Here is a 72,089-nt window from a genome sequence, read left to right on the forward strand (position 1 = left end):
TATGGAATTATTTTATTTGTGGTTGTTGAATGTTATATAAGCCAGCCAGAGAGCCTCAGGGCTATGGGTGCAGCATACAAGTGGAATAAACAAGTAAGAGATAAATAAATTATAGGCCATAATTAAAATACATTATTTATACACAATTCAAAACATCAACCATGAAATTTAATTAAGAACAACACACAATCTTAAAGCAGTAAGTCCTAGAGCAAGGTTACATCCTAAAAGTCCGTGTGAAGGAATATGCCTGGATAAACACTGGAAACACTACCCTGACTATAAAGTATAGCAGGCACAAGCCACAACACTGTTTCAATATTATTATAGAATGGAACCATAGAATTCCAGAGACAAATATGGAACTGGAATTTTTTGAGAGGTATTTGTTTAGAGTTGGCCTGCTGTGACCTTCCACCTTAAAAAACAAGGCAACACAAAGACTTCAAAAATGCCAAAATACAGAACTGGCAAGCTTCAAAGAATGTGTAAGATGGGCAACTGACTTGGAATTCTCCAGTTATGCCTCCAGTATTCCTTGTTCCACAGCTGCTGGTCTTTGTTTCTAACCTCCCATCCTCCCTGCTACTTTCCAATCTCCTATCCTCCCAGCTACCCTACTAACTAGTGTTGAATTTCCCCTCCAGCCATTTTTTCCCTGTCTTATTTTCCAGACTAATTTTGAATGCAAGTCTTGTAACCCCTAAACAACGATGTTGTTCTCAAGGACCACATAACATAGTCCAGTGCCCAAATGCAGCCTTCCAGATCAAGGTCAGAATGACATCAGCTGTCGTTGGTGTTACAGAAACAGACTGCAAACAATGATGATCTCTGAGTTATGTCACAATACTGCGATCAAAAGGAACATATTACAAATATTGTAATAAGCACAGTGATTTCTTTTGAAAGAGAATGGTTTGAAGTTGCAAACATCTGCTGGGGAGTCCAAGGAGATTAGAAACATCCAGTTATGAAAACATTCCAATTAAAGCCTTGGAATACTTAGAATACTTTTCTAGCTATGTAAGTTGGCGCAACCGATAACATAACTTGACATGTTTCACTTTATTTCAACTCCTTTTATTTGAACAAGGAATAGATAAACAGAAAGTACCTTTTCAATTTTAAAACCATGAACCCCATCAGAGTTTTGTTAGTATGCAGTTCATACAGTCAGACTATGTGACATTTTAAAAACAATTCTAAAAATACTATGCTAAGTAAATAGCAATGCAAAGGAATACTAGATAAACACATATGCAATACCTAACCAATAACCAGTAACCACTAGAACTCAAAAATTAAAACAAAGCACATATTCCATACAAATAGCCCAAAAAAGATTTATTCTAGTAATTGACAATGAAATTAATCACTTCATGGAATCATTGTTTTTACCAGTTTACATACAAAGGCATATTAAAAGTGTTTCCAGTGGACTACCTTTTTTGCAGAATTTTTTAATGTGTGTGCATGGGGTCTAGATGATGCTTTCCTTTCCTACACCTTCCATGTTTTCATCTCACTTTCCCCATCTTTTTTTCTTACAGCAGAAAATCTGTTAAGAATGAAAAGACAGAGGAACTGCACAAGACTTTCTGACTGGTCCTGCTAGGAGCCATCCAGTTATAAGGCCCCTAGGACAGCAATCCTATCCACATGGAATATACCTGGGAGCAAGTGGCCCCAATTAACTAAATGGAATTAACTTTATGAGCAAACATATGTAGGATTGTGCTGCCTAGTAATTATGTAATATAGCCATCTGAGTGGAAAGACAGTCACTGGAACCAATCATGTTGCAGCTGATGGGATTTTGGCTAACTTTGAGTGGTTAGTGATTTATCAGTGAATGACTGTCAAAAAAAGTAAGGCTTGGTTGCAGTCCAGCTATCATCCAGTGCTCCTAGTCACAGGGAGCATAGCACCATCACACAGCTACGATCTTGCAAATGGACATTAGTATTCGAAGCCAAGTCAATGTGACCTGGATGCAGGTGTGATGAAGACTGGGACATGCAGCAGGTAAGGGCATGGATGGGTGTTTCTGTGCATGAATCTCCTTTGCTGGAAGTGCTTTTTGAATTAATCACATTTGCTGCACATATATGGATGTCACTCCATCCTGTCTAGCTCCCATTTACAGTGCTAAGGTATGTGTGTTTTAAATAAACTATTCAACTTACTAACAAGACTAGCATTGTTAAATAGTACTTCATATGAGCTTGTTGAAATCCTAGAAGTGTTTAAACAACTGCTCTTTTCTGGCTCTCTCTAAATTTGAGGGGGGTCATTTTGTTTGTTGTTAATTGTGATAGAATTCACCTACAAAGAAAAATCACCCACAGAACTGTTTGCTCCTTTTGCCTGCCTGTGTCATTTTAAGTATATATAAAGAGAGTCTTGCTATATTGGACTAAAGGGACATATGACTCCAGCTCTGCTTCTGGCAATGGCAAGCCAGCTGTTTCAGTAGCCTTTCCATTTTGTTTGCATTCTCCATCTGAACACAGAAGTTTTATACTTTGCTAGCAGTGCATTTACAGCAAACAACTTCCAAAACTCAAAAATGGATGTGAATCCTTCTGCAGCCAAAACAGTACAACCCAAACTAAGAGGGAGGTATCAGCGGGTTTGGAGAAAGGCAAAGGTTTGCAGAAGTACAACTTTATGGAGAATGAGTAAAAGAGGAAGGGTTTGAAAACAGCTCATGGACAACTCAGCATACTCAGTGGCTACAGAATGCTGAAGGAACACTGGGGGAAAAGGAAATGAAATATTTTGGAAGAAGGTACGGCCAATAGCACAGGATTACGTCCTACTGTAACACTTCACTGGGTGTATCCATGGTTTACTCTAAATAGTTTGTTTTATGAATAGTGCACTAGTCCAGCTTTGTAAATAGCTCCATGGCAATTACTAACTGCAGCTTCCCCTCAGATGCCCATGCTGTCCTTGGTGGAAGATTAAAGCCAACTGGTATTGCAAGCCTTCCTGCCTGGTCACAGAGAGAGCATTCTTACTCACCCGAGGAAACCTAGTAAAGGGGCTATTTACAAAGCTTAAAGCATCCATAAAAGTGGACAACTGGACAATGGAAGACTGACTCTGTCACTACTGTGACATCACTGCTGGTTTCTACCCAGGGCAAGAGCATTGTCCCTGTGGAGTCCACAACTGCTTCGTTTCTGCTGTTGTCACGCACTGTCCAGTCATCTCTGACCTGTGGTGACCCTATGAATGAAAGCCCTCCAAACTGTCCTGTCCTTGACAGCTCCATTTAGCTCTTCCAAGTTGGAGGCTGTGGCTTCCTTTACAGATTCCATCCATCTCGTATTTGGTCTTTCCTTTTGCCTTCTACCTTTGACTTTCCCTAACATGATGGTCTTCTCCAGTGAGTCTTGCCTTCTCATGATGTTTCCCAAGTATGACAGCCTCAGTTTACATATCATTACTGCCTCTAGGGAAAGCTGTGGCTTGCTCTGATCTAGGACCCACTTGTTTGTCTTTCTGTCGGTCCAGGGTATTCACAAAGCTCTTTTCCAGCACCATGTTTCAAATGCGTCCATTTTCTTCCTGTTAGCTTTCTTCACTGTCCAGCTTTCACACCCATACAAAGTGATTTGGAATACAATAGTTTGGATGCTCTTGATCTTGGCCTCCAGTAAAACACCCTTACATGGGATGATCCTAGTTTCTCCATTGCTGCCCTTCCAAATCTCAGTCGTCTTCAAATTTCTTGGCTGTAGTCTCTCTTTGAATTGACGACTGAGTCAAGATATGTGAAATCATGACATTTTGATTTCTTTATTAACAGTAAAGTTTTGTAATTCATCTGTGGACATGATTTTTGTTTTCTTAATATTCAGCAGCAGTCCTGGTTTCTTTTTTGGAATCCAGCTTGGATGTTTGGCATTTCTTGCTCCATACAGGGTAGTATTCTTTTCTGCAATACTTTTGAACATCACTTTGCTTTCACAGGAGATGAATGCAATGGTCCTAGGATTGGGATTGGAATATATATTGAATATTTCCAGTCTGTGGGCCATTGTTTTGTTTTCCATATTTGTTGGCATATTTTTGTTAGAATTTGGACTGATTCCATTTTTGCAGCTTGGAATAGTTCTGTTGGTATCCTGTCTACTCCAGGTGCTTTATTCATAAGTGCATGCAGAGCAGCTTTCACTTTGCTTTCTAATATTGTATATTCATAGGATTCCAGTTTGATGAAGTCTGTCATCCTTTTCTGTAAGATATGAATTGACTTGCTCCCCTTCACTTGCTCCCCTATATCACATTGACATGCTCACATAGAGCTTGCCCAAGATAGCTTCTTTATGTTAGCCACAGGATCTAATATGGCAAGCAATGTTTTCTTTAGGACAAAAACAGAATATTGGATTGGAGAACCAGATTGCCCTATTTGCCTCAGTAGTTCCCAGTTCTAATGTCATCCTTTCCCCCTATACAGTACATAGAAGAGATGTGATGCAGGGTCAGATCAGTTTTGTTTATTTGTATGATTCATCAGACCATCACAAAGGGGAAAAAAGTGGGTGAGAGAAGGAACTACATATCTATACATATATAAGATGTTAACCAATAAAATTGACATAAATGCAAATTATTTAAATAAGATTCTAGACCTCCATGACAGCCTGCTTTTAAAATGCCCTTATTTTAACACAAGTTATGACAAATTCAATGTACGCAAACCTATACAATCGTGTACACTAAATTCTGAATTTCCCTTACACCATTCTCCCTTAAGAACTTTTCTCTAATACTGATGATGGTCAATAAAATCACATTTAGTTTTTTTCCCCCAGTTAGGTATTTATCTTGCCCACAAAAGCAGATAAACTATAGCTGCACAAATAGACCTCACCACATTGCTCTATAAAATCTGACCAAAGAATTTTTATCTCAACACAAGACAATATATAGTAATATGTATTATTTATTTATTTAAAGTTTTTATATGCCATCCCCATTGCTACACAGCCTCGGGACGGCTCACAACACAAGATCTCACATATGTACAAGATCTTCCACTTGTTTTAAGCCACAGTACAGGTATGCAAAGAACTCGCTCTATGCCAGCACCTTCCTTCTAACACATCTGAGGGTGAAATCCTATGACCTCCCAGCTTCGGTGGGGCAGGATGAGGCAAAGGATTATTTATCTAGAGTCCCAGCTATAGGATCCTGATGCCTCAGTGCAGGGACTCTGAAGACCAAGACCTAGGCAGACAATTGAAAATGGCCATCCAGATGAAATGCAGGGCATGGGGTGGAGGGAGATTGCTACCAGCATACCTTATATGGTGCATTGGATACATGCAATTTGGAGGCTTGCATGCATAGAATTGCAGATGAAGGATGAAATATATCTGAGCTTTAGTGAAGTGCATTCTGTCTCTGACTTTCTGTGAATCTTCTTAACAAGGTAGAACAAAGGAGTGTAAGAGGAGCCCTTATATAGCCATGCGATCTTTGTCTCTTATAAATATTTATTGCAAGCAGTTTTAATTATTGAGTTGCAATGTTGTTATTATAATCCTGTCATTTTTCCTCAATTTTATTGTTAGCCACCATGAGTACAATTTTAGTGGAAAGACAAATGCTATTTTAGAAGCTGACGGAGTTGCTTTTCCCATATGAAGGGAAGTGTCCAAGAGCTCTGACTCAGGAGTGCTATAGCACAGTGGTTTTCAACCACAGGTCCAACGGTCCACAGGAGATTTCCTGCCGGTCCATGGGGGGGGGGGCATTCCACTCTCTGTGGACCAGCACGGAGGCTGGCTGTGCTCCATTGGCCTTGTGTAAACGAGGGGTGCACTGGTGCTGCCAGAGGGACTGCAGGAAGGAGAGACAACTTGGTGGGAGCCAGCTAGAAGCCACACCATGCCGATTTCGGTATTTTGTTGGCATTTTTCATTGCTCAGTTTCTGGTTGCTTTGGAGAATTTTCTTTTTTTTCTTTTCTTTCTGGATTATGTTTGGAAACTAATACACAGAATACTGTATTATGTGTATGGTGCTTTTTGTTTCTGCCCCAACAGTCCCCGAGGTGGTTTTCCTGTTTTTGCCAGTTCCCAGCTGAGGAAAGACTGAAAACCACTGCTGTAGCAAGCACCATCCCTAAACTTAGATACATCTGATTCCATCACAAGGAATGAAACAGCCCCTTTCAAGAATACTTGCCCTTGTCCTGGCAGAGGACAGCAAGGAGCGCCAAAGAGCATTGTCAGTCCAAAGGCTGAATTCAGTTCCACCCAAGCTCTTAGGAGCCATGTCCCAGAGATGGATGGTGCCAAAAGCAAAAGGGGTGGACCAAAAACAAAAGGGGTTGGTTTGAATTTTAAAAAACGCCAGCACATTTTAGCTTTCAGTCCGTACTGCCAGTAGCTTAGAGCCTTAGAAAAGGCACTTCAGCCCTTTAGCAATGGGAAGGGGGGAATTGTGCACAAGGCAAGGAAGAGCAGTAGCTGGGGGAAAGGCCGCAGCCATCAGGGGAGCCCTAGAAAACTGAATCAGGACTCCCAAGTGGATCCGGTTTGGCCCACAGACCTTAAGGTTCAAGCAACCTGCTTTAAAATAGTGCTTCAGCCTCATTGTAGAAGGATTCTGTGCAAAGCAGCCGGTGCAAGGTATGTGCCCATTTTAGGAAAACAGCAGGAAACATCATATAATGAGTCTTAATGTCCACAGAGAGAAAGAGAAAGGCATCACTCAGCTGCCACTAGTGGGCCTCATTTATTTTTGAACTTGGAAGGCATCCAGTTGATAGAAAACACTAAAGAACAAAAGCAAGTGCTAAGCTGGCCTACTCTTATCCAGCACATTTTTATCTACCAAGTTAAAGAACTATTTTGCAATAAATAGGTTATCTTTGCTTTTTAAGTGGCTGGAGCAAAGCATAGGGATTTGACCAAAGCCATACTCAGGACACTGTCCACGTGCCAAGTACACGACTGTAATCTGGTTGCAAGATTTCAGCTGAACACAAACACAGAAAGCTGTTGCCCAGTCAGGGCTTCTTTTCCAGTACTGTTCTGTTCCCTGACACCCTTTTAACTGCAGAGAAGAGGGAATGGGACGTCTGTGTACCAAAGGCATTTCCTGCTGCTGCACTGCAGCCCCTCTTCCTGGAAGCTGCCAGGCAGCAACATAAATAGTCGCCATCAGGGCCTTTGAGCTCCTGCTCTGCCCTACCTTGCCCAGCCACTGAGATCACTGACATTTCTACCAGCCGGTAACCAAGATCACTTAAAAAGGACAGGTGAATCTGTCCATTCCACTTGCTGCTGCATTTGGATTTTAAGGAGGACAGAGAAGAAAGAGGAAGGATTTGGGGCAGGACTTACACCCCAAGGGCTAGTTTCTGTCTTAGAGGTGCTCTCACAGGCTGTGTTCTAGTGGCAGGCAAGGTCTAAGGTAATCAGCCTTAACAAATTGCAGCATATTTTAGCTTAAAGCTGGAACTGCCAGTACTAAGTCTTAGGAGGGACATCTAAAGCTTCCAGAATAGGGAAGCAGCCGCGCACAGCCTGGAAACTACCAGATAATCAGTAGCCAGGGAAAGAGGGCTGGGCCAGGGAAGGGAGTGTCACTGTTCAAGGAATCCCAGAGGCTGGGTTGGCCGGAGATGCTGCACTCATGGAAAGTGATTTCGTGTTCTTCATTTTGTTCTTTAGTATCTGTCTTGTTCCTGTTTTAAGCAGACAGTGCAAAATTAACTCACTGTGCCTCAATACAACATGGGGACTGGAGGCAGCTGAGGGCAAGAGTGAGAAACATGTTTGAGGTTTGCCTAACAATTTCATAGCTGCGGAGAGATTTGTATTTGAGCTCCCAGCTTGCCACTCTTTGCCCACTGCTACACACCTGTTCTGAGACTGATGTAGAATCCAATTTGTTTAATTGAGTTTTCACAGCCAGCTTACATTAGTTCAGCCTTCCTCAACCTGGCACCTTCCAGACACCCTTGACTACAAGTTTCATCATCCTGACATTTGGCTGTGCTATCCAAGGCTGAAGGGAACTGCAGTCCAACACACTGAAGGCACCAGGCTGGGGAAGTTTGCATTACCCAGTCTCTGTGGACATTTCATACAGGCTTTAAGCTTGATGCTAAGCATTGTCCTACAGCTTTGGCTTAAAACAGAGACAGGCTGGGTTTCCAAAGCAGGATTACTTGCAAGTACATTGCACTGATACTCATGAAACATACTTTCTTCCAAATAATTGCATTTAGGATTGAAGTAGCCAAGTAACTCCATATGTCTAACCTTACACTACAAGAACATTTTGCTGCTTCCAGAATTAAAATCCCTGCTATTTAAACACCTGTAGCAATATGAGAAATTGTGTGTGTGTGTGCGCGCGCGCACACACACACACATATATATATATTACCGGGAATTACTTCTGTTTATATTTCACTGTATCTGTGAGCAATTTGCATCTAGGGTATAGGCCTGTTAAGCGAAAGAACTACTATGTCCTAATTGAATCCCAAATGAAACACCTTATAATAGGTGAGCAATAGAAGAACCCACAAGTAATATAATTTATCAGGCACTGAAATATTACATTAAAAGTTCATTTTATTAACATTGGCATGCAATATCTCCATCTCCCTTCTCTGTCTGAAGAGGAAAGTTTAAATAAATGGGAGGAAGGAAAAGTGTAGACAGGACGAGCAGCTGCCTGATTGGCTGCCTAGAACAAATCAGAAGATCAAAATATCACATGCCAAACAGCTGCAGAAGCTCACTCCTGCTTCCTTGGAAGACAGGGGGAATGTTTGAAGCCAAAATCCATGCCAAAACCACCACACAGAGCAGGCAGATATTTTTGCTCCATCCCTATTAATCACTGTCACATCCAATAAACTGCTGGAGGCCCAACTTTTTGCCATAAGGAAATGCAGTAAAGAGCCATGGATGCTCAGCTGCAACAGAAGATGAGCTTGCAATGAACAGGAAGCATAGTGAAGGATGAGCTGTTGCCTTCCGCGTATCTCCAGGCATAATAACCTGAGGCAGCTTACCTGTATTTGGTACTTCTACCTGCTGTCACTCTGTGTGAAGGCTCTTGGCAATGATAATTTGGAAAATTCCCATGAAGGCTACTTAAACTATTCCAGTGATGCCTGCCCCACCATTTGCATCTCTACACAGCAGATGTTATAAAATGTAACATATTTAAATAGTATGGAAAGTGTTTGTTCTTAATATGAAGTTATTTGAGCTCTCTTTGTCTGTTTTTTCCAATACCAAGGCAGAGCACAAATCCAGCCAAAATGGAGCCATGCAAAGTCCCATTAATTTCAACAGCAAAGCACATACTTGACCTTCCTCCTTGAAATCATGAGGATTTGAGCTTGACGGGATCCATACCTGGATTTCAGCAAGGCCTTTGACAAAGTGCCCCATGATATCCTGGTGGAGAAACTGAGGAGTTTTGGGATACACCAAAGCACTGTCCGGTGGATTAGGGCATGGTTGACTGAGCGAAAGCAGAAGATAACCATTAGCGGGGAATCATCGGGATGGCAGCCAGTGACAAGCGGGGTCCCCCAGGGTTCTGTCCTGGGGCCAATCCTGCTTAATCTTTTCATTAACGACATAGAAGAAGGGGTGAACAGTCTGCTGATCAAATTCGCAGACGACACTAAAACTGGAGCAGTGGCCACAACTGAGGAGCAGGTACTCCAGATCCAAAAGGATCTGGACAGACTATGGAAGTGGCAGGAGACAACAGGATGGCATTCAATGTGGATAAGTGCAAGGTCTTGCACTTGGGGCATAGGAATAGGTGTCATAAGTACAGGTTGGGGGACAAGTGGCTGGAGAGCAGCACTTGTGAAAGGGACCTCAGGGTGATGGTTGACTGCAGGCTAAACATGAGTCAGCAGTGTGATGCGGTGGTCAAGAGGGTGAACGCCACCCTTGGTTGCATAGCCAGAAGTGTGGCTTCTAGATCAAGAGAGGTATTACTACCACTCTACACGACTCTGGTGCGCCTGCAACTGGAGTATTGTGCTCAGTTTTGGGCCCCTCATTACAGAAAGGATATAGCCAGGTTAGAGCCAGTGCAGCGTAGGGCCACAAGGTTGGTGGCCGGTTTGCAGGGGATGCCGTATGAGGCGAGACTGAGGGAACTGGGTCTCTTCAGCCTGGAGAAGAGGAGACTCAGAGGGGATCTGTTGGCGACATACAGGTGTGTGAGGGGATGTCACATGGAGATGGGTAGAGACCTGTTCTCCCCTGCAGAGGAAGGCAGGACGTGTTCCAACGGAGCAAAGCTCAGGGAGCCAAGGTTGCATTTGGATGCCAGGAAGCACTTCCTGACAGTCAGGACCCCGAGGAGGTGGAATGGGCTTCCACGAGAGGTCATTGAGGCCCCATTGGTGAGGGTGTTCAAAGATAGGCTGGACATGCACATGGTGGGCATGTCATGAGCGGAGCCAGCTGGTGCCGGTGGTCAGACTAGATGGCCCGGGAGACCCCTTCTGACTCGCTCTGTTTCTATGTTTCTATGTTTCTAAATCACATAATTGACAAGAAAGCCACAAGCTCAAGATTGGAGACAATCCAGATGCTCTGGGAGCCCATCGCTGTGCTGTGCAGGCTGTTGTTGTCACATGCCATCACATCATCTCCAGCTTGCAGAGACCCTCTGAATGAACGAATGAATGAATGAGAGCCCTCCAAATGTCCTTCCCTTGACAGTCCTGCTCAGCTTTCATAAACTCAAGGCTGGGGCTTAGTCCCATGTTTGGGAAAACAAACCAGTGCAGCAAATGAGCCAAAGCGACAAACTGCACAGATTTCCCTCTGAATGACATTTGCCTTTTGTAGTCCAAGGGATGGCTCTATCTCTCCTCAAAAGAAAGTGCCAAGGAGTTTCTTTTAAAAGCAGAGGAATCTGCCTGACACTAAGTGAGAGCCTTGGTCCATCTGTCCCAGTATAGTCAACCCTGACTGGCAGCATTGCTCCTGGGATTCAGGCAGGAGGTTTTCCTGCTTGAGCTGGAGATGCTGGGGATCAAACCTGGGACTTTCTCCATTGAGAATGGATGCTGAACCACTGAGCCACAGCCCTTTCTCTCTAAAGCACCACGATACTGCCATTGATCTTTGTTTGGCTCCCCATGGCGCATGCCCTCTCCTTGCCACCACTTGATTTTAAGAGTGCTAGAAGTGTCCTACTGAGTCAGACCTTCTAGTCCAGCATCCTGCTTGGCACAGTGACCTTCAGGAATCACACAAGCTTTGGGGAAACTTCCAGGGATCTTCCCAACACGTGGTACTTTAGAAAACCATGTTTTAGTCCTGCCCATCACTGCTTTTCTACTCTAAGGCAGGAATGGAATTCCCACTGATGGCACACACTTCAAGGTATCCCATTATTTTTGTTGTTTTGCCGTTTTCTGTCCACAATGTGGGCATGGGGTAAGGAAGGGAGCAATGTGGTCCTTGTCTCTTTCCCAACCCTCAAAGTCATCACCCTTCCTCTCCTGACTTCTTGAAGCTGGTACTTTTCAGCACTAGGTTGTGTGTATGTGTTGATCTATCCATCTGTATACTTAAGAGTACCTTCAACCCAGGGCAAGTGGCTTAGAGGGTGACTTCTGAGAAAATATGGTTATGATGGGACAATGAATTCTGGGCTAGGAAACTGAGATGCTTCGTTTTTCTAGACTTGTCCCTTGGGGGTTTTTTTTTTTTTCTTATCAGTTTACAACCAAGCTAGAAAACTGCAAGATTTCTTTGCATCCTCAGCAGCCCACCATTCCCTGCCAACCTTTGAAAGGATGCCTTTGCCTTTTGATTGGGTTCAAGTAACACAATTCCCCACACTCAAGGATTCATATGGGTTCAGTGTGGGTGGTCATGGTTTGAACCCAGCTGCACTAACAAGCTATGGCTTGTTACCCATGAACCACACATGAAAAAAACCCATGGTTTGTTGTTGGGTTGTAAACTGTGGATTGTTCTCTGTGGCTTCATATCTTACAGCCAGGCTGTACATTACTCAGACAATAAACTGAAGCTCAATCCAGACAAGACAGAGGTCTTGTTGGTAGGCGGCTCGGGCTTCGGGGAAGGGGACCATGATCTTGTCCTGAATGGGGTTGCACTCCCTCTTAAGGACAAGGTCCACAGCTTGGGAGTGCTCCTCGATCCAGAGCTTTCGCCGGAAGCTCAAATAACAGCAGTGGCGAGGAGCACTTTCTTTCAGCTTTGGCTGATTCACCAGCTGCGTCCCTACCTGGAGAACGAATGCCTGGTGACAGTGACACACGCATTGGTAACTTCCCAACTAGACTTCTGTAACGTGCTCTACGTGGGGCTACCCTTGAAGACGGACTGGATACTTCAATTGGTGCAAAACAGAGCTGCCAGGTTGCTGACGGGGACTGGGTGTTGTTCTCATATATCCCCAGTTCTCCATCAGCTTCACTGGCTTCCCATTGAAGTCTGGGCCCAATTCAAGGTGTTGGTTATCACCTATAAAGCCCTTAACGGCTTGGGTCCTGGTTACCTAAAGGAGCGCTTACATCCATACATGCCCTCCCGCCCCTTGAGATCAGTGGCAGAGGCCCTTCTCCAGGAGCCCTCCATGAGGGACATTAGGAGGGTGAGCACCCGGAGGAGGGCTTTCTCTGCGGTGGTGCCCAACCTATGGAATGCGCTCCCCAGAGAGGTCCACCTGGCGCTGTCATTATTTGCTTTTTGGTACCAGGTCAAGACCTTTTTATTTAAACGTCATTTTAATTGTTGATTTTATTTATTGATTTTAACAACTTTGGCCAGGATGTCTCCAACTGCATTTTATTGTACTAATGATATTTATTTATTTGTAAGCTGCCCAGAGGCTTAGGCAAATGGGGCAGCATATAAGTCTGCTAAATAAATAAATAAATAAATAAATAAAATAAGCTCTGTTGTGTTCAATATATTTTCTCTCTCCTTTGTAAGTCTTGGAAGCAGAGAAAAATCTTGTTTTCCAGAACAGGAAACAGAGAAGAGGGAGTCATCCTGATGGACCATACATCCTCCCACTCCACCAGGGAGAACTCTTCCCACCTTTGCACATTTCCCTCTCCAGAAGAAAGTACAGATCTGTTAATGTCAGTTCCCCCATGATTCCCATTTTCCAATCTTAAATTCAGTTCATCTCTAATGTTGAGGGTTTTTTTCCAATTCTCATAAAAATTGATATACATTTTGGTTTTCACCAAAGGTATGCACTTTTTCACACAATTTGGCTCAATGTGCACATATTTTTACAAGAAGTTTTCTAGTAGAATTCATTTGGGACATTATTTTGAAGAATCATTAAATTTCTGTATGCAATTTATCCTACTCTATGTATTGGGGGGGGTGATGCAGGTGGCACAGTGGTTTAAACTGCTGTACTGCTGGGCTGGTTGATTGAAAGGTCACCAGTTCAAATCTGCACAACAGGGTGAGTTCCCGTTGCTCCGTCCCAGCTCCTGCCAACCTTGCAGTTTGAAAGCATGCAAATGCAAGTAGATGAAAAGGTACCACTGCGGTGGGCAGGTAACAGCGTTCCGTGCACTTCGGTATTTAGTCATGCCGGCCACATGACCACGGAGACTGTCTGCGGACAAACGCTGGCTCCCTCGGCTAGGAAACGGAGATGAGCACCGCCCCCTAGAGTCAGGCAAGACTGGACGTAATGTCAAGGGGAAACCTTTACCTTTACCTTTACCTTATGTATTTTTACATATTTTGGAATGGAGAATTCTGCTGCAAAAGTTGCAGGAGTTAATGTTCATCTATTGCTTTAAAAATGTGGAATGTGAAGACATCTCTTCAAAAGATATTTTAATATATGAGAAGCATCCCTCCTTTCTCTGTTCCTAAAAAAGAGGAAAGACATATTGATATTTGCACTAGGCATTGACTCACTGGAGTATCTCATGACACCCTCAGCTACTGTCCATTTGCAATTTCTGCCATTATCCCCAGTTTCCTCTGACTGCCCCCCACCCCCCGCCACCGCCATACATATTGCAGGGTGTGCTAAGCAGGGTTGGCTCCAGAGGGCTGGGGGGGTGGGCTGTGCTGCAAGTGGGAGTATCCCATGGGGCTTTGACTAAAGGGCAGCAGCTCTGAGGACAACCCAGCAGTCTCCAGTTGCTTTCCCACCTCCTGTGACCCCTGCCCCATGGCTTTTGAAAATAGTCTGGAAAAAGAAAACATTTTTAAAGGGCCGTTTCCCTGCACACATCCACTGTTCTGCTCTTCCTACTTCTCCTGCAATCATGCCTGAGTGACCAGGATTGTGTTTTCAACATAGCAGAATATGCTCAGTTCAGTAGCATGTGGTACATGCATTTTCCATGGAGACCCTGACCACACTGCTTGGTAGGTGGAAGGGATGCAAACACAAATCCCACCCCACCTTGGGCCGCTCTTATTTCTCCTGGGTCATTTATTTTCCAAAGTGCTACCAGTGATGGTACAGCTGGAGGTGCACATTAGGGATGTGTAGCAATTTCTGAAACTAACTTTCATCATATGAGAAGCATCCCTTCCTTTCTCTTTCCATAAAGAAAAGGAAAGATATTTTCCCCTACTGACTTAAGTCAGTTTGGGATCAAGCTGACTTTTTCTCCATTCTCCCTTTTTTCTGGCTGTGGGGTTGTCTGTGCTCCCACGATCTTTGTATTCTAAGCATCCAAAGCACAAAAGAACAATGGGTTAGGATTTTGGAAAAAACTCAGAAAATGATGGCAGATAAAGCACTGGAGCTTTAGCAAATTCCATTTTCTAATCCTGACTAAATTCTCTTGGAAACTAGCCCTCCTGGGTAAACTTGATTTCAGAGATAATAGAGCCTTTTGGAATTCCTCATAAGTTTTAAGTGATTATAAACATGTGTTCTGGGAACACAGAAAAGCTGAAACATTTGGTGGGGGTGGGCAATTATTAATAAACGTAGCAGTTAGTGTGGAGAAAAAAACCTGGTTTTGAAAGCCTGTATATGTGGAAGTGGTGAGAAAGCTATTAATTGGCTGCACCAGGTCAGATTTTTATGGCCACCTTTGAGCAAAGATGGTTATCACGGTCAAGACCCAGGCGTCAGCAGATCTGGCTTGCTTCCCAGGTGAAACTACAGATTTCCTATATGTCTTTATACAACAAGCAGAGCAAACCACTTACAGGAGAATTGTAAGCATGGTCTGATAGTGTACCATTTTTAGCCATGGCTTAGGGTGCTTCCATATGAGGCTTTTATTGTGCAACCACACTCATGCACAATATTTACTGTGGGCATGGGGGCAGTACAGGTGACAGCCATCTAGCTGTAGCGGAAAAGTTTTTCCACTGCTGCTTCTGTCTTTTTCCTTGACAGAATCGTATCTGTTAAGAAAGAAATGATAGAATTGTTGCAATGTTCCTTTGAAAGTTACCAATAGAAGCCTCCTGTCTGAAAGCATCCTTAGGTTTTTCTTTACCTGAACCCAGAACTGTGGGAAGTTGGTAAAGGAGGTGCTTTCATATAAATGGTACTATTTTTGTGTGCAATCACAGGTACATCTAGACCAGAGCCATGGTTCAGATGCTTAAAGATCTAGGGCAAAAGCCGATGGAAAATGTTCCATATATATTCTTTACTGCCTTTAAAACATACATGCATGCACATTTAGAATTACTGGGTTTTATTTATATTGTACTACTGTTAGCAAAAATAGTGAAATTAGAATTATCTCTGAGTATTTGCAGAGTTTCACTACCGAGCAATTACAGGCTCCCCTTCCAAAGAGGAGCCAGGTCAGTGAAAAGAAATGGTACAGACAGTTTACTATGCCTGAGCTGCCATGTTCACAACTCAGAATTTATTTCTGAGTAAACATGTAGAGAATCAAGCTGCAAACATCCTTAGAAGGGTTACTTGGTCCCAAATCCTGCACGGACCTGCTTGAAAGTAAGCACCACTTAATATATATTTCAGTGGTTTTACTGTGTGTGAGCAGTATTTATTTCCCCTACCACCAAAAAAATGAAAATTGTTTTTATAAAACTGATTCCATTACTAGATAAAGGCACCTGACAAACAAAATAGTCCCAGATTCCTTCCTCTGCAACCATGTGAGCCCATTTTTTTCAGAGTTGAGCAAGAAGGAGCAAAACAAATCCTCTTATCTGTTTGTATCAAGTCAAATAAGGTTCAGATTTTCTCTGTTCTACCACGCTCCCCTTCCAGGGCTGCCTCTGGATGGAATAAAGAAGAGAAAAAAAGTCCAGGATGCAGGAGGGGAGAAAAGGAAAAGCAGGGTGGTGGTTAGAAATAGAGGCAGGAGAGAGATAATTCTCGAAACCAAGTAGCTCCTTTCAAGGGTAACACTTCAGAGGAATTTCAGAGGGGTGGAGAGCATGGGAGGGCTGTGCATACCTTAACAGAGGTGGCAAGAGGACTGTCTCTTGCTTCTTTAAGAAAACCATAAAACCTACTGGAAACCCCCACATCTGCTCATGGGGCCACAGGGCATTCCATGTACAACCACACCAGCACTTCTTCACACATGGCACACCATAATCCTAACCCTTCTTTTGGTATAACGTGCTGCCTGCAGCTGTGCAGGATGCACTAAAGATGGGTGGGGGGTAAAGAAGTCTGCAAGACTGATGAAAACCGTGGTGGGGCTGAAGCCATGGGTGCCTCGCAGGGGCATCTTTTTGCCCATATTCCCCCTCTGCAAGCTTGCCTTGCAAGCAAGTGCCCCACAGTGGGCATGCATGAGTTGAAGGGGGCCAGGGGAATGGGGGAGAGCGATGAGTGGAGGGGTTGGAAAGGTGGCAGTGCCTCCTGCAGTTTCAAGGGCAGGAGGCCTTCGTCCTGTACCCCGGCTGGTCTGCCCAGGGAGTGAGTACTTGGGTCTCCTGGTTGTTGGCAGGATGCTGGCTCAGAGGCAGATGATGGCAGCTCAACAGGTGTGGGGCACAGCTCAGAAGGCTGGGTCCATGCCTAGGGCGCCTGTTCATAACAATGCTTGTGTTGCAGGAAGGGAGCTCCTAGCCCTGCCAGTGAGAAGGCACCCGTCCTGCTCCACCTTCTTCTGCTTAGCAGTAAGAAAAAATGTTGGAAGAAACTGTAGGGGGAAATGGGAGAATTGCCAGTAGAAGTTATCAGCAGGACTGTCAGAATCCTGGAATCTCAATTTGAGAAGAGGGAATAAAACTTGGGTTCGTGGGAAAGATCAAGAGTCCAGACCATCTGAGGCTTTATTGTATTTCCCAGGTTCCCCGCGGGTGCGTACTCACAATAATGCATTACCATGCAGGCAGAGGTGAACTCTGATGCAAAGCTTCAACACCATTGCAGGGTATTTTATACGTACACAGGTACAGGGCAATTGATGACAGAATGCAGAGATTACAATAAGATTCTGAGGGCATCCCATACAGAACAGAGAAAGAAATGTCAGTCAATCACACTGTAACAATGAGATTAAAATATTTCTAATTGTCTGTATTGACACTTTAGCTGAGTAACTTGAACCCATCTCCAGGTCTGCTCAGACATGCAAATTCAAGCTACTAAGAAAATATTCATGCTAAGCTCAAGACCCTTATCTAGACTCTAAACATTCTGAATGATCAGGGCACATGCAGCCCTCTGGGCTATCAAAAGATATTTCCTTGTAAACTGAATTCCAACAATGACTATTTACAATGTATATTCGGACTGAATGGCCTGTCTACTGTAGCCCACAGCTAAAGGTGAGAGGAAGGAGCGGGGGGATGAAGGCCATTTTATACAGTGACAGCTTGGTTTTGAGAAGGAAGACAGGATTTGATCCCACAATGCAAAAGCACACAGAAGTAATGCTTTTCAGACAGGATTTATCCAAATTTTCCCAACAGGACCCCCTGTAAAGTAGTGTGAATAAGTCAGGGCAATGGTGCAATAAAAGTCTTGTCCAGAAGTGCAAATTGTGTGGACTTTGCAGGGCCCATGGCAGTTGTACATGCCAAGCTGCTCGCAATGAGGATCAACTGGGACACCCACGAACAGGGTTGCCAGTGTGCTCAGACTATGAGGGAGGATGGCCATGCGGCACAACTCCATTCCTTTGGAGACCATCTGGCAGGCACTGAAGTGAAACCCATGCCTGGCAGACCTAAATCGTCGTCATAGGAGGCTCAATCTGCTCTTCCGGGAAAGAAAGACAAGCCCAAGACATTCGTGTTCTTCAGTGTGTCTCTTTCCCTCGGGAAGAACATTTGGTTCAAAATGAATTGAGCGCTGCAGTTGTTGCAGCACAGCTTGGCTGGCACACCAGTTGCTAGCGAGCCTGGAATCTGATCAAGGGCTCTGCTGTGGAGTCCCATGACCTCAGGGAAGATTTGGAGACAACTTTACGTGTGTGCCAATGAGCTGGGCTTCTCACTTACCTCCTCACAACAGCCCCAGAGTCAAGCGGATCCCACTGCATGGAGTGAACTAGGGGGATCCCCCAAGTCCAGCAGAGGCGCCTTCCGCGAATGGAGCTCCTCTGCCCACACAAAGCGGCTCCTGGATCCAATCTAGTGTGAGTAAATGGATGAGCCCCTGGAATGGCAATGCACAAAGCGCCAGGAACGAGCAAAGCAGGCATGCCTTCCATTTATGAAAGAAACATAGAAACAGAGCGAGTCAGAAGGGGCCTCCTGGGCCATCTAGTCTGACCTCCGGCACCAGCCGGCTCCACTCACGACATGCCCACCACGTGCATGTCCAGCCTATCTTTGAACACCCCCACCGATGGGGCCTCAACGACCTCTTGTGGGAGCCCATTCCACACCCTCAGGGTCCTAATGGTCAGGAAGTACTTCCTGGCATCTAAATGGAACCTTGGTTCCCTGAGCAAGAAAGGGAAATATGAGGATTATATTTTGTCACTCTAAGACTGCAGGACAAGATGCACAACCATTTGGGCCCCGAATCCATATTGGGCATCTGCAGGGAGAAGGGAGGATGGGTGGGAGTCACCGAGGGGTGTGCATGCACCCCTTTCACATCCACGCAGGCCATGCCCATGCACGCCCATGCGCACTGGCTCCAGCAGCAACACATGCAGCTCTTGCAGCTGGAGCCTCTGTTCCATCACGCAGGCGGGGGTGTTGAGCCTTCCCCCGCTCTCCCAGCTGCCCCAGCCTGATATGTCCCACTCCCATCCTCAATTGTGGAAGCTCAGATACTTTCCCCAAGCCTGTTCAAGGAGCAAGGAGCCATTACCTGGCTGTTTTTGCCAGCCTCCCCATCAAAAAGAGCCTTCCCTGCCAACCCCCACCCCACAATACACTCCTTCCTTCCCCTCTCTTAACTCTAATCAGCAGCAGTGGTGGAGGCAGCAAAACAAGCACATGGAGCTGGAGGCAGGATCTCTTCCTCCCTCCCTCCCACCCACCTTCTCACGTGTTTGCTTATTTTCACTGCTTCCCTTCTTTCCATTCTTCTGACCCCCTGAGTAACGGTGTGCCAGAGCACAGAGGACACGGCGGGGTGTGAGCCTCCAAAGCGCTACTGCAGAAGCCCTTGGGAGAACACCCTCTCTGATAGCCCACTGCACCCTCAGAACAGCCACTGAAGGGATTTCACCCAGACAGCTTCTAGCACTCACCACGAGAAGGCACTGGGCCCACATTCTGTCTTTCTTCCTCCAGGAATTTTCTGCACTAAGCAAAAAGGCAAGGAGGAGTGGGAAAGTGTGACGAGGCAGCACGAGGGCATATTAAAAGCCTCGGCTGGAAGTACCCTCCAGCACAAACCGGGATTTCCCATCACCTCAAATCTGTAATAGATGCAGGCTCAGCTGTAAGTCAGAGATGGATCAATGTAGGCAGGCTGATATTTTCTACATGTTTGGGACTATAGCTCCCATAATCCCTAACCATTGGCCATGTTGGCTGGGGTTGATGGGCAATGTCCTCACAAGCATCTGGAGGGCACTGGGGTATGTATGTTCATGTGCATTGGGAAGCAATTCTCAAATGCAGCGGAAGATTGCTTTGGATATGGAGGATAAGAGAATTGGAAATGAAGTTAGATCAAGCCAGGTAGTCATATCATATACAGCAGGGCTGCCAAACTTCAGGCCTGGGCACCAAATCTGGCCTTTTGGGGTTCTCCCACAGGCCACACCTTTTCCCCTGACTCTGCTGTTTTACCTCTAGCATCTGAAAGCTTCTCCAAAATGCAATTTGGCCCTTGAAACCTTGAAGGCAGCCTTTCCCAACTTGATAGCTGCCTGGAGCATTCTGGGAGTAGTAGTCCAATACCTGTGGGGCCCTGGGCTAGGGAAAGCTTTAGTGGCTCCACAATTGCATGAGGATCTCTTTTTGATCTATGTAGTTAGGAGGTCATTTCAAATTTCAGTAGGGAAGCCAGAAAGCAAATGAACATCATGGTTGAAATGTGAAAAGCACTATCCTTTAAAAGCTTTTGTAACTATTATTTTCTTTTTCCATACATCATAGTAACTGGAGAAAAGAATAGACCAGTGCATCTCTCTTTCTCTCCCTTTTTTTAGCAAAGGAATTTGCCCCTTTGGCACATGCAACCTAGTGATGCAGGCCCATTTAATTTACTCCAGCAGATGCTGAGGGTTAAACTTCCACCACCAGAATCACTTCCTTGGATTTCTGAGTGATCCTGCAGCTGGGCCCGAATGTGAGAGCGCCTACAACAATCTCTCAGCATTGCAAATATGTCCATCAACCCAAAGGGTTTGGGGACTCTGATTTAGGGGCTCATCCACAGACTTCTTTTTCAAGCTGAAATGGCATTTCTTGCTTTATTTTTGGCAGGCCCGGGTTCAAGGAGACAGGGCTGCCACCTCATCGCTTCACCGCACAGAATCTTTCCAAACTGTTTGCATGCTGAATTTGGATGAAGCTCTCTGGCAGGCTGCTCAGCTGGGCCTTTGGCCATCTTAGTCACCACGGAATGAGACATCTAAGAATGAAACCTTTTAACACTGTAAATCATGTGGATCTCCTTTAGGTGACAGCAGTGGAGCATTAGATCTTGTAGCTCCTTGAAGGCCTATACATGTTTTGAACTTCAAAAATGTTTTGGACTGCAACTCTCAGCAGTTCTGCCCTTTGGCCATGCTAGCTGGGGCTGATGGGTACAGCCCCATCTGGCGGATACCAGCTTGGGGAAGGCTGACATAAAGCACCCAGAGAAAGCATGTGTATCCAGAAGCAAGTCCCAAGTGGTTCAGTGGCGTTTACCTCTACTTAAGAGTGGATAGAGAACTGTAGACTGAGCTTTGTAACAGTGAATGTAAATGAGAATTAGGCTGACTTTTGTTTTTATTAGCATGCTTCCTCTGTTAAAAGTGGCCTGATCAATGCTGTTTTGGAACACGGACAAACAAACACAAGAAATCTGCAGTAAAGCAAACACTTTATACAAACTTAAAATGTTAACTTACACGGTGTTGCGAATGGGAACTTTTCCCATTTTTATTTAGTTATTTATTTTTAAATTTTGCTAGTACACTGGCAGTTTGCATACTGCATACCTTATAATGGCACTCAAAGTGAGTGAATGAGAGAGAGAGAGCCCTAAGCATTTTCCACTGACACAACCATCTGGAAAATATATACATACAGAATATACATGGTATAGGAACAAATTATTTTGCGTGCTTTTGGTGCCCCCTAGTGGAAAAAGATGAAGCCACAACGAACTGCCTCCAACGTTATCTCTGTAAAGTTCCCACATCCAGAGGCCACTACCTTTATTAAGACCAACTGAAATGGCACAAAATAATGGGAAAGATTTCCATTTCTGTAGATGCCTACATCAGGCTGGATGCTAAGTAAAACTGGGGAGGGTGAACAGGTGAGGGAAGTTGATTTTGTAACTGCAGGTTCTGTTGCTCCAGAGGGCAGAACTGATAGGTGGACATTGCAGGGATGCTGAGTTCTGCTAAAAGCTAACTGTGGGCTTCTGTACACAAGGTACATGTGGTACACTCACGGTGGCTTGCAAGAGCTTTACATGACATCGCATTCCTTCAGGACCTCTCTTCATGGTTTATTTTTTTAATATGGTAGAGAGAAATCTGGAATCTATGCATTTTTGCAATTTTGGTGGAAAGACAAAGAAAGTGCCTTCCCCTGGGGACAGGGGAGAGACACATGTACCACAATTCTCAAGGGCTCCAGAAGCAGAAGCCTCAGTAGATGGAGGGGTAAAGGCCTTGTGCAAAGACGCCCTTGGAGAACCATTCTGCAGTGGAGCAGACTGCCTCCAGAGGCAGTGGACTGTCCACTGGTGAAGGTATTTAGGCTGGGACTGGAAGGCCATCTGTCCAGGAGGCTCCAACTGTATCCTACTGAGCTGTGTTTGCATTGAGCATGGGCTTTGAGTTCAGGCTGTGTAAAGGATCTATTTTGGGGGTGGGAATCCATTAGTTTCCCTGGGTTTGGCTCCCCGGACACCAGCCTGTCTTCCTGCAGCTGTGAGTTTGACTTCCTGGCGAATTCACATGAATGCTGCCCAAGTCGACTCTCTCTTCCAAGCATGTGACATGCAGTTTCTGTTTTTGCTGCACATGCTACACAAGAAGGTTGCCAGTTGTGTGACCAGACTTTTGAGAGCATTCCTCTCAGCTCAGCTCATTTCCGAAGTGAGGGCCGAGCATGAGAAGGCCAGTGGACTGAGGAGCACCAGATTCCAGGGCGGATCATCACAATCCTACTTTGCAATCCTTCCAGCTCTGTGAGTCTATGATTTGAGGTGCTTACAGAGAAGGCCTGTATCCTGCCATGGCCTTGCCTCATTTATGGGATCTTAAAGAAGTCCAATTGATAAGTTCTTCCTCTGGGGACTCTCCCATGCTTTCCCACTGCCACTCCATCTGTCCGTCTGTCCATCCTTCCTTCCTTTGCCTTTGCAAAGCACCTTTGCACTGTCTTAAGAGGGCTCTGCTGGATTCTATATTTGTGTGCTGTGTTTCTTGCTTCAGCGGCCCAAGGTACAACCTTCTTTGTGCCAAGTTGAGCCTAATCCAGTGAGGGCCGCAGTCCAATACTGCTTTTCTCAGAAGGAAGCCCCACACTGAGTTTTGTTCAGCATCTTGCCAGGTAAATGTGTATAAGATTGGCACTGAGCCTGCTGCTTCCTCTTTTCATCAATCTTCAGGCTCTGCCAAATGCAAACTTTGACCTGGTTTGGAGGATCCTACCTTGGCTTGAAAAGCCAAGCTATGATAACTTTCTGCCTGTGTGCTCTGCCTAAATATGTCCACTGCCCCCCCTTCCTTCTCAGTCTGCTGTAGTAAGCAAAGAATTATTCATTTAACCATCTTTTCCCATTACATCCCAACCAAACAATTATAGTTACTAAGTTCAGAATAATTCAGAATCTTAAACCATGGTATGCCATTTGTTCAAGCCCCTGGCTTCTTCCCAGTGAAGACAGAATGGGAAACTATGGAGAACCAAAAATTTCCAAGGTTAACTGCAGCATGCTAGGAAGGGAAGAAAAAAGAGGGGGCATGCTTGACTATATGGCCTGTGGCTACCCCATCAGGTCAGGTTTTTTCCTCTCCCCTACTGCCCTGCCTTGCTTCACATCCAGCCTGATGAAAATGTCTTGAGAATTCCCAAGGCTGTGCATTATTTGGTCAGATTTGGCTGGCTGTTATAAAGAGATTTGCCCATCTTTGGATTTTGGAAGGTTCTTTGGTATGTTCAAATATGGTTGTCTCCAAATTTCCTGGAAAGGGAACTATGGGCGCTGGGGGATGAGGGACTGTGAATGAAATCTGTTATCCATTCTTATTTAAAGTTCTGCACCATTACCTATGTGAGCTTTCCTCAACCTGGTCCCCCCCCCCCAGAGAGTTTAGAAAACCCACATCAGCTCCAGCCAGCATGACCAATGGATAGGAATCCTGGGAGCTGCCCAAAACACCTGGATAGCACCAGGATGGGGAAGACTGACTTTCACATTCAGGGAAGAAATGAATCCTGAGCTATAAGCACCTGGAGTCATTTAAGTAATGGTAGCTTGAAACATATTATTTGTATAATATAATTGGTCCTGCCAAGGCATTTGTCTGCAGGTCCCTGATGCAACAAAACTGCTAAAGTGCTAAGCAGGTCTGAGACTGGTCAGTGCCTGGGTGAGAGACCTCCTGGAAATCTGTGCTGTATATCAATTTGAGTTCCATGGGTGAAAGGGAGAAAAAAGTGGGGAATGGGTTAGCCAAAAGTGTCACATGAGCACATGTGTATATATGTGTATTTATCCGGACTGTGTAGCACAACCTAATATGGGTTTACTCAGATGCATGAAAAGAAAGGAGGATCTGTATACTTCACTTTCCACTGCATTCAGATTTTATAATCTCAACTTCTTTCTTTCCCAAAGATGAAGAGCTTTGCAACTTTTAGTAAATCCTTATCAGAAGTGAACTGAAACCAATTTGTTACTCATATGCACCAGCCTAATTCAGTAACTCCAGGTATACCCAGGCAGGAGAAGAACCTGATGAACCTACCTGCCCCATTGCTGTTCAAGATGAGCAGCAAGTCATGTGACCAGGGGCAACCCTAATTCAACACTGGTTATGTGCCTTCAAGTCATCTCCAACTTATGGTGACCCTATGAATTAAAGCCCTCCGACATGCCCTATTCGTGACCGTGCTGATAAATTCCAGGCTGTGGCTTCCTTTATGGGGTCGATCCCTCTCTTATTTGGTCGTCCTTTTCTTCTGCTGAATACAAAAAGATTCAGATGCAGACTTTAAAAAGCAAAGTACTGGAAACCTTGAGCCCGGATAGACCAATCTGTCAATTTCAGTTTCTCTGGCATGCTTAAAATAAATAAATAACTAAATAAAAATCTCAAATTGTTTGTTTCCCACCCATGGAGAGCTTTATGAATGTTGATGAATTTTTATCCAAACTGAACTGAAACGAAACTCTCACTCATCCCCAGATACAGGTCTGACTAGGATGAAGGGGGATTAGTGCCAGGTCATTGTGCAAAAGATTTCAGCCCTAGCAACGGCTGCAAAGCAAGCTGCTGTCCCTTGCATTCTGTCTTTCAAGCATTTGGCTAGAAGCTTTTGCAAGATACGCAATACCTTGTAACAAAGTCTACCACTGACAGCCTTGGCGAATGTTGCACCTTCCGCCTAGATTGCTTCAATATGTCCTATTCCTAACCCATCGGTCCATCCACCTTTCCTGTGCCAATTTTTAGTTTCAGTCTGCTCCAGCCTTTGCATCTGGAAGTAATGATCTTAATATTCTGGTTCTACCCCCAATAAAAGCAATGTCACAAAGAAAGTAGCAATCCTGTAAACTGTGCTATCCCCAGAAGACAAATTTGAGATTGACATCGCCTCGCTAAGTTTGACTCAGATTCATGTAAAAACAAATTTTCCACTGTAGCCCCAGCGGACATACGGAATTGTGGAGGAAGCCGAGCGTGATTTAACAACTGTGTAAGCTTATATCAGTTTCTTGACTTTTAAAGGCAGTGGGGTTAGCAGAATAATGACAAAATATGATGTGCTTCTCTTGGGCAGGACACAGAGCATGAAAAGACTTGCTCTTGTAAGATGCCTCCCCTGACTTTCCCTTCTATTTTTCCCCTTTGGTGGTTTCTGCCAAATAGAAAACAGATGTTTATCACAAACAGCAGCATTCTGTTTGGATACAGGTCTGCTTGTCTCAACGTGGGCACGCAGAGGAACGGTTGCAAGCTGGGCTTGACATTCAACACGTCGAAAGGGAGATGTTCAGGAATATAGGTTCAGGCACAGGGATCATCAAGAGAACTGCAACCCCAAGCAGCAACGTGTGCATTGACCCCTGAAGAAAGCGGGATTAAGAGCTGGCAGCATCAGGCCCCTGTCTAGGCACACGCTCCTATAGGGGATGGACTGCCAAGCCCCAGAGGCCCCTGACTGCATTCCTTGTCTTCCCCCGCTCCAAGGAGACAAGCAGCAGCATGAGTGAGGAGGCGGAGAGAGAGTCTCCATTGGTCTTGCCCTGTTGTGTGCCAAAAGGAAGAAGGCAAGCAGATGGGCAGTGTGTCAGTGGCAAGGAAGTGGGCCACTCAGACAGGGGCCCACTGAGATTATCTTGCCAAAGAGCGCCACAAAACCTGGAGCCAAAACCAAACAAGGACAGAAGACTGGATCAGATCCAAGGCCTTTTGAGACCAGCAGATGGCCAAGTAGATGCCTTCAGCAAGCCCGTCAACAGAATATTAGCACAATAGCCCCTGTCTGCTCATGTGTCCTTAGCAACTGGGAAATTGTAGGTAGCATCACTAGGAGCCCTTGATTTCCTTCTTCCCTATGAACTGGTACTTCTGAAATGTCCAAGTTTGTTACTCCATCTTTTGGTAGCCAATTCCATGGTTTAACAATGTGCTTTGTGAAGAAGTACTTGCTTTTGCACTGACAGAGTGGCCACTATGTATTCCTGCCAGGGAGAAGATATATCACTAAAAACAGAACAAAAGAGGGTATCATATATTTTGCATATTCTAAGATATGTCATCCTAATTTGAATAAAAAGGCTGCTCACCACAGTAAAGTGCATAAGATTCTTACCAGGGGACTGGTTTACCTGGCTCAGCCTGCCGTCCAAGTGCTCTTGAGGAGTCATTCAATGTGCCTTCCTTCCGGTGGTTCTTGGTCTTTAAACTGGACTTGGACTGGACAACCCTTTGGACAGAGGGCCGTAAAGGAGGATGCATCACAGTGTAGATCTCCATGCAGACAGGCCTGGCTTACACTCACACATAGCCCTGGCTGCAGTGTGGAGGACAAAATGAGTCTCTTCTAATGGTGCAATAGGCCTGACATACACCGTGAACAGTGTGAGGTGCTGCAGCTGGTGAGTGGGAAACTTGGCATGGGGGTGCCTTGCTCTATAGTGAGTGAGAGTCACCAAAGAGCTCTTCAGCACAGTGCTTTTGCAAGCTCCCTGCTGCCCAAGTGTAGAAGTGGGACCATGCCGCTGGACTTTTGTTTCCTTTGGAGGACACTGCAAACCTTTTTGCAATGCCTGGGTCACCTACAAATATAACAGTCTTCCCCAGGAAGCCTCACATGTTCACTTTCACCATAAGCAGAAGAGCCTCCTGTTGTCCCCTTTTTTGGAATACTTGAGCCCTTTTCATAATATTAAAAACACCTTTTAGGCCTGCTGCATCTGAGCTTGATTCTCCTTCCTACAGACATTGTTGTTTGAAATGTAATCTTAGATTATTCTTTCTACTGCTTTGAGTTATGCAGGTTTTATAGAATTTCAGGGGCTGCTTGCATTTTCTATTGTGATCTAGGTGGGAATGGCCTGGAAGGTCTCCTATTAGGCATGGAAGACCAACAAGACATTTGCAGAGGACTCCTGGGCACGTCTTCTCAAACATTAGCCCCGCTAAGTTCGGTGAGACTTGCAGCCTTAATGAATCTCTCTCTCTCATTCTCTCTCTCTCTCTCTCACACACACACACTCACATACTCACACACACAGAGTGTTGGCAGACAACATCACAAGGCAAATGTAACACTTGCAAAACTAAGCAAGGTATGACTAACTGAAAAATCTCTTCTTAATTATGGCTGCTTTGTGTATGAGCACATGTGCGCGCGCGTGTGCTTGTGTGTGGAGATCAGTGTGTGTACTGCATTATCATTAGTCAAGCAGGGCTGGTAGCAGCACAGCCATTCTGGATTTCCTGAAAGATGCTAATCTCAATGCAACCCTGGTGAGCTTATATATCAGTCCTGACCTTTATTTAACCTGTGTTCTTGGCACTAAGCAGAGAATTTGACAATGCTGAATCCAAAAGTCCAAACACCCCAAGACATCAGATGGAATCACCAATTTATTTAAACCACAAGGGCTTTAAAAATAATAATAATACTGAGTTTGAGAGGCTTAGATCTGACACAGTTTGGACTGAGGTTTTGCAAGCCTGAAAAACTTGTCTATGAAATGATGTCTCTGTGTACTGTGCTTAACCTCTTTCTGGCAAATTAGTTTGTGACCTGAGAATAGTTAAATAAAACTGTGACGATATCATGAAAAGGTTATATGTTGAGTCCCAGTCGCCCAGTCCTACTTCCTCGGCTTCATAGCATCATTTCCCTGAGATAGTTGCAGGGAAAGTTGCCACATGCCTTACAGGTTACTTTAAAAATGAGTCTCTGTATAGCATAAATTCTGATCCTGCAAGAACAATCACATATCATCCAACAGTATATATGTGATATAAATGATTTTTCTATGATTTATTTATATCATATATGTTTTATATATTTAGGATGCATTCTTATATGCCAGTATCAGAGAATAAATCCTACTGAACTCAGGGGAGATTGCTTCCAAAAAGACATATCCAGGATTGTGTTCTTAAAGTCAGCACCACCAAATTCAATGGACTTACTTCCAAATAACAGCACAAACTACTAAGCGTGTTTATTCACAAGTACCTCTCATTCAGTTCAATGGCACTTAGTCTGAAATAAATGTATGTGATTAAGGTTGCAATGGCTGGGCTTGTTTGGCTTAGGAAAAAGGCAAGTAAGAGGACACATGATAGAGGTGTACAAAATTATGCATGGCATGGAGAAAATTGAAAGGGAGACATTTTTGTTCCACTCTGGCAATATTAGAACTGGGGATCGTCCCATGAAGCTGATTGGTGGGAGAGTCAGCAGAGACAAAACAAATCTTTCTTCACACAGCCCATAGTTACACTATAGAATTCACATCTGTAAGATGTAGTGATGACCACCAGTGTGGAGGCTTTAAAGTGGGTTTGGACAAATTCATGGAAGAGACGGCTTTAAGTGGTTGCCAGTCCCAATAACTTTATGTTACTTCCAGTATCAGAGGCATCATCATCACCATCACCACTATTTATTACATTTCTAGACTCCCATAGCTGAAGCACTCCGAGCAGTTCAGAAGAATCACAGAAACGTACAGTTGGAAAGTCCATAGGATCCAACCCCCTGCTCAATTCAGGACTCAAGTCTCCCATCCAAATTCTAACCAGGCCTGACCCTGCTTAGCTTCCAAGATCAGTCAAGATCAGACGCTTTAGGCTATGTAGGCCTATCTACACTGGTTGCTGAGGAACATGGGCACGAGGGTGTTGATGCACTCAATTGAACACTGGACCAAATGGACCCTTGGTCTCAGCCAACCTGGCCCATCTTATATTCGTACATCTTTTAAACAAACAAACAAAACATTATGTTCCCATGATGGCAGCCATGCAGCACAATCCTTTGCATGGTTAGGCAGGTGTCAGCTGCTCTGTGGATGACTTGTGAGCAAGCATCTTCCCTAGTCCTGTTGCCTAGAAAGTTTAGCAGGACTTTCACCAGAGGCATATAAAGACATACAGCAGCTTTTTTTTTTTTTTTGGGGGGGGGGCAAAATCAGCTCAACCTCACATTCACCTTGCAAATGATCACATCCACCTATCAACCTACCTATCCACCCACTTTCACCTCTCCACTTCTGCTTCTTTGTTTAAAGCACTGCTGCATGCTGACACACATGTCTGCCCTTGCCTCCATTCACATCCAAAGTGGCTCCTCTCAAAAGATAGCTCTCTTGGGGGCCACCTTCTCAGTGGCTGTCTGCCATGCTGGTGGTGGACCTGCCCCCAGTCTGCCCACATTCTCTGTCCCAGCCACAGGCTCTGGGGCAAGCTTTTACAAAGGTGCCATTTTGACCCCCACTCTCCCAGTTTGCTTTTGGAGCTCTCTGTAGGCCCTTTTTGTTTTAACCTCCTTTAATAAGTTGATATCATCAGAGAATCTGGTCACCTCCCTGTTCAACCCTAACGCCAGATGATCTGTGCACCATTTAAAAAGCACACACCCAATACAAAGCCACTGTTTCCATTCCTCTGTCGAGGGAACAGCACCTTTATTCCCATTTTCTGCTGCCTGTTCTGTAGCCAGTTAGCAATCCATAAAAGCCCTTCGCCTCTTCTCCCATGACTGCTCTTTTTGCTCTCGAGGCTTTGATGAGAGAGCCTTCTGGAAGGCAAGTAAACAATGTCTTCCAGATCACCCCATCCACATGCTGGCGGTCGGTTTGAACAGGGGTAGGTAGATTAACAGGCTACTGGTTCCTTTCAGTGTCATGACTTGCCATTCTCCCAGTCTGGCTTCTCTTTCTGCCTACTGGAGATATTGTTTGGGGTTGTGGCCAATGTTGTTTGGCATCCCATTCACAAGGAAGCAAATGATCAGGACAGGCGGACACACACTTATCTGTGTGTTTGTGTATGCCATTCTTCGAGTGACTTTTCCCCCTTTATGCATTAGCTCCATTAATCATCAGCTGTAACGAGGGTGCCTCCACGAAGGGGCTGAGATGCCATCTGAAGACAGCTCTTGCGAAGACAGCAGCATCCCCTCACAAAGAGAGCCTTTTAAGTTAACCCTAAAGATAGTCCACTCATGCTTCATGGAAGTAGCACTACTGAAAGATAAACAAAACTCCCTCCACCCCAGACATTTTTGGTTATGTTTACAGATTAAATCTCAGGATGTGTATATTAGATGTTCTTGTTTCAGGATATTAATGGCAAAATGAACCTGTTTTTGATGTTTAAGTCACATTAATGTCTGATGGACTGTTAAAATGTTAAAGGGTACATCAGCCTTACTGTAGTGTGTGACATATGTTAGTCATACCATACGAGCTTAGGAATTTAGGATTGTTTATAATGAGCATAAGTTGACTGAATTTAAACCCCCAACAGTTTAATCATGTTAAGTTCCACTTCCTCCAAAAGACAGCTTAAAAAAATTAAATGAAACATGAAAAGCGGTTGCACTCCATTTTAACAGTAGTAAAAAACAAGTTACTGTTCCATCAACACACAGACATGCACAGCCTCAGGATACAGATCCAGTCCTTCAGTCCTATGGCTGGGCTAGTGCTGAGCCAAAGTTTCTCAGAACATAGTTTTTAGAACATTTCTGAGACCTTCCTTGACCCTGCTGCAAGAGAGAGAGAGCCACTTGGCTCCCTTTGGACTGAATATTCTCCACAGCTTCAGGATGTTGGCTGCCATTTCCCACATACACCACAGTCCAGAAAAAATGTGGTCTGAGACCTAGTGAAGGATACAAAATGGTGGTCAGCATAGTGGCTGCCACTGTTCCTTGCACCAACGCACACACAATGATATGAGGAGGAGGAGGAGCAGGAGGAACCTGTTCTATTGGTGTAATTAATGGTGCAAACTGGAGAAATTCAGTGAAATGGCATCCCTAGTTTTGTGAGGCCATTGCACACAGTTGTAGGCAGCTAATCCTGAAGGCCTCATCCTTGGACTATCACAGAGGGGGTGTGGGAATAAGCACCTACATTGTTCCTGCAGTTAACTCACCTAGCTAAATAGGCAATGTGGTTTTGCATGGGAAAGCAGTTTTCCCACTCCACTAAGCGAATGGCTATAGGAAAAAAATGCTCAAAATGCCTGTACTGTGTAGTTTTGGTTCTCACACCACAACAAGAATATCACAGAGCTTGAGAAGATACAGAAGATTGCAACAAAAATGATCAAGGGGATGCAGCAGCTATCCCCATCCTCCAGATGTCTTGGACTTTACACCCCATCAGTCCCAGCTAGCATGCCTTATGGTCAGGAATGATGAGAAGTGTAGTCCAAAATATCTGGCTGGGAAAGGCTAGGCTATGACAGATCGAGGAAAAGTCAAAATCTTTGGGGCTTTTTCAGGAAGACAAGAAGGAAATAAGGAGAGACATAACAGGGGGATAAAATTATGCATAGTGTAGAAACATTGGATATGAAAAGCGGGGAGTAGCTCTTTCATAATACTATAACCTGATGTTATCCGAGAAGCTAATGGTAGGAAGTTCTAGGAAACTCAGGGCAGCCTAGATGAAATCCTAGGTAAACTATGGAATATACCACCACAAGATGGAGTGAGAGCTGCCAATTTAGTTAGCTGTAACAGAGATTAGACAAATTCACGGAAGGTTACAGTGCCTGTGGCCGCTAGTTATGATGGCTATACACGTTTGCTTCAGTTGCTGTTGCTCTGTGTTTTAAAGGCATGGTGTTGTATAAAACTGTTTGAAATCATTTTTATTCTTCCCTGCCTTGAGAATGTGCTGGCTGAAAGGTGGTATAAGAATAGTTTAACTAAAAGTGGGTTGGATGCAGATTTAGGCACGTACAGGGTTGGTGGATGCAGGCTTCATTAATCAGTAAAAAAGACCCTCAACTCTGAAAACACTATGGATTGCTAAGATTCCTCCTCTGTTTTATTCCATCTTGTTTCTTTCCAAAGAAAATCTTTTAAGGAAGAAAAAGTAGAGCCGCAGCTGCATAATGTATTCTGACAGGGAGTGCTAGGAGCTGTCCATCTGGAAACATCTCATGTCTGCTGAGAATGCACCCATGAGCAGGAAAACAAAAGACGCCCCAAACGCTACAGCCAGAAATACATATTGTTGATGTGCACACACATTCACACTTGTGCTTCAACATACATGCTGAAACACAAATTTAATATAAGCAGCAAAAGTTTTGAGGAGGAGAAGGGATGAATAACACCTACAAATTCTGTTCTTTAAGCCATACAAGTGATATTAATTCATCCTGTTTAACCAAATAGGTAAATATATACTGTGTACACGCACACACACTTATGCATACCAGCAGATATTAGTAACACCATGCAAAGAAATACTTTAAAAATACTTTTCTAAATGCTTTCCTCAGACTAAATGTGTACCAACGGATTTTGCCATTTATTTTTAAAAGTGTATGGTATCAATTAAAGCAATCAGTTCTCAAGCCCATGGAAAGAATGTTAATAGTAATTTGTCCAGTAATGTCAAGAACACTTTGGTTGACCCCTACGAGCCAAACATGAAATCTTCATCAGACAAGTGCAGCTCCAGGGAGATTTGGATGCCATTTTACAACGTGACAGGAGTTTCAATGAAGCCAGGCACTGGAATTCCCCTTGTCCTTCAGAACAGCCTGTGCATTTTCAATTTAAAATAAACATGAAGCCACCAAATCCAACTTCTCCACCGAAATCATTGAAGAAAGTCGAGCAAAATACAGGGGCAAGGGAGGATATTTGGTAGATTATATGTCCCTTCCACACAGAAATGAGGCTCGTGTCCGTGCATGTTGTACTCACAAGAATAGCAGGTATTTGGGACAGGGAATGAATCTTCTGAGAGTACAGATGATTCGGTGGTGGAAAAAGACTGGAATAGTATGGGAATACAAATACTGTAAGAATTCATCATGCTTATTCATGACAGAATGCCTCGTCAGTGGATTCATCAAGAAGCGTCGCGTATTTCAGAACGGCTGCCAGAATGTTCAGATTGGGATTCAGAATTGGCGGAACCACAATATTCACCCCAAATTCCATGCTTTTTTATTTTATGTTTGGCAGCAAGTCTAGAGGACTAAACAACTGTGTAGATGCTGAACACTGTTCAATAGCCTCCACCCTTAAAAAAAAAAAAGAAAGAAAGAAAGCAAGAAAAAAAACCCTTACAAAGCTGATCTATAGGCCCAGAAATTTTTAAAAGCTGGGTTAGAATGGGGATGAGGGAGCTGAGACAAAATGGGTGGCCATTATCTTCTTATGCTTCTGGTGAATTGGGAACGGGCTGTAAACAAAAACAAAAATGTGTACCCATTCAGAGTGAGGGCAGGAAACATCCTCTCTTTGAATTAGCTCTGCACTGCAGTTACATAGTCAGATTTGATTGGCTATATGATATTGTCAGGCAGCATCACACTTTATGGTATATTGTTGTTAAAATGACTGAAGGAACCACCAACTGGGTAGCAAACTGACCTTGAACTGGAGTGAAAGGTGAAAGCAAAGAGGAGATGGGGCAGTGGTTGGGAAGACATTCCTTCTCCAATATATATATATATATATATATATATATATATATTTCAGTGAAAATGTTGACATGCAAAAACTGGATACAGCTGCAGATGGGAGGTTCTGAGCAACAAACAGCAAACATATTTATTTTATACATTCAATCTTATTCACAAGAGTAACTCTTTAGGATTGTAGTCACATAGAAAACTCACCATTTGAAATTAGGCTTGCATTAAATATTAACATTTCCAGTGTTAGTAGAAAGAGGAAATCAGTTATTGAAAGTAGAACATCAGAAGCAAGTCTCCCATGGTACTTAATTTAACGTGGTATTTAGTTATGGAAGTGAAAGAAAACTCTTGTTTCACTCATGCATTTATGCTGTGCCATGAACTGCAGCACCCCCTAGAAGTTACATAGTAGTAAAGCAGGCATGGGGTGCTCGGTTCTCAACGCTGCGATTAAACTGAAATCAGATACAGCAGAGATTAACAGTCTTGTGCAGAGAAATGCTCCTTCTCTCGCTCTCATTCTCCCTCTCCAGTAGGCTGCTAGAGGAGGGGTAACAGCTCTTGCCAGAAGTTTGAAGTGATTGATTTCAGAGGGCCTTTAATATCAGCCCCAATGACTACAGGTTGCCCATCCCAATGTCAGTATTTCTCTGCTTTGCCTTGCCTTGCATTCCACTCCTCCCAAATTTGAATTTAGCAAAGAGCATTCATTCTGCAGTTGGAACACATGCAGCTTGTTTGGCCTTCAGTGGCTTCAGTCCACATGGATTTTTCCCCTTGCCATACTGTGTGTATGCATTGATAAACACTGCAGGGATGATGGACAGGAAAGAGGCAAATTTGATGTCATTGCATGCATGCATGCAGGAAGATTGTTCTGTGCAGTGTTTACAGATGTGCATGTACACCCCTTCACCTTGGTAAAACACAACACAAAAATCATCATCATGCAACTCTACAGACAATGCGATCAGGCGCAGGTTGTTATTGCTACAGTCTTTCATCAGTGTGCACTTATGTGTGGTAATAGGCAGAAGATATGGAGGAACTGAAAGCTTCAGCAAACTACACATATACAATAGCATGGTGTACAGAGGAGGAGGAGGAGGAGGAGGAGGAGGAGAAAAAAGTCCAGATTCCTCAACGCATTAACTCCACTTCAAAAACATGTCTGGTTCATTTGAAACTTCAAAATCTGGGAGAAATTTGGATGAGGAGGCCTTACGAAGCATCCCTTGATCCTGCCAAATCAGGAACCATACTGTGAGCAAGATTAGATCTGATGCTGCAGTCAGATATGGTGGCCTAAAGTGACATCACTGAGAGTGAGTGAAGGCAACCAGCAGAGCAGCTAAGGAGTTTTAGGCCTTGGGTTCTGTGGGCTTAAGAGGACCCCTTCATGCAGCCATGGGCATTACTTCCATTGTGAAGCACAGGAGAAATGTTTCTCTTCTCTGCTTATGCTTGGCTGCCCTGCTTTACAGCTGATTCTACATCTTGAACAAATAACAGCAACAAAACTGTTTGCCAGCCCTGATGTTGAAAAAAATTCTGCTTGTGCGCAGTTTTTCCTCTATTGAGTTAATTCATGTTGCCATCATAACTACAGGAACAAACGAGTTTGCTTCTGCTGCCCTGCAGCTCTTGGCATTTGGGCCACTGCTTGGCTGCTGGGCCCTGGCCTTTGGTGCCAAGGTCCAGCCCCAGCTGCACCAGTGAGGGCAACTGACAGCAAATAAAAAAGACATCGTTTTTGTAAGGGGTCAAGAGATCAGTTTTCCTCCCCTGCCTCAGCAAAGTTTCCTCTTGTTCTGTGGGGCTGACCCGGCACATATTCATTAGGCCATCTGGGATTGTCATCCAAGCACCACAGCAGTGCTTTCACTGAGCAGGCGGAGAGAGTTCAGCTGAGTGTGGGAGCTTTCTGCCCCCTCCAGCAAGCCTGGAAGGACTTTTTCAGTTGGCTTGCGACTGGCTAATAAGAATCACCTTCACATTGCTAGTGGGCTTTGGTTATAACACCTATCCAGTGTCAGGTGGCTCCTCCCTGTGTCTGCTTGGCATTGCTGCTTTCTGAGGTTCTGATCTATTGAAAACTATGCCTCAGTATGTCATTGTTGCTGATATACTTATACCCATGCTTTTTCTTCTAGCTAGGACTTACAAGGTTCTCAACCATTTTATCCTCACAACAAAAGCCCTGTGAAGTAGTGAGGTTGAGAGTGAGTGAGTGACTGTCCCAAACTCAATTAGGAGCTAAATAGGTACTAGAACCTGGATCTCCTAAGTCCCAATCCAGGACTCTTAGCTGCTATGCCACACTGGCTTTCTCAAGTCTATGCAGCTTTGCTGTTTTGCCATGGAAAGTTCCAGTATGGGTGAAGCTGTTGTAATGGTACAAGCTAAGGACACTGGTATCCACACAAGCCCATAGAGCCTGGCCATGGTAAGAAAAGTTGCATGATCCTTCTGCAGATTCCTTCCCAGTTCTCCTAAGTATCTGGGAAGCATGAGCAACCTTGCTAGGTGTGTGACATTTCTTTCTTTTTGTGAGCAACAATATGCACTCCTCTTCAGTAAGAGGTACGAATTCATGTAGGGCAGTGGCACACCACATGATCATCATGGAGAACAACAGGAAAAATGAGGAAGATGCTGAGGAATGCACAGATTTATTCATTCATTCATTTATTTATTTCACTTATACGCTGCCCCATAGACCAAAGCCTCTCTGGGAAGTTTACAGAGTTAAAAAGTATATAAATAAGCAATAAAATCACCATATTTCATAAAATCAATAAACCAATACAATGACAACACCCCACAGATACTATGATCAAATTAACACATGGCACAGCAACAATAATGCTAAAACAATATTAAAACTAAAATTACCTATTAAAATATCTGGAAAATAACAAGTTTTTCACCTGATGCCAAAAAGAAGAGAGGTGGCACCAGGCATAGCTCTTTGGGTGCATACAAATGCATGTGTTGAGGCAATTTATTTTTCTTCTTCTTTTAGCTACTTCCCTTTTCCACCCCTTCAGTTCCCCGTTAAGAAATCCATTAGTCCAAATATGATTAAGGATCATTCAATCATTCTTTCAATTCTGAAGACTAGCCCCATGGCTGAACTTGGTCAAAGTGTACAGAATTTGCAGCAACCCAGGCTACACAGGTGAATCAGGCCCAAATCTGAGCCACAAAGCACTTGGCTTCCCTTCATTGGAACGGTGGCTTTGCCATTCTAATGCAGCTTTTGATTTATTATTGATTGATTGCTACATTTATAGCCAGCCTTTCTTCGTCTCGTAAGGAGTGTATGAAACTCCACATTTTATCCCCACAATAAGACAAGAGTGTGGGACTAGAACCTGGAACTCCTGACAAGCAACCCAGCACTCTAACAACTACCTCAGAACTTCCTGCATACCAGCAAGATCCACCAATTCTGTCTGTTGACAGAAGATTCATGCTAATAAAGTGCTGGGGACAACCATTTATAATTGGCAAGAGTTGGAAGACTCCACACTTGCAAGAACTACTTTGTTTTTTGGTTAATTTGTTTTTGCCACACCTGGCATACGGAGTCCGGCACACATAGATATAATGAATTCCAAGTCCAGGTATTTTCTTTTCAATACTACTGAAACTGGCCTCTATCCTGCACTACAAAAATGCACTCCTGGTTACCTACATTCCACCATGAGATGATGAATGCTATTCCATTCCGTTCTGTTCCATTCTGTTCTGTTGGCTGTTATTAAGCAACTGGAAGTCAGAAATCCTTGCTGAATGGCAGCCTAGCACAATTCACCCAAAGATCTACCAGTAGATCCAAGTCTACTTTCTGCTTGCTCCCCTGAACTGCAGATATCTGAGTACATCAATACCATAGAAGCCTTGCATTCACGCAGTAGATTGACTCACATCTGTCCAGAGAGATTAGCAGTGCCTCTGTCCCTTCTACTGCAGGAACCATTATTTGAATTCTGCACTTAATCACATTCCTAGCACACCTAGTAATACCTGGTGTGAACATCGGTGGTAACATATCATCTCTGGCATCCAGGGCTTGTGAGCTGCATCTGCAATCAGCTGCTGAAGTATTTGCACATTGACCAAGTCAAAATCTTTTGGTTCTTTTGTATCGACTAAATAGAAAACAGGATGGAATTTCATTGTCATAAAACAATACAGTAAAAATGGAGTTCCATCATGGAAATTGCTGGGCTTTTTGTTAACACAACCCAGAAGAACTCATGTCTTTTGCCTCGCGGGTGTGGTGTTAAGAACAGAACAAAACTTGGGAGTTTGGATATGTGAGATGTGCGAGGTCCCTTAGGGGGAACAGCTAGAACTGATGGAAGCACAACTGGTAATGTTTTCCAGAGCTTGAAAAGCCGCATCCAACTGCAAGACTTAAAGCCTTTCAACAAGATTCCTGCTTAGGTGAGCCAAGCCTGGTGTGCAGTTGTGGCAGCTCTGGAAAAAAGTCTTTTCTATTTGTTTCACTGAGGAAGGCTTCAGTCCAGAGGGCTGAGTCACCGGGTTCCTCAACCTGAAGCTACCAGACCTGCACTGAGTCCCCATCCGGCAGTTTATACCGAGGGGGTGTGTGCTGTATGCCTGTCTCCGGCAAGCATGGGGAGATTGCTGTCAGGGGTAGTGCTAGGCACAGAAAGAGCAAGGCCCATAGAAAGAAAAATCCACAAATCCTCATCTGCTAATTTGATATGCCCTTATCTCTCTCTGTGTGTGCACCTTTAAAGGACCTTGTGTCCTAAGGAAACACATTCCTGAAAGGGGACATATGGAGAGGTGACAGGAGAGCATTTGATTGAGAATTTGAAGCAAGAAACTTTAGGCAGAATAATTCAAGGGAGGCAGCAGGAGGAGTTGCACATATGGGCGAAAAGGAATACTGGATGTAACCGAGATGATCAGGGGCCCTGGACCTTTATTTCAGCAAGGGAGGCAGATGGTTTTCCACAGATTCAGAGCTCCAGAGGAAATATTCAGGGCTCCATTGCTGGTGTGCCATGCTCAACACTGCCTCTGGTGGCAATTACTTCTTGTGCTCATGGGCAAACAGCCTTTCCACAGTGACCTCCCTGGTGACCATCAGCTGAAGTGCTTCCAGTCAGGCTGCCTGAAGGGAGCTCAGTGAGGTCTGTGGATTGTCCTGCAGCGGCTGCCCACTTTAGGCTGGCTGCCTGTGAATTGCCAAAGCACCACCAAAATGAGAACAAAAGAGCACCAATCTGCATAACAATTGCATATGCTACTCTAGACGTGCACACACACATTTAGACATTCTTATTCTTATTGAAATTGAAATACAGCGCACCTCACCACAAAGTGGGCACCAACTCTGGGCCTTACTCAGTCTGCTCTCCAGGACCTGCTGATAAGCAATGTCAAAGACCAGGTTTCTTTCAGATGGTTTCCTATCTTTAAACCAGACTTGGCCTGGACATTTCTGTTATGTGAGACATTATAATCAATTTACAACCAACCAATGAGTTTCAATCATGGAGAATAGGTGAAAAAATAGAATAAAATAATACCATGCCTGATGTCAGTCATGCAATATTTTGACAAGAATACATTTTTCAAGTCCACCTGATGTGCCTTTCCATTTATGTTCCAGAGACAATTTTAGTCCTTCATGTGTCTCAGTCCAGCTTCTTCACTTGCCCCATGTGTTCAACTAGATACATCAACACAGACTTCTGACCCTGAAGTTACATTGTCTGGCTGCAGGGCATATTTCTTGCACAACATTAGCTGGAGGTATAAACTGGTCAAGGGCAACTTTTGATAAAAGGAGATTTGACTACATTGTGTTTTAAGAGTTAAGACTCTGACTTGGTTGCCCCCCCCCCACCCCCCCAAAAAAAGACAAAACAAGAAAATGTCTTGTGGTGCCTAAAAGCCAACACATTTATTCTGGTATAAACTTTTGCATACTATAGTCCATTTCATCAAATATAAGGAGTATTATGGAGAGTTTCCGGTGGTAGAGAAGAATTGATCAGAAGGGAATTAAATTATTGTATTAATGGTGATAATCACATGATTCTCCATGTGCTCTTTCACAGTGCAGTTGAAGCTGATAACTGGTGCAGCTATGACGTAGAAATTAGAACTAGGAAAAGTACTCATGGATTCTTCCACTGAGTTGCAAAGACTAGACAAGGCTAACACCTCCTTTTACTGAAGGTCTATTATCCTCAGGAATGCTGCTCCCCACTACCATGTTTGATCCCCTATTTCTCCAGCTCCACTTGTTCTAAGCAATGAGCACCATAGGAACCAACATAGCATTCATCTCCAAGTTTTTCCGATGCCTCTTAACCTTAGTCCTCAACTGCAATCACATGAGGGACAACAGGACATGTGCACTTGCTCTTAGAATGAGCATACTCACCTCCATTCACCCCATCCATCACATACTATTTAAGGGGGAAACATTTTCATCCAAAGCTTGCTGGCTGCATCAATGGGCTCTCTGACCACACAGAACCAGAACATCCAGATTTAGAAGAGGCTCCTCACTGCAGATGTTCACCCTACAGTACGGGGTGCCAGACTTCTCCCAGCCCAAGGACCAAATTCTGTTTCAGAGAACCTCTCAGGGGGCACATTCAAGTGGTGTGCAGGGCTGAAGGCAAATAGGCCCAGGCAAAAATACCAATACATACCAGCATACGAGGTGTGACACAAAAATAACCGGATTAGTAATAAAAAATATTTATTGATGAATTACAGCATGCTGAACATTGTCACCTTCTATATATTACCCCTCCCAAGCTCTATACTGCTCCATATGTATTTTCCATTGATTGAAACAGTGCTGGAAGTCTTCTTGCGTGAGGCTCTTCAAAAGGCTTGCCATTTTTGTCTTCACTTTATTCACTGACGCATAACGTGTTCCCTTCAGGTCACTTTTGATTTTCAGGCACAAGTAAAAATCACAGGGAGCTAAATCAGGTGAATAAGGAGGATGACCAAGGACAGGAATGTTTTTTCCACTCAAAAACTGCTTTACGGAAAAAGCATTGTGCGTGGGAGTACCATGTTGATTCGCTGTTAGATTTTTTCCCCGTTATTGTGGCAACACATGTAGTGAGTGTAGTTCAAATACTGACCGGGCTATTCATAGGCTATACCTAGCTGGTTGGCAGTTTGAGTGGGCGTGTAGGACGAGATACAGTTCTATGATGTATGTCTAGCCAACCTCCAGACGATTTTCCAGGAAATCCAGTTATTTCTGTGTCTCACCTCGTATTTTAGCTTTCAGCACTTATACCCAGTAACCAACCCTTAGGAGAAGCATCATAACCTTTTAGAATATAGAAAAACTACATAAAAACTGGAAAGCAACCAAATGATTGGCGGTCAGAGGTTGGGGGTGTGACCATCTGGGAACCCAAGGGCTCTGGATTAGGACCTCAACACCCCTGATGATCTGTCCCAGCATCACTTCATTAGGAAATAAAGAGCTCCCAAAGGGAAGTGAGCACTGGGAGCGCAAGTCCAATGATGGCGGTTCTGAGAAAAGGGCCATTGCGACTGCATCTCCACTCCAACAGGTTCATGGCTACATCAGAGCAGCTCCATGCAAAAATTTGCACAGCCTCGTGTGCAGGACCATTTATATTCCCAGCCTTGCTCGGCAAGCAGCTCCAGCACTGGACATCTCTTGCTCTGATCTTTAGCAAGTTCCCATAAACACCCAGAGACATTTATAAACTCCCCTACACTGCAGCAGCTAATATTTTACATGTCAAGAATATCTTGCACTTCTGCTCTCTCTCTCTCTTTCTCTGGTATACATGGTGACACAACCCAGCTGAGAAGAAAAAAGGAAAACACAAGGACGTTGCCAAGAATGTACTAAGGCTCCACAAAAAGTGTCTTTTAATCAGGGATTGGCTCTGCAACAAATGAAGGAGCTTCTCTTTCCCTTCTAAATGTTTCTTTTGTTTAAATTTCCCTGTGGATACATTCTAAGAGGATTGTTTACTCTTCTGCACTATAGTTCACAAGTGGGGATATATATATATATATGTATATATGTATGTGTATATATATCAGCCAACATTAACTGTATGCTCTGTAAATGGATACTCCTACATGACATTTTTTTTTAAAAAAAAAACCCTCTCTTTACCCCCTAAAAAGCTTTCTCTTACTTGAATTTCTGTCCAGAGTGGTAAACAAAAGCTCCCTCCCCGACTGACTTGCTTTCCTTTTGGCAAGCCCCAGTCACCCTGCGTTTCTCATAGCATCCACGCCAATTGGATCTATTGAGTTATTTCCTTCCTTTGGGGCTCCAGTCATCGCAACCATGCCAGCTGCTCTTCTTCCACCCACATCCACCATCTCATCGTCACCCAGAGGGACTTTGCGCAAACTTGTCTTAACTTACACAGACACACACACGCTGCTAAAAACACCACGCTACTCAGTGCTATCGCGATATGCATCTCTCACAGAGGGACTTTGAGTGACCACGTGACAGAAGGTCTATTGAGAAATAGGAAGTTTGGGACAGCCCGGCACTGATGGGGCTCCTCTCACGGTACTGGATGCTGCTTCTCCACCCATGAGCTATCCGTCTATCTGGAGTGCAGCAGGTGGCCCGTGTTATGTTGACATCCGATGCACAGTTGCACTTCTCTGATGTGCAACAAAGCTGAAGATTTGTGGCAGAGCAGCTTCGACTCTCAAGAAGCATTTGGCTGCCACAGGACTGCAGCTGTCTGTGAGTCTGGAGTCCGTTCAGGGGAGTGTGTGAGCCAAACTACATGTTAGGCTAATTGCACAGCATTTAGACGAAGGTCAGTGGTGTATTTACTCCAGTGAAAGCACGTGTGGCTAATTCAGATCAGGACCACCTGGAAGGGAGGATTAAACTTTCCCCCATTGTTGCTCCTAATTCTTCCTTCCTCACAAAACAGGGATGAAAACAATAAAGAAAAACACAACCAGACACCTCTGGAGATATTTTTTCCTTTTGTTAGCACACCCAGAAGAAGCAAGATGTGTGTGGGGGAATTTAATTCAACCCCCCACCACAGTGTGTAGTGGCTCTGATCCAAACTGGGGCTGTACACACTTCAGTTAAAAAAACAAAAACCTAACCCTCCACTATGTGATTAGCATGATTTGTCCTTTGACTCTGTAAATCACTCTTGGAGAAAGCTGTGTTGTCAATGGACTGTTGCATTCTTGCTGACTCTTTGCAGACAGCTGAAGAAGGGGTGAATGCTTGGGGAGGTGAGGGGAGGGGAGCATGTGTCCTACTTTACCATGGACAGCCCTGTATTTGAAGGGCTGCCAGAGGACTGTCCTCTACTTTGAAGATATCCCGTTTGCAAGGGCTGTGTGGCCCAGACCTGGTTTAAAGATAAAAAATGTTGGAAGGAAGGACGGGACCTTGAATCCGCCAAACAACAATTAGGAGGACAGTGACAGAGGACAGGATACGAAGTTTTTTTAAAAGATAAGAGTTATTTCAAAATGTGCTCCCATACATATGAATTAGCATGGGTAATGATGTCCCTTTTTGTCCTATCTTTTGATGAGAGTCACACTAGTCATTAGTGGTTACCCTAATGGGCAGGTATGTGACCACCTCCTATGTGGGTGAGTGGGGGTGGGATTGTTCTGATTCTACAGAATTAAAGGGAAACCTACTTCTTAAAAAAATAGCTTTGGCTCCTGCAACAGTTATAACGTTCTTCCCCCAGAGAGCTTTTTTTACTTGAACGATTGATTGTGTGCTTGTTATTCCTCACTTACTGTGGGAAGGAGAGTGTGTGGTGTTCGCACAAAGCTGTGATCCTCCAGTTTCACTTGTTACTGTTTTTAAGAACACTTCCTGGGGATTTTTAGATTAGAGAAAATGCGGTATTATTACTAAAAATGTAACAGAATGCATTCTCTTCTCCTGTAATTATGTTATTCCACTGTACCTCAGTATCACCTAGGCACAATTTATATAGCAGAAAAGCAGGAGAGGAAAGCTATTTTTGTGCACAGGTCTAACCTTAATTCTCCAACAAAAGTGAAACTAGGTTAAGAAGATTAACAACCTTGTGCAGAAAGCTCCAAAGTGCTGACAGAATTGTGTCCAGGAGATGCTGACACCACTGTTCAGTTGCTGAAGTGAATTCAGTGTGGCTTTGCTGAGGGCCCTGACTGCAAACCCAGTCCCATCTCTTCAGCTCAAGATGCTGGAGAAGACTTTCTGAGCAGTGGTGGCCAGGGCCAAGCTTGCAAAACAAGCCAACCTACTGGCACTAGCTTAAAGTGCCTATGGGCAGGAACTTAGACTTAGGAGTGGCATTTCAGCCCCTTAGAATGGGGGAAGGTGCATTAAAGCTGGGGAACGACCACATCCAGTCCAGCAGCAGGCAATGTTTTGGCCATTTTGAAAATGTGACTTCCTGCCCTGCATAATTGTAAAATGGCAGCCACGAGAAAGGACAAATAACCTGCCCCAAAGCTTAAATACAAAGCACAGTTGAGGCCTGAGCCCCAACATACTAAAAAACTCCCTTGAAGTTGAACACACTGTTTTCGGCACCAAGAAAAGCCCACCCAGGTTCCAGTGCTGAGCAGAGAACTGGGCCTGGGTGAATTGGACTGATGGCAGCACAGGCAGTGGGTTCTCCTGGATGCTCAGGTGGTTGGCAATTGCTTGATGACACCCGCCTGCCCATTCGATCATCCTAGAAGGTGGATGGAATGAAACATGAATGCAGAACTTGAGATGGACAGATCAGTATATTTCAGATCAGTAGGAATGTGTGCAGAACTGGGCTGGGCAGGGGGGGGGCGTGTAAAAATCCAATGGATTTTTCAACTTGCCCCTTTAAAGCTGGGAAATTTTGTGGAAAAATCAGTCCTCCTTTAGTCCTTTACAATTTGTGTAAATTTGCACAAGTTCAGACCTTCTATTAGCCATCAGAAAATTCTGAGTTAGATTAGCTGTTAGAAAATTCAAGCTGGTCAAGCTGAAATACGTGCATAGGAAACCAAGAGGGATGTGCCAAGCCTCTCTGAAACATAATTTGCACCTGTCTGTTGGACTTCTTCCAGTTCTTGTCCCATTCTAAGGAAACAAGCTGAGTCCAGAAGAAGCCCATAAATCCTCATGGACCCATGGTTGTGCAACCAACAGCCTTCCCCATCCATGATTCCCGAAGGCCGACCTTTTCCCTCACTTGCGGCAACAGCATACAGGGAAAAGGAATACAGCACACCGGCACACTCGCCGCTATTCCCAATAGCCGGCCTTCTCCCCCACTTGCTGCTACTGGCGGCAACGTGTGGGGAAAAGGGTGCAAGGAGCAGGTGCACTGACCGCCATTGCCAGAGGCTAACGTTCATGGAAGAACGGTGCTGCCTGTTTAGAACGTGGGGCTTGTTTCCTGGTAAGTGCCCCATGAACCATGGCTGTGCTCACCAGGAACCTGGACTCTGGGCCGCCGGAAAGAGTCCAGGAAGCTGAAAACCAGGGAATCAACAGATTTTCCACTCAGAGCAGATTCCTTGCACATCCCTAATATGAAGTGATTTTTAGATGCTTCCATGCTTCTCACGTGAAATGCTACAGCAAGAACAAGTCAAATCTTACAAGTCTGCCCCAATTTGTGCTAATCACAGTGCGCTAAAATAAGGATTTGTGCAAACTGTGGTAGAGATACGTAGTTCTCAACAGATTTGCACCAAGATTTCTAACAATTTCACAGAAGCCACACACACACACACACACACACCACTCAACTCAGCCCACTTTTGGCGTTCAGGTCTGAAATATACTGAAAGTCCTTCAGGCATTTTTTCAGTGTTGCACATTCCTAACTCCAGTCTTCGTCATTTTGCAGGTCTTCAGTTATAAGTCCATTCCAGTTCATTTCCAAATCAGTTTGGCAGTTTAACTTGCACATGCACACACACAGAAATAGAGATTTACAGTAGTAAAATAGATTTTCACAAAATACACATTTCTACTTTTATCCTAAAATAGGTATTTTTCATTCATTTTAACTAAATATTTAAATTTCTGGTTCTTTTGTTTTTTGTTTGTTTTTTGAGGTGAGAACTGAATTGCAAAATCCAGAGAAGTTGAAAACCAAAGGATAACCACCTGCATGCCAATACATGTACGAGCTGGTCCAGAGCTGGTCCAGCGCTGGTCAGGTCAGTTTGCTTAAAAAGGCAGACTGAACAAAATCTTTAAGCATCCTTATACCATAATTACTTTAAAAGAAAGTTATTTTATTTTATTATGTTTCTCTTGTACTTCCTATAAGACTGACTACAAATAATGTGATGGAACCAGCAGAGTAGGGTTGGTTAGCTCTTTACACTTCTCTGATGTAAACCAGACACATGGCAATGTGATGTTTATGCCCTTTTCCTAAAACAATGTTTATCTGAAAGCCAAACGCACAACTGAAATTGCACTGTTCTGGCATGCTTGGGCATGCTGAGAGGAAGCACTGGGCGAATAGCCTGTTAGAGCTGCATGAGAAAGCCTTGCTTTTGGCTTTCAATCCATGAATTGATTCAAAATTACAATGAACAAGCAGAGCCAGTAAGGAAAACAATAAGTTAGGTATACCCGGGTCGGAGTCGACAACAACCTTCCAATAGCTTTGTAAAACTGTGTAATACTTCACAGAGGTCTGTTCAAGATCAAGTCTGTTTCCAGACAGATGATAGCTATTCCCTCCTCTCTTCTGCTTCAATTTAGAGGTAAAGGGGCTAAAAGTGTCTGCTGTGAAGTCCTAGTACAAGCTCACAACCCGTAGAGTTTTCTTGCAGTTTTTAACTCTTTCTCAATTGTGTTTTTACTCTGGCAACTGCTAACACCTGTAAATTCATTCATTCATTCATTCATTCATTCATTCATTCATTCATTCATGCAATTTGTATGCCACCTCACTGGCCATAAAATCCATTACAACATGATAGAATATAGAACACCCATGACAATACACAATCTGTGCCAATAATGCTAAAATCATAAAACTATCAAAATTCAAGAAAAGCAAGATATACAAAAATAAATGCAATATATAAACATGGGGTGGCTAGCACTTTTGCACATTACCACAGTGCTATAATCTTGGCAACAAGTGCAACATTGAGGGCACTCTGGGAACAAATAACTTCCATGCCAGCCAAACCACCCCCATAAAACAAAATTTAAGGACCTTGCTGTAGAGGGGTAAATGCATCACCACAGCATTTCTACAAGCAAAGAACGTTCAGGCTTTTGGTTACAACTGACAGCTTGCACTTTGACAGCTGTCAGAAGTAACCAAATAGGGGGGAAATCTTACCTGCTGCCTCTGAGGGTCACTGCCAGGGCAGGTACCTGATGGACTTCCCTAGCAGACATTCCTCCCCCACTCCATGTGAAGCTCCCCATTCTTGCACCTGCACAACCGAAAATATTTGCAGAAGCCCACAAACAGGTAAAAAGTTTTACAAAATAAATAAATTTTCACAAATAGTTGTGAACATTTCAGGGTGTTCATTTTTTTAAAGTTCTTGGCAACCATGGGTAGCCCCTCCATCACTGGAGCACTTTGAAGGAACTTCTCATAGCTGTCAAAATGGGAATTGGGAACGACACATTCAATGTACATGTGAAGATGCACGTTTTTAAAGGACTATTATAAGTTATATAAAAATGCTGTACATCTCACCATAGTGTGGAAGATTGTGACCAGGTGACCTCTGTTCTTGCCTGCTCAGGTGGCAGTTCAGGTGCTGACTGGTGACAGGAAACAGCCTTTATAACTCTCTGTCTTAAACTGGAACTGAACAGTGCACCCTTCAAACATCAGGTCCTGGTGGGCTGCCATACAAGAACAGTGGACCATGTTTGGCTCAGGCTTGGCCATCCGTATGGATGGATACGGCTGTGAAGAAAGAGAAGATCTGCTACTTGACACATACTAGTTACACTTCAGAAGGGCACTTGTCCCTGGAAAGCTGCCCCATCCTTCTCTTTCTGCAGTTAAACATCAAGGACTTCATCTTATTAGAAAGCTCATATTTAAAGGAAAGGAGCCAGTGTTTTTCTTAGCCATTTCTTCAGACATAGAGGATAAAATACCATCTCTCTCTCTCTCTCTCTCTCTCTCAATCTCAATCTCAATCTCAATCTCTCTCTCTCTCTCTCTCTTCCTTCCTTCCTTCCTTCCTCCCTTCCTTCCTTCCTCCCTTCCTTCCTTTCCTCAGCTGAATATGCTCAACAACTGGCAGCTCTTAAATTTAGACAGCCTTGGGCTAAATGTGAGAATAAGCTGCAAATTAAGCATCCCTTGACAGATGGAAGTTTCCAAAGTGAGAAAGACCAGACCCAACCCTTAGCACTGTGCTGACAAGTGAAGGATTACACCATCTCTGGGAGTGTGAACTGCATGCTCTAAGTGCCTCATCACAAGGGAAGGACCCATGAGCTCGGATCATGCTCAGCTCCCTCCTCCAACAGGTGATTTATCACCAGCAATGAGGCACACTCCAGTCAAAATATTGAGCACATCTAACACCACAAAGGCTTCAGATGTCCGTCTCTTTACTGAGGAAGTTGCTGCCTTTTTAACCTTTGCCAGTGCTAGAAATCTGGGCTTTTCTTGCACATAGTGACATCACCATTTCATTTAAAGAGGTTTGATTTTAATTGTGACTGCATCTTAGGACACAGGAGTCTTAAATAAATTAATCCTCAATGAACTGGTCTTCAGTCAATCAATATGAGCAATATCTATGCTTTCAGAACACTGATGTGTTCAGGGCAGGACTTTGGGGAAGATGACTGGCACTCCCCTCAGGACATTCTGCAAGAGGGCCCAACATACAGCACACCACTTCCTGGAGCATGCGACCTAATAAACTTTGTAATCTAAAGAGGGTGAGCCCATCAGATCATTTCCAGAGTCTGAAATTACTTACCTGCACTGCTGATTTAGAGGACAGTCTATCTGGAGGATGGACAGAGAACTGTCCTCTATTTAGAGGGCGCCCTCTGTTTGCAAGGCTGCCTAGTTCAACTCCAGCAGCATCCAAAACAGTAACATCTGGCAAAACAGCAGTTAAAGCCATATCCAAAACCAGAGCTGGGTCTTGATGCTGCCCATTAACAGCACCTGGCAACATTCTGCTTTTCTATTAAAATTTGCCATAATTCTTCCTACATTGATTTCTGCACATCTAAATTATCCCATGCTGTTTTTTCCTTTTTGATGATTCATAAATGGCTGCTTGTCACAGGGCACCTAGATTAGATGGTCAAAATATGTCATCTTATGCTGCAGGGAAGATTTCAGTACACAGCAGAGCACAAGGATCAGTGGCTAATGGCAAGAAATGAGGCACAGTTTGAATAGTGTTGCTAGCCTGGAACGGTTGTCTTTTAGCACAGATTGTGCTTTTTGCTCCCAGCCCTATGCTACTAGTGCAGGTGCAGGAGTGACCTGCCTGCATCCTCCAAGAAGGATGAAAAGAGTTGAGCTTTTCAAGACTCACTTATACTTCTCCCTGTCCCCGACACTAACCCGTCCACATGCACACATACGTACACATCCACCCATGCATTGCCCCCAGAACTGGAAAGAGGCCAAAAGGGTGGAAAGAAAACCCGAAGAAAGGGTTGCTCCGGCATGCAAGCAAACTTCAGCACCCTCTCGCACAGTGGTCCTGCAAACCCAGATCCACACCTAGGAAAGACTGTATTTGCCAGTGCAAATGCCCTTCTAGGCCTAACCCAGTGAGTCCTTTAGAATGCTAATATTACTGTAAAGTGTAATCTCCCAGGGCAATCACATCACACAACATGCAACCAAGCCTTTCCCAGGTTCTTCTTGCTATAGAAACCTGGGGTGGACTCTAATAATACCCATAATTAATAGTAGCAAAAATAATAACAATAATTAATAGCAACTTGGGCAGGAAAGGGAATCCTCACTAACACTCCACTCTGTTAGTTCTGGGAAGATGAGAAAGGCAGCTGTGGCTGCCAGGAGCTGGGCAAGTTATAGAAGAAAGAACTGTGTATTGAGAAAGTAGGACTCGGCCAGTTTCACTTTATGATTTCAACAGGCATTATTAGTAACCTTATTTTAGTTATTAGTAGTAACTCGTATTTCAATCTCTCTCCCTTTCACTCTGTTTGTGTGCGTGTGCACAAGGTTCTCCGACCTGCACACAGGCCTCAAGATCCCAGTGCTTAGTACAGTGACAGGGGGCTGTTTGCATTGCAGGATACAGGCAGCAGATGTCATCTTCGATGGGAAGTGAACATCAGGAACAAGCTTTTGAGAAATGTAGTTAATTGCATTATTTCACCAAACAAACAAGCAACACCCAAGTCCTGCTTCATGCATTCTCCCAGACTAACTCCCAGTGGGTAGGCCCGCTGCAAAGCTGAACACCCTTCCACATCCTCCAGCATTCGAATGCTCCAGCTGAAAAGTCGGATGAGTAGGGGGTGTTTGCTGCCACACGGCCACAAGGCACCCCATTCTGGTTTTAGAAATGTCCCGCTATCCCAGCGTATCAGCACTGAGAGCTCTGGGTGTGGTGTCATAACATGTTTATAGAGCTGTGAAGTTTCAGGCTCCCCTTTCTAGTGTTGTAAGGAGAAATTAGAAACAGAAATAGAAGCTGAATGCTCATTTTTATAACTCTCTGTCTGAATATATACAGATGAATGTGCAATATAAAAACAATGATCTCCTTCCTTTTCTACTCCTCTACATAAGCAAGATCAATTTGTCTTGTTATATGGAGTATTGGACCAGGCCAACAATCTGGGCTAAATTATGCTGTACTTTATGGAAGCCAATTAATTGGGGCGGGTGGGGGTTATGTGGAATTCATTCTTCTGAACCCTCTGCACCACAGTCTACTGGCATTGTGCATTAATGGCTTCACCTTGCCACCAGTTACTGCCGTTCCTGCAGATGTTTCATTAGTGCAGAAAATGGCAAGCGTTGCTTAATAACATCTGTGGTTCATTAGCTGCAACTGGTGTGCCCAGATTCTGGTGAGGTAGAGAGGCTTGGACCACAAGTGCTGCCCATGGGGAGATCTACACTAGGGATTTCTGCCACCTTGCAAAGTCTGATTCACTGGTGTGTCACTGGATGCACACCTCAAACATCGCCCCCATGCTATTTCTGCCACTCCCTCCCACATTTCCTTTGACCAGTTATAGGATGACTCTCGTAAATGTTGGGCTTTTTCCATGGTGCATATTCCAGTGTGTGCTAAATCTGTGGTACTGAAGGAAGTGGTGAGTGGCTAAGAAACAAGGGAAGCAAACGATATGTGTAAAAGCAAGCTACACATCTAAGCAAAGAGTTCAAAGGGTAATGTAATGAATAGTATCTGCCACAGCCTGCATAGCTAATGCCTTCATTTACATGGTCATACGATATATGAAGTGGGAGGTGGGGACAGGAAATATGTAAGAGGTGGATGGAGTGAATGTAACTCCTGTGTATCCCAGCCCTTGAGGAGAAAAGGGGAAGGGTTATGCGACCACGGAAAGGAATAAAAAGACATGAGTTGGGAGGGAACTTTTTTGGGAAGGACATGGAGTGTCACTTTGGTCTTTCTCTCTTTGTTGCAATAAAGAGATCTTGACCTCACTCTGCGAGTATTCCTATTTTGTAAAAAGCAGGTTCTAAGACGAAATTTTTGTAACAGTACCGTTTGGGAGTGGTGGGGCAGGATGGTCTCAGTGCAGTGGTAGGCAAGGGAGAGTGACACTGGAACAAACAAGTTTCCTATGGAGCTTTTGAAAAAAGAAACCAAACCCATCCTGTATTTACTAATGGGCACATGCTCTGGGTGAGGAACAACTAGCTGTAAATACCCCATATATATATGTCCACTTAGAACTTAATCACATTGCCTTCAATGGTGCTTAGTCATGCAAAGTAGGCGGGTTGCTTTGGCTATCCAAGTGTCACGAATTACTTAAAAAAAAAAACTCTACTCCCTCACACCAACAAACCTGCATATAGTTTCAATGGCTCTGAAAAACAAAGAAATGACATTTACAGACCCATTTCCTTCCACACATCCATTTTGCAGCTCCTCCTACTTCTGCAATTGCAGTTGTATGTGACACAAGATTATGTTTTCAGCACCGTGGAAGTTGTGCTGTATCCATTTGGATGTGCCCCAACAGTGGTAAAGGTGTTTTGCATATATGCCAGGGCAGCACTCCCTGATGTATAGAATAGACTCTTTTCCCACCTTTTCTATGCTTCTAGTCTCGGAGCCATTAATCACAACCCGGCAATCTACTGTAAATCAGGTTTGCTGAGTGAAACCAAGATTATTAGCCCTTAGTTTGTGTCAGAGCACTTTCTGGAAAGTGTTTGTACAGTGCAGTTTAATCATTTTTGCATTGGAAAAGAGAGAAGTTTAAAAGAATATGCTGCGGTTGATGCACCTTTGCACCTTTTTGAAGATAATTTGCTGGTCACCAGCTAGAGACAGGATGCTTAAGAAGTAAGAGAGAGTTCAATTTAGTTGAAATGATGGTAGCAACATTTTCAGAAGGGAGGAAGTTAGAGTAAAGATGCATTTTGTTTAGACAGAATAAAGACCATCAATGCTTAGGGTTGTAGGCCTTTTCCTGTCTACATTTGCATAGAAATGTATCCTGAGTAGCCTAATTGAAACTAGATTGTCTTATAATAACTAATGAGTTATGTGCTAATAAGTAATATAACTAATATAACTAATAAAGCATGTGCTTCCCAAGTGCAGTATTATTCATAAGCCTGTTATAGAACTTGATAAAAGTAAGAACTTATAAAAGTAAGATTTATCTAATAGGTGAAATTCCTGCCTTCGGTTCTGACTGTACTTCTTTTTGGTAGGAGAGGGGACAGAGTCCTTGCTAGCAATTTAATATAAGTCTAACTCTTCTCTTTTGGTTTCTGTATCAAGTATGAAAGATGTGTGTGAATGAATTCTTGTAATAAAAATAATTTTATTCTGAACAGTGGGTTCTTTAAATAATCTCTCTCTCTCCCCCTCCCCGTGTGTGTGTGTGTGTGTGTGTGTGTGAACTGAACATTTCTTTGCTCTGTCAAGATAGCCACACTTCCTAATCCACATCAATTCTCAAATTCTAATGTCCATCAATACCCTTTTTCCCATTGGAGAATTTCACTGCAAAGTGTAGAGAGGTATGGATTTTGAAGGATAAATAGCAGTTTGAAAGTGCAAAATTAGATTAGTTCCATTTTTAATGACCAGAAGGGTCACATTCGCAGGACGAATTTTATACATATACTTGGAAGTAGTGTATTTTAAGGATATTTTTTTTTTAATTCAATGAGACTTACTCCCAGGAAAGTGTGCACAAAATCGCAGCTTTAGTACTGCTTCAGACACCATATGAAAGTGCCTTAGAAGCATTATATTGCTACTTATTTTGAGGTGCAAAAAAGAAACTGCAACAGAGGTTCTAACACATACACGCATGCGCGCGTGCGCACACGCGCGCGCACACACACACACACACACACACTTTTGTGTTATTTAATCTTGATGATTTGTAAAAGGCAGTCTTTGAATCTGGCCTAACTGTTGCCCAACTGGACCTCCACACAAACAGGAAGAAGAACCTCGAAACTGCTTTTCTGGTCAGAGTCAGTGAATAAGGAGCAGGGAACAAGAAAAACAACAGCAGATGCAGTGGAAATCTTAGAAGGAAACAATGGCACGAGATCAAATAACTTGTTCTTGTTGAATTGAAGGGGCTCTTCTAATGTACCATCTTCCTCTATGAGAGCATTTTTCAAAAGACAAGATGAATGGAAGTGTTTTACACACACACACACACACACACACACAGTTTCATGGATGCTATAGACTGCCATAATGCAGCTTTCAACAAAGTTACTACTTGAGCATAGAACAACAGTGAGCACCAGAAAACATAGCAGTCTACATTAAACCTGAGCTGAAATTTCTCAGAAGGCATTTTTTGAAAAAATGTCTGGTTCCCTATCAGCAGCTAGGTAAATGCCATCTTGTAAAATTTTCACTGTATATGTTTTCTCAGCAAGAACCTACCTGTACACTATATTCATCACCTCAGGCAATCTTCCAGGTGTCTCTTCCAAGGGAAACTTGGAAGGTGGCAATGAGGAAGAGAGTCTTCTTGGTGGTGACCACCCTCTTTATAGAATGACCTCCTCAATGAAGCCCACCTGGCACCAGCATTTTAATTTTTTGATGCCACATTAAGATCACCTTCTCTCAGGAATTTGGTGAGGTTTTAATCAGATCTTGAATTTGTGCTGGTGTTGATTGCACGAATTTGTTTTACCTCTCTGTGTATGTGTGCTTTGTATATGTACAGTTTTATACTTTTTAAGGTTTTAATATTGGTAAAATGCCCGGAAATCTTTGGCAACTAGGAAGTATAAAAAGGTATTAATTGAAAATGAGATGAAATTGATATTTACCTATTTTGTGCGTACTGGCCACAACCCCCCCCCCCCCCCCGCCCCCACACACACACCCCATGTCCCAGAACAACTGTAGGTCTGGAACACTGTGGAGGATGCTAAATGGTGGCCACGCTGCTGCCACTAGCAGGAGCCAAACAAACAAAAATACTTAGAGAGAAAGAAGGAGGCAGTGCGGATTCTCCCTGGTGAGCCCCCAGGTTGGGCAACCATTACAGAATTTCTCCTCCTCCTGGAAACAGACAATAAATTGGCCCCAAGGTTTCTCTGCCCACAAACACTGTGGGGGATTTTGAGCGGCCGCTCCAGTGTAACCAATGGGCCTCCAGGAAAGGATTCTGGCCCAGACAATTTAGTCTGCCAATTCCACAGATTACTCTACAAAAACCTTTAAGTTTGAGCAATGCTGCCTAACATGAAACCATAAAAGGCACCAGTTGTATCAAAGAACAGTGTGTCAGTGGCCACTCTCTTTTTTACTAGCCTCTTTTGACAAGGCTTCACTATGGAAATCTACTTTCCCAAATGAACCATTATGAGCTCTGACCTCTTATGAACTTGTGTGATGTGACCATAAAATATGTTACAACTTAATAGAGCCTCATATGATTCCAAAGAGCAGGGCTACACGGTCAACCACTTAAAAGAAATTGGTGCTGCCTGCCCCATTTATAGACAAAATATGGACAACACATATGACCAAGTAACTACATCTTGTCCTGTTTCAGATTGTTAAGCACTCGGTATTCTCTCCAGGAAATTAATAAGTTTATGAAGCAGCTGTTCCATCTACTGGGTTTAAAAAATAATACTGCTGTTATAAACCGCAGATTACTATTTTTGAGGGGCGTAATCCCCTTAAAATTGGCCTTTCCAGTTTTTAATGAGAGAGCCTGTCATGCCATGTTGGTGCATCTGAGAATCGAGGCTTAACAATATGTTCAATTTTGGACCATAGAAAGACATGTGAAATTGATAATTGTTTATACCTTTAGTCATTCATTATTGAAACATGCTGTGTTGGAAAACACAGCACTGATGGCTGCCGCTGTCCAGCTCACTCATCACTCAAGGAAGATGGACATCACAAAGGACGCGGTCCTTTAAATGTGTCCCATTCTCACTGGGAGAGGAAAAATGGCCAAGTCAGTGACTTGTGGCTTTCAAAGGCACATGCCATAACTTGAAAAGGACTTGATTCATTTATAAATGCACTTATGATCAGCCTGATTTCTGTTTCTGACTTGCCTGAGTCCGCTGTCTCTGCTGTAGCAGCATGACCAGACAGCTAAAAATAGAGTTTGCCTTCCAGTGCAGTAGATCTACGAGAAGAATGCTGGATAAAAGGCACAGCAGAAAGAGGACAGGAGACCTTGAACTCATGCCAGCGTATCTCACATGCTCATGCCTTACTTTCATCTGCTGACGGACACACATCCACCATTCTCTTGCCTAGTGGCATGAATACACAGTGACCCCTTACATGGATTCGTGCACACAGAGGCACCAACTCACAATACACACCCTTTCACACACAAGAAACCCAGCCACATGCTCGCGCTCTCTCTCTCTCTCTCTCTCTCGCTCTCGCTCTCGCTCTCGCTCTGTCACGATGCTACACCCTACAAGCACACAAATCCCAATCTCCTGTTTGCATAAGTACATGTGCTCTTTGCAAATCAACTTTTCTCTATCTTTCCCTCCTTCACACACACACACCTATCATCCACTTCTCACAGGCACACATATCCTTCTCAGTTCTTGCAGACATACAAGAAGGTTCATGCCTTCTCACTAGTCTCCAAACAGAGGACTGTCCTCTATAAAGTCAGCTAATCTAGTGGTCACAAAACAGCTTCCTGTTCACGAAAGGAAACTCTCTGTATCAAAAGCAGGGGTTCCAGAGGGAGACCCTGTCATCCAGGTGCTTTGTATGGATCGTGGCCAGGGTGTTGGCATCTTCAGGCAGCTGCTGAGGGCCTTGGGCTGCATCCAAATTTGCTGTGGCCTAAAATGGCAGTTGCAGCTGCACCCACACAAAACTCTTCTCAGCACCAGGCAAAAGGAAATAAATGGTGGTGCCTGGGCAGCTGTTCCTGGGGCCCCTTTGCACTTCAGCTGACATATTATCATTCTGGAGCATGTACTGGGGGAGGATGCAAATGGTTAGTGCCAGCAGCAGCCAGCACTGCCAGCTAAGGGATGGCTTTGCTGATACCCATAAGATATTATCAATGCATAAATGTCTTACCATCACCATCCAATTTCCAAATGCAGCAGAAATCTTTATAATGCCATAAAGCTCTGTTAATGAGGGGCTGCGCTGTGGCAAGGGAGGAACTACCTGGGGCAGCCGTTGAGGGCCTTGCCAGCCCCTCTGCCAGTCCTGACTGAAGCTGCTGAACCCCATCCATGTGTTGGACTGTACATAGCACCGCGGTGAAGGTTTGGCCCTGGCACACACACGTGTGTAACAGAGGGAGGGGGGAAAGAGAATGTGTTGGGAGACCAATAAAATCCCTGGAAACGTCCCATCCTACCTTCGAAGCAAGTTTCAAAGGCCAAATCCAGACTTAGTCATACTGATTTCAGTGGTTTCAAGCTAGTTGTCGCTCATTTAAGCCTTACTAATTTCAGTAGATCTACTTTAACTATGCCTAAATTTGGATCCAAGTCCCTGTTAGCTTCAGCAATAACATTTTTATATAATTTGAAAAATCACCACAGCACCAGAATAAAAGCAGACGGCTTGGCAGATGATGATGATAATAATAACAATAATGTAATGCACGAAGAGAATGCCCACTGGTTTCTGTTTCTTTTAAACCTACAGCAGCTCTGGTATCCTGCTGAGGCTCCATCTGTGGCACATAAAACCAAGTGAAAAATAGAGAGCGATTTCATCAGTAACGATTGAGGCACAGGGCATTTCCTGAGGATTAATGGCTGCTCGGGAGTGGCTGAGGCCTGCACGGCAACTGCCAGCCATTAGCTGTCCATTAATCCCCAAGAAATGTTCTGCACCAGGATAACTATTACTATTATAGGCTTAAAGGAAATAAGTGCATTATAAGTATTTTTGTTGACTATGGGGGCTTTTACTGATGATTTGGGGACATTTCTGAATAATAAATGCCTTCTGCATCGGTGAGGAGGGATTACCTGAATCCTTTTCAATGGCGGGCCGACTTGTATACATTTTGCACGAGGAGTATTCATGGCTGCATCTTAGTTTTAAAACAGGAGGAGCAGTAGTGTCCTTTCCCAGGGGCTGTGCCAGCTACATTTTGGCTTTTGTAAAGTCAAAAACAGGCTTATCCATGGGAGGTAATCTTGAATGCTGATTTAGCCATCAGTCTTCCCAATCCTCAGGCAGGATGTCATCTTCAACCAGGCGCATACCTGCTTCCGCATGAACCTTCCTGCAATCTAAGATCTTCCTGCGAGAGCCTCTTTCAGACCCCCCTGCCCCGTCAGCTCCACAGTCAGGGGTATAGACAGCTGCTCAAAGCCCAGTCTTTCCTGCAGTGGCTCCAATAGTGCATCCCCACCCATTAGTGAAGGAAGCCCTTCCCTCATCTCCAATCTCTCCTAGTGATAACAAGGGGAAAGCCCACAGAGGCAAAGGATGGGGTGAGAAGGCTGTGTATTGCACTGAGGGGATGAGAATGAACGTGTGAGAATGTGAATGCGTGTGTGAATGTCTACATGTGCATTGGTACACGTTCAACAGCACACATGGTGCCTGGCACCCTGGCAGACTTCTGATTGTGGTCCTTAGAGCTAGAAAAAGCTGTGCATGCTTAGGTGTATTGGCAATCTATCCATATTTTGGCTACTGGCCATTATAGAAGTGTGATGAATGAATTAGTGAATGAAGGAAACATGCAGTCCTATGCCCCACCACTCAGACTTTGCATTTATCCTATGCCTCGTGTCAGGTTTTTATCCAATTAACCATTTTGGCCATCTAGCTACAGTGCCAGGGAGGTGGGGGGAAGGAGGCTGGGAAGCCAATAGGTATCAATCCAAGTCCACAACCCCAGCCTGCCTCAGCTTAACGCTTTGGCCCTCTCCACAGCCAGTTGCAACCTTGGGAGGGCAACTTGTGTGATTCTTTCTGCCCCAGCTGTGAGGTCAGCTTGGTGGAAAGTCAGTCTTCAGAGTCCGGGCTCCCAGATCACAAGACCTCTATAATCCTATGCCTTCCAGATGCTTCAGGAGGCCATAGGACTATGTGTGGAAGCTTTATGCAGAGTAGCTCAGTATGCTTAAGTCTCCTAAGCATCCTGCTGCACAATTATCAATCATTGGATAAAGTGTAACTATCCTGTACCACCACCTACAGAATTCTGTAGACCTTTCCACCCATGATAGACACTATCCTAATTCCTGGATGCACTCAGCTTGATGAAATGGATGAAACTATCAGCAGAATTTAACATGTTCTGTTTCGTATCAGACTTATTTGATCCATACACAATAAGACTACTGTTAACATTTCACTCATGGCAGGATGAGACTCAGATTTCCACCATGTTATACTTCCCTGACCAATTTCAGAAGAATGCATGTTTCCTGTAAACTGATTAGAAATTGCAATAAGGATCAGAAGCGTGTGTGGGTGCATGTTCATATACAAAATCAATGCTACCTTTCCAAATAACATACGCACACTTTGAATAAAGCACACCCCCACTGCTTCAAATCATACAGAGTTCCCCCTTCCTGATTTAGCTAACCCAGTTTAGGTAACAGATGTCTATTCTTCTTATCAGCATGTACAATCGACTGATTTGTAAGAGGAAACGTACACATCCAGCGATGAATGTAAATCTAGACAGCAATGGTAGCTCCACATTCTTGCTCTAGACATTTTCCATTTTGACAACCTACGAGGGAGCATATAAAACCTGCAAAGGAAATGCAAGACATCTGTAACAAACCCAGTGAACATGCTATTGATTTGTTTCCCTTGCTGGTGTGGTCCTGGTATTGGACTGCTTTCTCTAGAGAAATGAGTTAAATAAACAAGTCCAGTAGAGAACATGAAATTCCACTTCCATTCATCTTCTTGATTTTGCAAGCATCACATTCTGCAAACCCCATGCCAGCAAAGCTCTTGGATCAGGCCTGGAATTCTTCTGGATCCTTAAGGGAGGAGATATCAGAGCTGGCCAAGAATCTAAGTGGAAACTGATGACAGAAACTGACATTAATCAGCTCCACAGTATGTTCTGCCCAGCAGGTTTCTTCTAATAAATCAAAGCCCTTGAAATCTAAAGGGCATTTAACCATTAGTGAGCAACTGTGCTTTGTGGTCTGGAGTTGATACATATGATTAATTTAATATTTAATTTAAAAATACAAGCACTCTATTTATACAGTGCCCATGTGCATATTAGGTGCGTGAATATACATATATAAACAGCCAGATTCTTTGCTTGCACCACTTTCAGCCTAGCTTGAAATGAGGGACAAGTTTAGCAATATGTGTGAGGTTGTTAAAACCTTTCTATGGTTTGTCACCTTGGTTGGAGAGCCGACTTCTGTTTTTAAATGTGCTTCCTTTCTGGACAGCCATAAGCAAGTGTTTCTCCCTGGTTTGTTGGCACTACAATGTGCTCGTCGTCAGTGTGTGAGTCAGTTGTCAGCTCAGCAGTAAAACTGGGTTCCAATCCACATCAGCTGCAAAGAGTCAACAGCAGCCAATAGTCACAATGGCCTTTCCCTTGCACACCTGTGCCATTGTTCAGTGATGGCAAAGAGGTGTCCTTGGACAGGGTGGCTTTGTGGTTTCTCTAGATGACCCTGGGCAGCTTTGCACTCTTTGCCTCATCATGCCCTGAGACAACAAGCAGCTCTAAATGGACCTCCCCTCGTGACAGAGCCCTGCAAATGACAAAGGCATCCTTTACAACCAATCGGTCACAGAGCAACTTGTACTGAGCCATAGGTGCTATATCAGGAGGGAAATGCATTTCTAGTTCCGTAGGATCTCCCTGTGCTTATTACCTGGCTGCCTCCAGATGTTCTGGAATATGCCTTCCATCAGCACCAGCCATCATGGCCAATGGCCAGGGGTTATCGGAACTGTTATCTAAAACATCTGCAGGGCACAAGTTTGGGAAAGGCTGATTTAGAGTGTTTTCAAGTGTTCAAAGTGCCTCACATGCATGATACGCTTACCCACGCTGCAACAACCCTGTAAGGTCACTCAGAATTATTATCTCTCATGTTGCAAATGGGGTGAGGCTGAGGCTGATACTGAGAGAGGGGCCTGCACCTGGTGAGTCCATGATCGAGCTGAGATTTGAACCAGTGACTCCCTGATTTGTAACCCAGCCTTTTTGACACTTTGTCATAGACCTGCATGTGTCTCTGTATCCAAAAGCAGCTGATGGGTATGATACTGCCCATGCCACAAGCAAGAAATAACTGATATATGCCCTAAATCTGAGCTTAGTCCAGCTCATACTGGATATACATCTTCTAGATGCTCTGATGAATCTCAGACAGGCATAAACAGCTTCACTAGAATCCGAGCCTATTAATGATTCTACCTAGAAGGGTAGTCAGTTCAGGTGACCCATTTTTCTGGCACACCATCCTTTTTTTCAATCAACCCAGCATGAGATCAGTGTGATCATATACGTTTTACATATGGATTATATGAGAAGTTCAACATGTAATCAACCCCATGGGCCACAGACATTCTTTTTGCCTCATTGCCTTTCTCTGTGAACATGCATCATGCTTGAAGAAGAAGAAAAAGGAGAATTAAAATACAAACAGAAGGCCAAAGTAATAAAAAGAAAGTGACATTTAAATGCATGGGATTTTCTGCTGAGAAATGGCATTAATATTTGCAGATGTTCATTGAGAAATCAAATAGCATCCAGATACTTAAACCTTTTTAACGTACTCAGAAACAACATGCAGCTTTGCATTTCTAAAGCACTCTTGCAAGGCCATTTTCCCCTAATGCATATGAGCCTAGTAGGACACCAATTAGTTCACTGTTGTTCATATTTTAGTGGGATTCTATACTTCTATGAAACTTCAGCTGCGCTGAAATGGCTAAAATCACAGGAGAGCAGATGCCCTGAAATATCCTTCCACATATGCAGTCTTCAATCTGTGCTTATCAAGGAAAGGAAATGTTTTTGAACTACAGCTCCCATTATTCCTCACTACTGGGTTTGCTGGCCAGGGATGATGGAACTTGCACTCCAACATCATCTGGAGGACCCACCCTTGGTGTCTAGGGAAGCTGCCACTTGATAAGGCACCCCACTTTCTGAGCATTCTTGTCACACTTGCCAGGACCAAGGGCTAGAAGCCCGGACTCAATTATGCAGGTAGGATTGGGCTTGGCTCATCAAGGCTGGAGCCCCAAGGGACAGAGAACAAATTCCTCTTCCACCTCAGTGCTATTCTGAAATACTGCCCTTCACATTCCCCCCATGTACATGGCTCCCATTTATTCCGGTGGGGAAATGAAGCTCTACTTGCGGGGCTAGTGCTGGGGTGGGAGCAAAAGCTATCCATTGCTCCTGACATGGGAATGGGCAGCTAGCAGTGAGAGGGAGATGGGACAGGGGTGGGAGAGGAATTGAGAGGTGGAATTGGGGAAACAAACAGAGCCTTTTGTCCCTCCCATCAAACGAGGCAGGGCAGTTGTGTGTGTATTTATGAGTTCGTCTGCAGAGTCCCCTCACACTTTATCCTCAATAAGAAATGGAATCCAGCTAGGATGAGGCTATGGAAGCTCTTTAAGCCTGAGGGCCCAGTGCCATTTTGGAAAATTGGGAGGGGGGCACATTCCAGTGCTGGGTAGGACCAGAGGCAAAAGGAAAAGGGCCATAATGCCAGGAATAGCTTAGGCTATTGGGTGGTATGGAAATATAGCAAATAAATAACATGAACATATTCCAGTATGGTGTTGCTTAAAATACGCTACTAACAGAGGATTAGGGGAAGCATTTCCACCCTTCAGAATAAAGGGGGAAACAACACCAAATCTGGAGAAGTACCCAATGTTTATGCTTGGAGGAAAGGGGTACAGCCAGGGCAAAGGCCCATGGCATCTTGAGGAACCTCAGGGGACTCCCAAGCCTGAAGTTCAGCAGACCTGAGGTAGGGATATGCATGTGAGGACTGAAGCAAGAGCTGATTGTGTGGCTACTACAGGATTCTGCAGAGCTCCATCAAATGTAGGCAGAGCTGACCCTAACCCACAAACACCAGGCTGTTAGGAGAGTTTGCCCACCCTGTAAGCCTGGGTTACTTTTTTCACACAATGAATTGTTGTGCTTTTTTCCTCAAATGAGAAGGAAAACATTAAGAACTCTATCTAAAAATAGCCTTTCAGCACAGGGTAAATTTATCTATAATCCCAACAGTAGGTGTCATAGATTTCAGTATGCTACTATGCATAGAATATTTCATGTGAAGCAGAAAGGAGGGTTTTTTTTTCTTTTTTGGAGATATTGAAGAATTCATGAGGGGTTAGATTGAATGGCCTTGTTGGAATCTGTGGCTATAGTAGTCATGGATTTTGTAAGATGACAGACACACAATCATTATGTTATTAGCAGTGGTACACTTCATTCACTTAAGATTCTGGACAGTGTTCCCCTCCACTCTCCTAGGTGAAAATATGTCTTATTCCACTTCCTGCAACTTGTGATAAACCAGCCATGCTGTGTTTGGGTGTATTCCTGTCATTAGAAGAAGCAAGTCATGGCACCATTGTCAATAAATCATGCTTGCCCATGAATTGAACTGCGCATTGAAGTGCAAAGCAATATTCACTATTACATCTAATAATCTGGCAAAGTATCCCACAATGTCAATCCATTAATACAATTTCCATTATACTAGGATAAGGAACTTATAGCCCAATGCCGAGTGCATTAGCTGGCATAATGGGATTCCCAGATTACATGGACCTGAGATTCAAGACCAATACAAGGAGCTTGTTTAGCATTGGACATTGGATCAGAATTAATATTTAGTATCCTGCTTTTAACTGTATCCACTCAAACACATGGTTACTCTGAAATTATTCAGACAGTTAATACAATCAAGGAGCTATAGATACATTTTGAAATTTAAAAACAGAGCTCACCAGTTTGGCTTTCCAATACAATCTGCAGAAATCCAATCTCCTTGTTACAGCCTGCTTTTGTGAAGGAATGCTTTCCACATTTCTAATTTAGGACAAAGTTTGCTGCATGTATCACAAGAATACAGAAGCCCCAGACATACTCCTGGAATAATGTACATTCATTGCTCTCTGTAGCCCTCACAAAGAACTGTAGGCCCATATTTTTGACATTGCTCCAGGCTGCAACAAAAGTGGATTTCCCAACTGGTACAGAAGTAGCAGAATGAGTCTCTGTAGCCCACAGCTCAAAGCCTTCCTCTGACATAAGGGGTCACCTTCGCAGAGCACAGGAACAGAGGAACAATCATGTTTTCAGAGCTGAAACACTGTACATCTGGAAGAGATATTGGCATCTCTTCTCAACCTGCAAGAGCAGAGCCAGCTTTTTGATATAATATTTCCTGTAGTGATGCAACAGTCAGACTTCTGAACACCTAACAGATGTGTCCAGTGTTACAGGACTGTATCTTGTTGCTATCTGCTTTGCACATGATTTAGTGGCATGTGCCTTCATTCATTTCAGCTTTGAAAAATTATTTCTAGAAGAAAGTATTTTATTTCTTTGGGATTGGATCAAGGGAGAGCGTGTGTAGGAAAACTTTGGAAGATGACCCAGCTTCTCATCGGCTGAAGATAGAGCCTTTTTCAGAGCTCTAAACAGGTTGCATGGAGAGCACCCATGGACATATGTCGCATGAGTAAGCCCCACTGATTGCACCTGCCAATCTCTCCCTTCCCTTCCCTTCCCTTCCCAACTCCCACTACCACTTATACAGAGGCAGAACTGCTCTTGACTGGAGGAGGGGGCTGCATGCTTGCCCAGCTCTGACTGGCATGGAATGGCTGCCAACTTATCCATCCCAAGATGCCATGTTCGACATAGGGCATTGTCTTTTGGAAGAGATAAGATGGTGGTGAGCTGGGGTCCATCGGCGCTCTACCGGGGAGCAGCTGCAGTTTGCTGGAAGTAGTGTGTGGGGAAGGGATGACACCAGAGAGAGTGGTGAGACGGGTGGGTAGTGCTGAGCCTACTGGGGTCTACAGGGATGCATGGGCACCAGGAGCTGCCACAGGCCTGGTCTATTATTTGACTTCTCTGGTATTCCAACCCATGGGCACAGAGCAGCCAACAACCATTGTTTCCGAATGGGAATGGTCCTATCCTCTTGGGCCTCCCAAATTGGAGGCCGCTGAATGCTTTGGGACAGTTCTTCATAATCCAGAGCATTAGAAAGGGGTTTTTCTATGCTGCATAAGGTAATAATGCAACCAGTCATGGGCATACATGCCCAGAGTGGATGCTAGCCTTCCACAGGGCTAGGGTGCCTGTCTCCAGTTTGGAGGAAGGCAGATGCTCCAGCAAGGTTGCAGCAATGGGCAAAACGGTGCCTGCAAAATAAAGGTCCAGTTCAAGAAGCAAAGGGATACTTTTCTCTTTCCTTGCTCAGGTTTCTCCCAGAAGCTCACAACTAATCTGCATATTTAATTGCTCACACAAATTTATACCTTAGTGTCAAGACAGTCATCAATGTTGAACTATTGCTGCAGGCAAGTTCATGTAAATCTGCAGTATTCTTCTTTCTAAAACTTTTAATTGGTGTTTCTTTTCGTGAGGGCAATGATCTGGGAATTACAGCAACTGCACCCAGCAGTTCTGTGCCTGGTCGAGTAGTAAGGGATCCAGGGCTGCGACAGAAGCTCTCCACTCGCATAGCACATGGACGAGTCCCTCTCATCGCCTGATGATTTTCCTCTGAATGACTCCCAGGTGAATGTGCAGGCTGCCTTTGTTGAAGTACACATTTGAGATGATGTGGAGTGATGGTAACAGCTCTGGGGTGTTTGATCTCTACTGGCTGTTTCACACATGCAACTCATCACTGTCAATCATAATTAAAAAAGCATGCGTGTGAGCTCACCTTTTATCATGATGCCAATAGATTTGGCATACAGTGACTTCCTGCAGTCATTTTGAAGTCGAAAAAATAATAAAATGAAGATGTGTAAACGATTCAAGTAATAGGGACTGCAACATATAGGCAGGCCTTAGTGTTTCATTCACATCAGTGCTGTGCCAAAGATTTTTTTCACATTTTAACCATTTGTATTCGGTTGGATAGAAAAGAAATTGCCTTTGAAATGTAATTCAGAGGGGAAGAAAATTTGGGAGAAATTCTCATGTCTTGAGTTTGAAGTTCTTGCACTTCCCTTAGATTAGAGGTAGCTGGGCAGTGCACTCAAGCATCCCTTTTTATTCTACAGTCATCTCCTGCAGCAGCCTGTAGCCACCCTGGCTTCCCACATGTCAATTAAAATCCAGTACAGTTAGTTCTTCCATAGGGCTTCTTTGGTTCAGGAAGTGCAGGCAGCCTGGGAGACTTGTCATAGAAAGAACACACACCCCACAGCACTCTTGGCTGCCTTGCGGTAATTAAATAAGCTCAAGACTGCCACAAAAAAGAAGGGACCAAGGTATGGAAAAAGAAATGTGCATATGAAACAACAAAGCAGATGTTAGCAATGGGGTGCCCCATGTGTAATTTGATTGGCAAGAACATAATACAACCCTAGAAAATATAAATAGCACATTTGTTGAATGCTGAATGATCTAATGCAGGGGTGCTGCATCTCTTTTAGCTTGACAGTTGAATTAAGTTTTGGAGAAGCTCTTGGGGGCTGCATTCCAGTGATGGTTGAGGCCAAAAGAGATGAAGCGAAAACACAAAACTATCAGCATATCTCTGGTTAACCATGTAAGGAAGTCTTCAGAAAGGCATTCTAACCTTATGGAATGGTGTCGGTGGGGAGTGGGGCCGTCTGAGGAATCATAGAGTGCTGGGGGAGGCCAAAGTTAGCCAGCAGGTTTGCAGATCAAAGTGACCCTCAGTTTCACTCTAACCCTGGTTTAATGACCCTCAGTTCCCAATCTGAATCATCCAGTGCCATCAGGGAAGGTGCTTCCTCCCTTTACCTCATAAGCATGATCCCCGGCCTTCTGCAAAGATGGAAATGCACACAGGGATACCTACAAGGGCTCTGTCCCTTCAAGGGATCTACTGAGTCCTTTTCCCCAGCTCTGTCCTCTCCCAAGCATCACTTGAACAAGCATGGTGGCCACTGTGGGGCCATTACTGTAAGCAGAAGGCTCTCAGACACTTCAGCTCTCAGAAGGAGCATGGGCAAGCAAGGATGAGTGGCTCTGCTTGTGATCTTTCATGCTTCCAGTGCAATAAAGGGGATTATGAAGTGGCCCTCCACATCTCTGCATCTGCAAAGTAAAATGCAGGGTGCATCAAACCATATGCTCTGAAATCAAAGAAATATTTGCACACACTCATGCTTAGCAAACCTGCTGATACAGAAAGGCACTAATGAAAACCACAGAAAGGCACTAATGAAAACCACACAGCCATGATTCATGGGATATTTCAGACTTGGATGTGCTACATTTGTAAGTTCCATTCATTAGTTCCACACTTATCTGTACACCAGACGAAACCTCACATTCCTAGGAAGCAAGTACCATTGAAATCAAAGGGATTTGTTTTCAAGAAAGAAACTCTATTGAGAATCACAAGCGTTTCAGCTAGTTAACATGTATAGCCAAACACATATGGGGCTAGGTAGCTTGATAGGAAGACCAATAGATTTTCAAAAGAAGACTGTGACGCACTTTCAATCATAATTTAAGAATATTCAGGTGGGAATCCTATGCTTGTTTGTTTATTTATTTATTAGATTTATATCCCGCTTTGTTTTTCTTACAAAAGCGGCTCATATCATTCTTCTCCTGCTCTCAGTCTTATCCCCACAACTACCCTGTGAGGTAAGTTGGTCTGAGTCTATGACTGTCACAGAGTCACCCAGTTTGGCTCCATGGCCAGGCAGGGACTAGAACCCTGATCTCCTGAGTCCCAGTCCGGCACTCTTAAGCACTACACCACTCTGGCTCTTCACTTTGGGAAAAAATTGCATGGGATTATACAGTAAATTGCGCATGTATTAGTTGTTTATGTGAAGGTGATTTGCACAGATCTTTCCTTCTATTCCAAATATTGTACAACTTTTGACAATCTAGCAAACAGTGCATATTAGGAATAAAAATTAACTTGGTAGTTGAGCACTGAGGTCAGTCTAGACTAGCATTGTTCAGGTTCACTGCAGGAAAACAGGCACAATACAAACATAATAAATGTGTGGCTCACACATGGATCTGAACCCTAAAGATGCCATCCCAAGCAGATTGGCTTTGATAACCCATCTTCCACATTATGGTTTTTGGAACGGTAGTCCATTTCTGGATTTTCATGCTCTCACTCATGTGGGCTTCCAAATTGTATGTCAGGGGGAGGGATGAGCTGCTGCTGGGAGGAAGTTTTCTTTCTAGCTCAGCCTCATTCCAAAAAATTGAAATTTCTTTACTTCTTCCCAGATTCCCCCTATCTCCTGTAGACAGACACAGACACCAAACCTTCAGCTTTCACTTTCCACAGATTATAAAGCAGCCTCAGGACCAAGAAGGAACCATTTTCTGCATTGTGGGGGTTGTTTGCAAGCACAGTTGGTGGCCATAACACTATTTTCCCACTCTTTTATTCAGTAGCAGGCACACTGTTGCTCTAGTAATGGGGAAAGTCGATCCGCATAGCATGTGGTTATCAATTCTCCACCTGTCCTGATAGGCATTTAGTTAACTTGAGTAAAGAGTGCAAAAATTTCTCAGGAGGCATGTGGGGTGGGGACAGACTCCCACTTAGCCCTGCTTTCAAATAAGCAAGTTCTTGATTATAGCCCATTCACACACTCTCTCATCTCATTGGAGAAGGGATACTAACCAGGCTACAGCGAAGAGTTAACCTGTGGTAGCTCCCATATTAAATCTTAAGAACAACATGCAGAGTGAGCTCCACAAGGTGTATGGAGATAAAGAATTGGAGCAAACCTCATGAATAAAATCAGATAAAACACATCTAGGCTAGCAAACATTTAATGCAACGGTTTCAGCTACAACAGCAAAAGGGCTCTTGCCTGAAATGCTGCAATAATGCAGTAACAAAGAGCTGCATTTCAGCTGTGAGCAGCCTACAAACTTACAGATCTGTCAGGGTGCAGTCCTGTGGTTTTCAACATTGTCTGGGAGGCCCCAAGATCACTCATAGTCCCAGCAGTCACAGAACCGAGACCCCAAAGCCTAAGCCCGTACCCTGACATCCTTCAGGACTGTGCCAGCTGCCTCCCCAGAGTTTGCTAGTGCACCTCATGGGGAGCGAGAAGGCTGAGGCCAAGCCTTAGCACCAGCTCCTATCCATGCTCTCCAGCACTTCATGCAGATGGCTGAAAATGGCCACCCAGATAAAATCAGGCTGTCGTTGTGGAAATCACCACTGCTTCGCCTCATTCAGGGGAAAAGATGCACAGAATTTGGAGGCTTCAAAGGTGAATCAAAGGTGGGGGAATAGGATGGCACCCTAAGTTATGTTATTGAATACTGATTATAAGTTGTGATCTATGGATTGGTTTAAAGATGTTGCTATATGCATCATGCTAAATATTACACTGCCATCCAGAGTAAATACCTGTATATGACAGTCATTAATGGATTAGCGTGATTCCTGCTTAAGCTGAGCAAAACCAAGTGTGGATATAACAAAGTATTGCATGTTCCATCCTAGAGGAGTAACTATATTTGGTCTGTGGCATCAGCCTGCTTCTCCCAAAAGTTGGAGACTTCCCTTAAAAGGACATGGTGTGATTGTTGTTGTTGTTGGCAGCATGATTGGCCATTTCTTATAAATAGAAACATGGTAATCTGCTTACCCTTGCTCAGTGGTACATGGAGGGGTGGCATTTAGTCTTGATGAATAAATTGGCTGTGCAAATGGCTCTGCCTGATGGCCAAACACAATCAGATTTATTTATGGAGGGACACTTCATGCTTATTTCTTACATCAGTGGTAGTTCTTCAGTACAGTTTTTCTCAAATCAACACAGATGCTTTTGGAAGGGTTCATTCCTCTGTGATTTTATCTTTATTATGAATGGTGTGAAGATACGTCATGGAGGGTGGGTTGCTCCACCTCAGTTTCTTTGGATTTAAGTCTTCATTTCATCTCATTCTTTAAAAAAAATATAACAACGTATTTTCTTAAAGGTGAGCAGCTGGTTTATTGTAGCTATGAGCTTTCACAGGCAACAGCCTGCTACATCAAAACCATCAAGGGGACCTCTGATGAACTAGCTGGTTGTCTACAAAACTTCATGCTGCAGTTAATCCACTGGGAAGTGAATGGCAAAACTAGATTTTAAGGGAGCAGTAGCAGCTGAATCAGCACCATGTCACCATATCCAACCGCCTTCAACATGAATTCTTCCATGTATCCTAAAATAACACTCAGAGCAGCTCCTACCCTTTTACTTCTGTTACTAGAATTTTCATTTATATGCTCTCGAGTCCACTGTGAAACATCAGAATTGTTGATGGAAACCATTTTCAAAGCTAATAATGTGGAGTAAGCAAGAAAATATAGAAAATGTGGTATAAAATAAATAGCCCTAGGGTAAAATAAAGATCACACATCCCTAGCGAGGCTTGCTCAAACAACCCTGTTGTTTGTTTGCCTCTCTGGTCACCCTTATTATTGCTATATCTGAAATTCTTGTCAATTAATTTTATTAGGCTGGAAGAAACTGGCAGTGATGCTTAGAGAATGCTCTGCTGACATCTGGTGGAAGAATATTGCCACTTGTACCTATTCAGGGGAGCTAAAATGCTTTGTGACCATACTTGAAAAACTGTGCACAGTTCTCTTCCCACTTTCAAAAAGGATGTGGGAAGAATTTTTTTCAAAAATCTGGGAAAAATGCAAAAAGGAAGCCCCACAAGGTTCACAGTGCTGGAGCAACTCCCCTATGAAGAAAGCTCACAATGTGTGGGGCTCTGTGGCTTGGGGGAGGCGGGGAGGCAAATCAAGATGGGGAACGTGAAAGAGGTGAATAGGGAGACTTTTCTTCTGAGACTCATATAATACTAGAAATGGTGGAAGATTCGGGATAGACAAAGGAAGTCCTGCTTCATTACCACAAAATGGAATGGTGGCCTCTGACCGCAATGGCTGTGAAAGGGGATTACAGACCTGTGAAGGAGGAGATGCTCTGTGGCTGGCAATCATGACAGCGTCGCATCAGCACTACTGTCAGAGGCTGTTGCTGGGCAGTATGCATGGGAGCTACTTTTGCCCTCATGTCCTGCTTGGATGCTACCCATAGACATCTGGTTGCACACCATGAGAACAGAAAGGCGGATCAGATGGACCTTCGGCACAGAAAATCCACTCATTGGAGAACAGAGAGAAGAGCTTTTAGGATAGAGTCAGTAGCTATTTTTCAAGAAGTTAGGTTAAGTTTACACAGCGTGCAATACATCCTCTTCTTAATTAAAGTGGTAACTCTGAAGAAGCTGGAACCTTTGCACAACTATTTTGGTTTTAAATTTAAGACAAAACATCAGCAATGGGTATAGAGGTTTTTGACACACTTGGCTTATTGAGCTCCTGAGAGAATTTCAAGCTTTACAGCAGAAATCTGAAGAATGTTGGGTTTAGAATTTCCCAGGGTTTCCATTAAGATCCAACACACGTGTACATAAAAGCCATGTGCAAAGACCCACGTCCACAGAGTGAGAGTGAGGGAGAATGTTTAGGCCCTTGTGATTACATTCCTTGCATCTCTCTGCTGGATGGCCCAGCAACCTACCATCCTGATCAATAAAGGATGTTCTAGTTCATCCCTTTAAGTTAGGGAGCCTTGCTATGGCATGGCAGAAAGCAGTGAGTCTACCTTTTCTCCATCCTGTAGGTCCTGGATAGGCAGAAGGTAGTTTTCCATATGATTTGAACTTCAGCTATCCCAAAACACCTTTCAGCATAGCCAGTGACCAGGAATACTGGAAGCTGAAGCCCAAAACAGCTAGAAGTCTATTTTTTGATGCAGATTGCCTTCAGAATTAGATGGAATTGCATGACACTCTAGCTCATAGGATGTTCCCACCCCACACTGCTGTTATAAGAATAACATAACCTAGACATTCACATGAGCAGGTTATCACATGGTGTACCTTTTTGCATGGAAGACTATCTGTTGGGTGGTTGGAAGATACAGTTTCTCCATTAGGCGATGTGTAGTACTGCCTCACTGAGCATTTGAAACAGGTAATAGGAAGTAGTTATAAGGTCAGAACACAACTGTTGTAGCTGAAATGCTATTTGTTCAATATTTATTTAATAAATTGCTGGTCCCCCTTTCCATAAACCTCATGAACCAGGAAAAGTAAGAAAGTAAGAGAGAAGAATTCTCCTATTCCTTCAAACAGGAATAGCATGTTATGCCTAGTCTCTAATTTTTATAGCAGGTATGAGCAGTGTTCA

The sequence above is a fragment of the Varanus komodoensis genome, unplaced genomic scaffold (assembly GCF_004798865.1).
Source record: "Varanus komodoensis strain SLA01 unplaced genomic scaffold, ASM479886v1 scaffold47, whole genome shotgun sequence".
Classification (NCBI taxonomy): domain Eukaryota; kingdom Metazoa; phylum Chordata; class Lepidosauria; order Squamata; family Varanidae; genus Varanus; species Varanus komodoensis.